This window comes from Rhipicephalus microplus, chromosome 9 (genome assembly GCF_043290135.1).
Source record: "Rhipicephalus microplus isolate Deutch F79 chromosome 9, USDA_Rmic, whole genome shotgun sequence".
In the NCBI taxonomy this organism is placed as follows: Eukaryota; Metazoa; Arthropoda; class Arachnida; order Ixodida; family Ixodidae; genus Rhipicephalus; species Rhipicephalus microplus.
Window position 1 is genome coordinate 78,703,362 of NC_134708.1, and position 72,089 is coordinate 78,775,450.

The following is a 72,089-nucleotide window of genomic DNA, read 5'->3' on the forward strand; positions in this document are numbered from 1 at the left end:
TGGCTGACATGCTGGCACGGATGACCGAGTCGACGGGAGTGGAAACGCCGTGGTCGAAATAGCGCACGGAAGTCTCTGCAGGCAGTTAGGTCCACTGTGATTGGTCTGCCGATGTTCCGCGCAAAGGCGGCAGTCGCCTGGGTCATGATGAGGGTCATGTCTGAATTCAAGGTAGATTGTTGCGTTGTGGTGTCGCCCTTCCAAGGCTCCGGAGGTTGGCCAAGGGATGCGGAAGGCGTGGGCTCTACAGGAGACTTGGCTGGCGCACCCGTGCTCGTCGGGGAAGCCTGGTGGATGTCCGCCTGTGTGGTGGTTATGGATTGTGCTGGCTGCTCTGCCATAAGCAAATCTGTCATCTGGTACTTGGTCATTGTAGCAGCATCTCGGAAGTTCTGCTGTAGCATGTCGCGGGCAACAACTTCAGCTGCGGGAGACGTCAAGGGTAGTGGCTGCTTGCAGGATGCGCAGATTGCCAAAGTTGATGGAAGATTATGTTCATTGGATAATATCTACTGTGGAAGCCCCGGAATCGGGTGCCGAATAATGGGTGAAAATATCTCATGCTCAGACTCCGAGGCGCGCGGCAAGGTAGCCGTCGTGGAGTCTGGGGTCGCCGAGGTGTGGCGTGCCATTGATGTCACGGAAATTGTGCATGTGGCAGGCACCTGCGGTGAACCTTTGTACGTGAGCGCCAACGAAACGCAGCTCTCGGTGGTATAGTCAGTGGAAGTGCGAGCATCTTCTACCTCGTCGTCGTGATCGGGTGCAGGATTCAATGTTTCTGTGACAGGATCTGAGGTAGAGGGAGTCGTAGCCGTAGTGTTGAGGTCGTGGTTATTGGAGGATTGCGTGCCGGTTGGTAGCAGACGTTGCGACGCAGTGAGAGCCCCAAAGTTACGGCACCCTGGAAGCGGTCGGTACGTGAGTCCATAGCAGGTGAGCAGCACAGTGCAGAGGGCGTCATATGGCTGCGGGCTCGTGATCGATGTGGTAGCAAGATGGCGAAACTCGACCGGCAGTGCGTCGAGCAAGGTGGCGTGCATAAGCGGCTGGTCTGCGACGCCATTCACAGCGAGAACGGCGTCGAGTCGCATGAGCCATGCCCTGGGTAAGGCCGGGTAGAACGTCGGCACTGGCGGGCAGAGTGGCGGAAGCATGGCAGCTGGTAGCTCACCGAAGGGCGTGTCTTTGAGGTCACCAATGTAGCAAGAGAGGAAGACGGGACGGCGGCCAACGTGGTCGTGTCGTTCTCTCGCCACTTTATTATCGAAGGCTATTGCCGTAGCGGAGCGGCAGCAGCTGTCACGTCCAAACTGCCAGGCCTGGTGCTCGTTCTCTACCGCTCGCGCCACGCGCTGTCGCATGAGCTGCACGAGAGGCGCAGCGCGGTGGCTAGAAAAATGACGATGATGATGAATGGCGATGATGATGACGCTACAAGTAGTTCCGATACCTGGCGTAGTTCTGTGGTAAAATGATTCATTGCCACGCAGAATGCTTGGGTTTGATTCCAGCTGGGACCCCGACATTTATTCTTTCAATTCGTCAGGTTCACGCTACCGATGTCGGGTATTTCTCAACGCTCACGCGTTAAAATTGCCCATGTGCGTTTTCGTTGTTCTTGGATAGATACTAACTTTCAATCAACTGTACCGCATACACACATACCAGCGGTAAATTGGCGGAAAGTGTTTGGCGACGTACGCAACGGGATTGTGACATTATTCATGTCTTGACCAGCGCGTCATATTTGTTAAAACAGCTTACGCTCCCATGTTAATTTTGGTTCACGCCAAGGGGGTAACCGCGGGAAGAGGAGGAGGAGGAGGACAAGAATAACAAGACAGAAGGCAGGGAGGTTAACCAGGCACATGCCCGGTTCGCTACTCTACGCTGGGTGAATGGGAAGGGGTCATAAAGATGAGAGAGAGAGAGAGGAAACAGAAGAGGAAGAGAGAAAAAAAAGGTTGTCAGTCAATGGGCTGACGCGTATGCAGCGTCGGCACTACACAAAATGTAAAGGTGTTCACGTAGGCCTGTAGTCCTCAAAAGGCACATGATGGTTTTGACTGCTTTTTGAGCCGACGAAAGACGAGGACGGGTGTTTCAGTAGCATCTGCATAGAGAGTGTCCGATCATCCAATTGTCGCAATGCGTCTGAAAGCTTCTGTCTTTCAGAGGCAAATTGAGGGCAACGGCGTATCAGATGGTGGATGTCTTCTTCGGTGCAGCAGACGTCGCATTCCGCATTATTGGTCAATCCGATGAGGGTTGTATATGCTTTTGTGAAGGTAACCCCCAACCAAAGGCGACAAAGAGGCGAAGCTTCACGTCGACGAAGTCCGGATGGAGATCGAAGTGCCAGTCGAGGGTTTATGTCTCATGCTTGGGGTATTCCACTCCAGCAGACAAAGACTACGTGCCAGGTGACGAAGTTGCTTTGCAGCGTCTGTTTTTGACAACGAAATTGGAAGGTGTGCTCTTCTTGGTGCGATGTGCGAGGCGCGTTGTCTACAGAATCATTGCCACTGATCCCACAGTGGCCAAGTAGCCACTGAAAATTGACCTCGTGAATTGTTTCTGTGACGTGTTGAAGAAGCTTGACAACCTCGTAAGTTAACTGTTGATGGTAACCTCGTCGAAGGACTGACTGCATGCTCTGTAGGGCCGGTTTCGAGTCGGAAAACACAGCCCAATTACTCGGTGTCTGGTATTTTATGTACTCTAGGGCACCACGCAAAGCCGCAAGTTCTGCCACCGTAGACGTAGTGACGTGTGACAGCTTGATTCGCAGAGTAATTCCTCTAGCTGGAATCACAACCCTACCACCAGAACCAGACGCTGTGGTTAAATCATCGCTGTATATGTTCACCTGGTTATTGTACATTTCGTGCAGGAGGTGCAAGCTCAATTGTTTTAGGGCTGATGAACGCAAATGTGATTTTTTTCTGTATTTCTGGAATTTACAGACGTACTTGCGGAAGTGTCAGGCACCACGCAGGATACACCAGCTTCTCGGCAGGCATAAAACCTGACTTATATGACGCATGATGTGCGCAGACATTTGCACTAAATTTCGTGCGGGGCCCCTCAGTAGCGAGGGTTGCCAAGTGCTTGGAAGGATTTCTAGCATGTTGCCTGAGGTACATATGCATCGTTTCAATGGTGATGTGCGTCATGATCGAGTAGTCCTGTGCAATGCCAATTGTTTCAGCTGTCTATGCGCCGCGGGATGAACCAAGGCATATCCTAAGCGCCTGGGCTTGAATATTCTGGATTGTGCGCAGGTTCGTTTTGCACGTGTTAGATATAACAGGTAGGCTGTACCACTGGAATCCAATAATTATTACCTTGTGCAGCTGTAACACAGATTCGTCAGACACTCCCCAACTTTTCTCTGCAATAAATCTGAAGAAGTGAAAATGGCGGTCAGCGGCCCTTTCACGTAGTTTACGTGTGGGGTGCAAGACAGGTTTCGGTCGATTATGACTCCCGAGAACCTGTGACTCCGGCTGCATGACACCAACTGCCCGTTAATTGATATGCCGTAAGCAGACATTGACTTTCTGGTGAAAGCCATGACTCCACACTTTCCACTTGTGGCTTCGAGCCCTTGTTTGCGTAGGGGGTGCGATGTCATTGATGCTGCCTTCTAAAGCAGAGCGCGAAGTGGAAGTCGACTCACACCTGATTTCCACACACAGATGTCATCAGCATAAATGGAAAGTCGTACACTGCTTGGTTGCTTGCCAACTAGTCCAATGAGTGTTAGGGTGAACAGCGTCGGGCTTAGCACTCCGCCTTGCGGCACTCCTCGGCTGCAGTAATACTCGGGTGTCGGGCCATTCTCTGTCTGTGCCTGAAATGATCTATCCTGTAGGTAGCTCTGAACCCACATTGATATCGTGCCACCAAGTCCCACTCCTTCTAATGGGCACGAGAGTACCCAAAAGTAAGCGAACAGATAGATAGATAGATAGATAGATAGATAGATAGATAGATAGATAGATAGATAGATAGATAGATAGATAGATAGATAGATAGATAGATAGATAGATAGATAGATAGATAGATAGATAGATAGATAGATAGATAGATAGATAGATAGATAGATAGATAGATAGATAGATAGATAGATAGATAGATATACTCAACGTCACTGAAGTTCGCTAAGAAATGCTTCGCATTTAAAAGGGGATCGTTCATTCTAAAAGGCGGGGCGTACAAACACGAACACCAGCACGCACGACTAAGCCATGGGCTATCGATAACAGTGGTATCACATGCGTGAATCAACATTTGATAAACTTGCTAATAGATAACAAAAGAAATGTCTTAACACTCAGCTTTCCCGTATACGTCAACGTGCGCCCAATAAATAGGTTATTTTTTTTGTCTTGCATGTACGTCAGGAAATAAATTGTCGTGTTTTATTTCTTTCTCATCATTTTGGGCTTTTTATTCGATAGCCGGCGTTCGTGGCAACTTCACTTGATTATTGTGTTCGGGTATGTACGCCCTTGTTTTAAAAGGAATAAACTTACCAATCTGTTATTCTGAGTGGTCGTTGATCCGGTGACATATATGCACCAATATAAGCGCGTTTACCTGTAAGCGACATTCGGCATACATTCTCAATAAAGCGCACGAACAAAAAAACAAGGTTTATTTCCCGATGTTCCGGATTCAACTCGAATTCTCCCAGATGTCCGAACAATAGATCTGTAACGCACAATAATATAACTTTTTTATTCATATGGTGGTTTTGGGACGTTAAACCCCACATATCAATCAAATCAATCAACAATAATTAACTTTGTTCACGAATCACGCATCATCTGCGGATAAGGAGAAAAGGTGCATCTCCTTCGGCGGTGAGAGGGTTAAAGTGCTCGGTTGTGGTTGCTGCAGATACGTGGGACTAATAGGTGGGGAGTGGCCGTAGACGGCTCAGTTCTCTCGCGACTGGGTTCACGTTGCTTTTTTGCTGTGTTTGGTTCGTTAATGCACTTATTGTTGTCAGAAGTTGGCGGGATCCACCTCCACTGATCCCGTGCTTCCACTGTCATGACACGGTGCTGCCACCACTTCCACTGCTCCATCATGGCGACTACCATTGTTGAAGGCTCCGCCGGGACGTTTGATTCGTCGGCCGCTCTTTTAAAGACGATAGTCTTTCTTGGAAACGTTCGACGCAAAAATTTTTGTGTATCTGTCCATTTGTCTGTTTGTTCAGTCTTAACGATACCGGATACTCTAAACGGTACCACCCGATACCGCCAATGGTGGACCCCACCGCAGCGCCCACCAATGTTGCTCAAGATTTTCTACCAGGAGCGGCTCACCTGCGTCCACCGTCTCCGTTTGATTTCGATAAACCCAAGCCCCTGACACTCATGGCTGCTGCACTTTGAGGACTTCTCATTCGCTGCCAGATATACGTCACTCCTGTGGAGGTCCAAGTGTGCTCCATGGTCTTCTGTGTGGGCCCGCATGCCAGGGTTGTCGTGCGTCGACCCCACTAGCCGAGGCGAATTTGAAGGACGTCACCACCGTGAAAAAGACGTTCACTGACACCTCCATTCACCCACTGATTGATTGATATGTGGGGTCTAACGTCCAAAAACCACCATATAAATATGAGAGATGCAATAGTGGAGGGCTCCGGAAATTTCGACCACCTTGGGCCTACAACATTTCCGCTTCTATCGGGAATGCAACCGCCGCAGCCGGAATTCGATTCCACGACCTGCGGGTCAGCAGCCGAGTACTTTAGTCACTAGATCACCACGGGGCTCACCTACTGAACGAGCAGTACGAGTTAGCTCGTTTCCACCACCGTACGCACCGACCGGCCGAAACGGGCGACGCATTTTTGCTTTGTTCCGGACAACGGTCAAATCCTGTAACTGCCCGTCACACGTCCTCGAACAGCAACTCGTTCGAGACCGTTGTATTGTGGGCTTCTTCGACCATGACCTCCCGAACAAGCTCTTTTGGAACACGACAATAGCATGGCAAGAAGCACCCTCTTAAATCCCACAACATGAAGATGCAGATAACGAGCGTTTAGCTTGTGACTCGGCAGATGCATCGTCATTCGCTATCGACGCCACTCGCAAGAAAAAGCGAGCGTGATTTGATAAGACAACGCAACAGCTGTGCTCATTCTGCGGGCAAGCGTCACATCCTTGCGCCGAACTTCCGGCTTGCCAAGCGTCCTGCAACTTATGATGCATGAGTGGCCTTTTCTGGAACGTGCGCCACAAAAAGAAACCAGAAATAGGGAAGCAGACCCGAAATCCTTCGGCCAGCTTCATAGAGTTGCATCCAGTGCGGGAGAGTGCTCCACTGCGAAGTTGCCGAGATACTCATCGATGGGCGCCCACTTTCCTTCAAAGTTCACTCCGGTGCCGCAGTTTCGGTTGTACCCGGTATGTTTTCCGGCGTCTCCTCCGAAACTCTAAGAGCGAGTTGAAAGATCTGGGAAACCACATCCTGCTGGTCACAGGCACATACGTCGCTACCCTTTCGTGGCACCGTAAATCAACCGAGCAGCTTTTCTACGTCCTAGAAACGAAGGTGGTCCCGCTGCTCGGCTTTCCGGCAATTCAAGCCCTCGGCATCTGCACCTTTATCGACGAAGTCATGAGGATTTAGCTAGTGTCTATATACCGATCTCTTCCGAGGAGTTGACATGCTTCCAGAAGCCTATGCTATCAGGCTGCAACTCAATGCTGGGATCGAATCCCGGCTGTGGCAGCTGCATTTCTGATGGAGGCAGAAAATGTGTAGGCCCGTGTGCTCAGATTTGGGTGCACGTATAAGGGCCCCAGGTGGTCGAAATTTCCGGAGTCCTTCACTACAGCGTCTCTGATGATCATACAGGGTGGTTTTGGGACGTTAAACCCCACATGTCACCATTAATCTAATGATACGGCTTCCTCCTTAAGCTTATCCCGGACCATTCAACTCCCTCTCCATAACGTCGTCAAGACTGAGCTAGACAAGCCTTAAGCGGAGGGCATGATTCGTCGAGTGGACACACATACTGACCGGTGCGCTGAGCTGTCGTAACAACACGCCAAACCAACGACTTTATCTGGACTACTTATCGTCCCCATGGTCTCCAGTGATTACCGGCTGTACGTGGACTTGACTACCTTCAATAAGGTAATTCTTCGGGAGGTTCACGTGCTCCCTACAGTGGAATAATGCCTCGGTTGGCTTGGAGAGACTTATGTTTTCTCCAAGTAAGACGCTACGTCAAGCTTTCACCAGGTGAAGCGGTCCCCTGAGGTGCAAGAATCCACCCCGTTCATAAGCACATTTGGACGTTATTGTTTCTTTTTCCGAGTGCCATTTGGAATCACGTCCACACCAGAGTACTGCCAGCGGCAGATGTTTCGGATCCTGGAAGGACAATAAGGTGTGACGAATATGGTCCATACCTTTGTCTTCAAGAAGACACGCTCCGGGCACGACTGCCGTCTCTGACAAGGCATGGACCGGCTAGCAAAGACAGGAACCACGCCGAGCCACGTGAAGTGTTGGTTCGCTTCTTCTCGAGTCAAGTTCCTAGGTGTCGTAGTGCACGCGGAAGGCACTTTATTCTGACCCAGACAAGGTTGCAGCGATCCACGCCATGGTATCGTAGTCAATGCGGAAGGCTTTTTTCCTGACCCAGACAAAGTTTCGGCGTGCCAAGCCATGATCTACCTGAAGTTGTCGCCAGAACTCGTCGTCTGCTGGACCTCGTGAACCACATCGGGCACTTTTTACCACGTATTTCAAAGTTGACTGCGCCGATCTGAGAATTGCTGCTGAAGAACTCTGTCTGAACTTGGGGTCTGGCGTAGCAATCCGCCTTCTCCAAACGAAAAATGCTACTGTTCTTAGAACTCTGCATGGCTCAGTACAGCACCACATATGAGACAACGATCTCAACTGACGCTAGCATATATACTCTTGGGATGTACTTCTCCAGGAACAGCCGTCCAGTAAATGCGGTACCATGGCTTTTGCACCGCTCTCCCTCACATCTCCGGAATGGTGGTACTGCCGAACAAAAAGGAGCTTTGTCGGCCTGCTGGGTGGTTCCAATGTCCGCGGAATATGTTAGCAGGCTTTATTTTTTTTTTTGTTTGAGACAGACCATCCACCGCTAGTTACATGAAATTGATGCATGGGGTTCCATTGATGTTGATTCACTGAAACCTTGAATAGAGCATTTTCTCTTGAAGCTCATGCGCTTTCAGTACCAAGTACTCTACTTACCAGGGAAGCTGTTGACGATCGCCGATGGGCGTTCGCGCGCACCGCTAGATTCCGCTTCATTCAACCGGATGAATCAAGTAGAGCTCTTTTCCCAGGAGATCGTCCGCTCCGTCCCTGACAACATCGCATCAACACTCGAGCCCGTGCACCAGGCCCGACCCAACGACGGTTTGTGCAGTCTACTACTTCAATATTCCACCAACGGCTGGCCTCGGCAGTCTCACTTGCCTCTCGACGTGAAAAGGTACTGGCAGTACCAAGAGACCTCAGCGTGTGCGAGCCGCTGCTTATGAAGGGTTCCCGCATCGTCGTGCCAACTGCCCTTGGTTGCCGCGCGCTCGAGCTCATTTATGACGGGCATCACGTGGTGCAATGCTTTAGCTCAAGAGTCAGTGTGGTGACCAGACACCAATGATCAGATATAAACATTGGCGTCCAACTGCTCAACATGTGATGAAACCAGGCTTCAGCACTCGGAACCCGCGTTGCCGTCAACCACTCCAACTCTGCGCTGAGAAGAGGTCAGCATCGACCTTTTTCACGCGAACGTTCTTTTGGTCGATTACCTGTCATGCTTCCCGGAAACCATCAGCCTATGTTCGGCCACATCGCATGCAGTCATCAACGCAATCAAGAGCGCTTTCGCACGACATGGCAGGCCAAGGCTGGTGAGCAGCGATAATGGTTTTCAGATTGCTGCGACAGAACTTTCCACCTCTGCAGAGTTACAGCTTCTGATGAGTCCCTAGCAGCCCCCATGGTTCACAGTCGAACGAGGAGGTGTAACGGATAGTGAGGACAGCCAAAGACGACTAATCGGCTTAGCCCCTCCAATACGGAGAAACCTCGGATTTTCACACAACGTGTCTCCATGTTCAGCAGAAGAATTCGCAGGCCGAAAAGACTGGACCTGTCAATAGTCCACTTTCGTAAAAAGCAACTATTCTTCTTTTCTAGCTGCGGAGCTTTTTTTGCCCCTGTTTGGTGATGGGTGGAACTTGAGACTTTCTGAGGCCTCAATTTAACGATTGGGCAACACTAGTTTTCGAACGACTGTGTTGTACTTTTGAAGAGTTGTGTCTTAATTTTTTTCATCTCCAAAGTGTTTGTGTGTAGCGCAAGTGCAGTATTCAGCTAATAAAACAACTTTGCTTCGTCAGCCTTTCTTATTAGTCTGCCTTTCCTCTCGCGCACGCAATTTCAGAGCCATATAGATGCAATAAGATTGCGTATTCATCGAAAGTGATGTAAAGTACAGCAACATTTTCTCTCAAATTTTTCTTTTCTTAGTTTTCTGCTTTCATTTCCTTCATAGTAGTCTGATGGCTTAAATCACCAACTTATGTGGTATAGATTACAATATTTGCAATTGAGATGTGTCTTTCTTTCCGTTTACCCCTCCTTATTCTTCTGAATCGCGTTAATGCGTCTCATTATGTATACAGTGTCATGAAGAATGCAATATTTTGATGTGTAACCTAGTTTCCACTATGTGTTGCCACTACCGATATTAGTGCATTGAATTTAATTGTTATAATTAAAGCGAAGTTTTGTTTTCTTTTACTTGACTCTTTTGCTACAGGACTTCGTAGGAAGCCGGAGCTTTGTCAAGCCGCAGTACTTTGTCGCTAACCCCATATTTCTCAAGCAGAAATAGGAGTTGATTGATTGATTGAATTAGGAACATTTTCATTTCGTTTTATGCAGGGCAAATGCTCCAGATCACTGCCGTTTCTGGTTGTGACGTCATAATAATTTTTTATTTTTTCTGGTATTTGTCTCCTGTGTACGTATACGGCGACGGTGGCAACGAGCTGCCAACAACTGGGTACATGAGCTTCTAAATAAGTAATGCTACCAGTTTACATATAATTTGAGCCAATTAGGAGTAACAAAACTGGGGAGGGTCAAAGCATTTAAGAAAGAGCATTTCATTTCCCCTAACGGAAAACCTGACGAAGGATGAAATATGCGGACTTCTTTTAATCAACACGTGCGCTTCGAATTTGAACGTGATAGCGTTAGAGAGCTCGTGTCGCAGAAATTCCGCCATCGGCGTCGGCACCGTTGGTTGTGAGCGGAAAATCGTCCGTGAGCCAAACAATTCAGCAAGAACCAAATAAAATAAAATATAAAATTTTCGGTCCCATTGAGGATCGAACTCGGGACGTTCGTGAGGCAAGCAGTTGTCTTACAACGCCATGGTGTTACTTGCGGCTGCTTTGGGAAAATACACTACATAAATGATAAGTAGTAAAAGGAGTCTCTTTAACGCACTTTGTTTGACAGGAGTGACAATGAAAACCAGCCTATTCGTCCATTTGTAGGCGCAGCTGGGAGGCCATCAAACTACGACAAAAAAGGCTGGGATAGTGTAGCCATCGACACTAAAAACACACAGAAACTTTCACCTATAAAAATGGACAACTATGTCCATCTAGCGGAAAACATGCCTTTCCAGAAACGTTAATCAAGCAAACAGCAAACGCTAGGCCCCGCCACGGTGGTCTAGTGGCTAAGGAACTCGGCTGCTGACCCGCAGGTCGCGGGATCAAATCCCGGCTGTGGCGGCTGCATTTCCGCTGGAGGCGGTAATGTTGTAGGCCGGTGTGCTCAGATTTGGGTGCACATTAAAGAACCCCAGGTGGTCGAAATGTCCGGAGCCCTCCACTATAGCGTCTCTCATAATCATATGGTGGTTTTGGGACGTTAAACCCCACATAACAATCAATCAATCAGCAAACGCTAGATAATGTGCTGCCACCTGTGAGACATTGTGAGACTCTTTATGCTCCTTCGAGAAAATGCCATTTCAACAAACCACAACACTTGCATACATAGATTTAGCTTTTCATTCTCACGACACCACTAAAGAAGTGAAGTACTGCAGTTGCCATTTAACCGACCATAAGGCAATGCTTGTTGCCGCTGGCCGGAAGAGGTCTGCAGAACAAGTCGAACAAGTGCAAGATAACTAACGCAAGGCGAACGACAGAATGTGACCATTTACGAATAAGCGTCATGCCTACGTGAAGTTCATAATACAGGACCATGTGATTATATCACTGTAGAATATTTTCAGTTGTTATAAAGGCGCTGTTAAATAGATTGAAAACCTTTACCATTACTATATATAGGTACGTCGTGCTTGCGTGCGTGCGCGTTTGTGTGCGTGTGTGGTGTGTAACAAAACATGTTATTAAGTATGCACTTAACGGTTGGAGGGCGCATTAGCTAGGGGCCGGATTTCGCTATCACGTTCAACTCTTAAAGGCGAAGCTTAAGGGTACCCTATTTTTTTTTCAACCACGCAAAGGCGAAATGTCGCATTGCACTACATTCCATGTGAGGATCCGGTGCCATTACGTACAAGGTCGCCGGTCAATGCTTGTGCAGCACGTTGTGTCTAACAGGCACAGAAGCGTTTATAGTCAACGTCTGGCGTTCACCCTGTCTTCCTACGCAGTAAGAGCTGAGGCGGTGGCGACAAAGAACGAACTCTCTCTAGGCGAGGGGAAGTTGTTTCCCTCAAGCAAATCGACCGTCATGGCAGTAGCAAACAGCACCAGCAACAGACGACGATGCACGCCAACAAGCAGAAACCATAAAGTGTTACGTCCCTAAAAGAACACCTCTCCTCATAGATTGCGGTACACTTTGAAAAAGCATGCTGGACATAAACAATGTTGTCATATGCACTTCTTAAACACCTGACAGTTACACAATGAGAATCCACTCGAGTAAAGTTTTATATTGTTGCGAATGTATTTACTACTTTAGAGTAGAAAAGTACTCCAGCAGTCAAGATGGCAGCCGTTGTGTATTTTCGAACAGCCCAAAAACGTCGTCGTCTTCTTCTTCGCACCGCCCGCATAGCTGCATAGCCGCGAACCCGCAACATCGACCTCCGGCGGCGAAAAGCGCCGACCCGGCGCTTGTTAGCAGGTGTTGGACGAGATGTACGGCTTGAGGCGAGCGACGTGGACGATGTCGGAAGATGTGGAAGGTATCGAAGGGTTTAGAGGTGCTATTTCATAGGTAACATCAGTTACCTGCCGTAGCACACGATAAGGTCCGGAATACTTGGGTAGAAGCTTTTCAGCCAGACCAACATGTCGCGACGGAGTCCACAGAAGAACGAGGTCACCTGGACTAAAGTGCACGTCCCGATGGTGGCTGTCATAGCTACGTTTCTGACGGAGCTGCGAGTCCGAAAGGCGCTGGTGGGCAATCTGACGGGCTTTCTCCGCGGTGCTAATAGCGCGGCGAGCATATGCTGTGGACAGGTCGGCAGGGTTGGGTACAAGCGTGTCGAACGGCAATGTCGGGTCTCTTCCATACAAAAGGTAAAAGGGAGAATATCCAGCAGTGTCGTGGCGTGAGCTATTGTAAGCGAAAGTGACAAAGGGTAGCGCAATGTCCCAGTCACGATGATCCGTCGACACGTACATGGCGAGCATGTCAGTGAGTGTGCGATTCAGACGTTCTGTGAGGCCGTTTGTTTGAGGATGGTAGGCCGTCGTAAGCTTGTGCTTGGTTGCACAAGAACGAAGTAGATCGTCAATTACCTTAGATAAAAAGTAGCGACCGCGATCGGTGACCAGTTGACGAGGAGCACCATGATGTAAGATGACGTCTTGAATCAAAAAGTCGGCGACATCTGTAGCGCAGCTGCTTGGAAGAGGTCTCGTAATTGCGAAACGGGTCGAGTAATCTATGGCGACGGCGACCCACCTGTTACCGTCGTTAGAAAGAGGGAAAGGGCCCAGCAGGTCGAGGCCGACACGATAGAAAGGCTCGGCAGGTACGTCGATCGGTTGAAGGAGCCCGGCGGGGTGTACCGCTGGCCTTTTGCGGCGTTGGCACGACTCACAAGACCTAACATAACGTTGTACAGAACGGTAGAGGCCGGGCCAGAAAAAGCGTCGGCGGACACGGTCGTACGTTCTGGCAACACCAAGGTGGCCAGCCGTTGGTACATCATGTAGTTGCTGAAGTACGGTCGAATGCAAATGAGTGGGTATTACGAGTAGTAGTTCGTTTCCTACATGGTGCATGTTGCGGCGGTATAAAATGCCGTCTATGACAACGAACATGCGAAGCGAACTGTCTGTACAGCCTGTGTTCAGGCGGTCGATTAGCTCGCGTAGGGACGCGTCACGCCGTTGCTCACATCCCATGTTGCCGAAAGCAGAGAGCGAGGAAATACAGATGGACGCGTCGTCGGTTACTAGATCTGGAGCGTCAACGGGGTACCGAGAGAGGCAGTCGGCGTCTTGGTGTAAACGGCCAGACTTGTAAACCACTGTGTATGTGAATTCCTGGAGGCGCAGAGCCCAACGAGCAAGGCGCCCCGTTGGATCTTTGAGGGCTGAAAGCCAGCATAGAGCGTGATGGTCAGTGGTAACTGTGAAAGGCCGGCCATATAAATAGGGGCGGAATTTACCAACTGCCCATACAAGCGCCAGGCACTCGCGTTCCGTAATAGAGTAATTGCGTTCGGCAGGAGAAAGGAGCCGGCTGGCATACGCAAGAACTCGATCGTGACCGGATTGACGCTGGGCTAAAACCGCGCCAATACCGTAGCCACTAGCATCAGTGCGGACCTCGGTTGGAGCAGACGGGTCGAAGTGGGCGAGAATCGGTGGCGTGGTCAGAAGTGTTATGAGCTGGGAAAAGGCCGTGCCTTGATCAGGACCCCACTCAAATGGTACATCTTTCTTCAAGAGATCAGTGAGGGGGCGTGCGACCTCTGCGAAGTTTCTGACAAATCGTCGGAAATATGAGCATAGGCCCACAAAACTTCGAACGTCCTTGACACAAGTCGGTACAGGAAAATCCAGGACAGCTCGGACTTTGTCGGGATCGGGGCGGATGCCGGAGGAGTCAACGAGATGCCCTAGAATAGTAACTTGGCGATGCCCAAAATGGCATTTCGAAGAATTAAGTTGGAGCCCAGCCTCTCGAAATACTGAAAGAATTGAGGAAAGGCGCTCGAGGTGAGACTTAAAGGTTGGGGCAAACACAATCACGTCGTCCAGATAACACAGGCAGATAGACCATTTAAAGCTGCGCAAAAGCGTGTCCATCATCCGCTCGAACGTTGCCGGCGCATTGCACAAGCCAAACGGCATTACCTTGAATTGGTAGAGACCGTCAGGCGTTACAAAGGCGGTCTTCTCCCGGTCGAGGTCGTCCACGGCGATCTGCCAGTAACCGGAGCGTAAGTCTATCGAAGAAAAATAGGTTGCGCCATGAAGGCAGTCCAGGGCATCATCAATACGAGGAAGCGGGTAGACATCCCTTTTGGTGACCTTGTTTAAATGCCGATAGTCCACGCAGAAACGCCAGGTATTGTCCTTCTTTTTAACTAGGACTACAGGGGACGCCCACGGACTCGATGAGGGCTCTATGATGCCTTTTGTGAGCATCTTATTCACCTCCTGTTGGATAACTTGGCGCTCTGATGGTGACACTCGATAGGGACGCCTGTGAATTGGAGCTGCATCACCGGTATTAATGCGATGTTTGACTTGCGATGTTTGACCTATGGGCCTACCGTCAAAGTCAAATATGTCCGAATAGCTCGTGAGAAGATCAGTGAGGTCTTTGACCTGAGACGGCAACAGGTCTGAGGCAATCATCTTAGTTACATTGTTGAGCCGTGTAGAGTTGGCTACATCGGTGCTATGCGGGTTCGGCGAGGCGACTGTGGCCAGTTCACGTGACACTGATGAGATCTGGCACTCGTGTGACGGTGAAAGAGTGGCGAGAACAATGTCTTGTGGTAGGATTTGAGGGCTGAGTCCGAAGTTCAGAAGAGGAAGGCACGTCTTGTTCGCTGTGACAGTTAATATGGTGTACGGGGAGGAAACGTTGCGGGCCAGTAAAACACCGGGAGAGGGAAAGACCACGTAATCCCCATCCGGAACACTGGGATATGGTTCAACTGTGACACAAGTTAGGGCTTGGGGTGGGAGGCGAACAAACTCAGCGCACGAAAGCTTGTTCTGTACCATCTTCGACTCTTCGGTGGCCGCAGGCAAGTCAAGTTGCACGACGCCGGCTGAGCAGTCAATTACAGCGGAGTGGTCGGACAAAAAATCGAGTCCAAGGATGACGTCATGTGGACAGTGAGCGAGAACATGGAATAGAACGGACGTCTGGCGGTCGGCGAATCTCACACGCGCGGTGCACATTCCGAGCACAGCCGGGGTCGCTCCACTAGCGACACGTACAAATAGGGACTCTGGCGGCGTAAGGACCTTGTTTAATCGTGCACGGAGGTCAGAGCTCAGAATTGAAATATGTGCGCCGGTGTCAATAAGGGCAGTAACAGGAAGGCCATCCACTTCTACATCAAGCAGGTTTTTGTCCGTAGTCAAGGTCAGCAGAGGGTTTTCAGGTCGGGAGTCCAATGCAGCGTCACCTCCGGGAGCTGCATTGCTCAGTTTTCCGAAGAAGGGCGTCCACTAGGGTGGGGCGACGAATAGCGGCGGTGCTGAGGTGACCTGGAGCGACGGTCATGCGGGGACGGCGAACGGCTGGACCGGCGGACTGGTGTCGCAGGAGTGCCATTGTACGGTCCATCGTCACGAGCGCTGTACTGCAGGGGCCGGTGGTTGTCGTCACGTCGATAGCCAGGAAACGACCGAGGTGGATACGTGCGGAAACGACAGTAGCGGGAGATGTGTCCTACACCATGACAATGAAAACATATAGGCTTGTCGTCCTGTGTCCTCCACTGAGCAGGATCACGATAGCGGCGGAATCTTTCTGGTGCAGGAGAAGGCGCTATGGTACTGACCCGAGGTTCCGTCAACGAACATACAGGCTGCAGCCCAACGTTTGCCAGCTCCTCTCTCACGACCTGTTGGATCAACGAGATCGTTGGTCGATCATCAGATGGGCGGGTCAGAAAAGACGGAGACGCGGCCTCGATTTCTCTACGAACGATGCGAACCACACTCTCGTTGTTATGTGGTTGACTGCATGGCGGCTGAAGGTCCTCGCAAGATGACGTAGCGGCCGTGTTCGGAAGACGCAAGAAATTCTTGGCGACCCGGCGACTCTTCAGCTCTTCGAATCGGCGGCACTCTTTGATGATGTCATCAATGGTGGAACAGTCTTTGGAAACCAGTATGTTAAAAGCATCATCTGCAATGCCTTTAAGTAAATGGCTTACTTTGTCTTCCTCGGACATGTTGGGGTCGGCACGATGGCAAAGGGCGAGAACGTCAAGGATGTAGGTGACATATGATTCGGTCGTAGTTTGTGCCCGACCAGAGAGTTCTTTAGAAGCGGCCCGCTGGCGTCCGACGGCCTTACCAAACAGGTCACGAAGCTTCTGTTTGCAAGTATCCCAGCTGGTTATGTCCGCTTCATGAGCCTCGAACCACGCGCCAGCTGTTCCGCAGAGATAGAAGCCAACGTTGGCGAGCATCATCGTAGGGTCCCACCGGTACACTGCTGCAAACCGCTCGAACTTCGGAATCCAGTCGTCAACGTCAACATGGTCGGTGCCGCAGAAGTTGCCAGGGTCGCGCGGTTGCGTCAATACGACCGGCTGTACAGGCTGCGCCGGAGTCGCGGCTGAAACAGGAGCGGCAGAATTGGTTTCTGTTGCCATGGTCGGGCAGTCGAGAACACGTCCGCTTCGAAGTTCCGTCTTGCGTCGTACCCAGCGCCACCACCAAAATGTTGCGAATGTATTTACTACTTTAGAGTAGAAAAGTACTCCAGCAGTCAAGATGGCAGCCGTTGTGTATTTTCGAACAGCCCAAAAACGTCGTCGTCTTCTTCTTCGCACCGCCCGCATAGCTGCATAGCCGCGAACCCGCAACATTACCATTTTCTAAAAGTTTGTTCATGGCCCTCAGAGAAATAAAAAAAAATATTTTAAATGCGAAGGATTTCTTAGCGAACTTCAGTGACTTTGATCGTATCTATCTATCTATCTATCTATCTATCTATCTATCTATCTATCTATCTATCTATCTATCTATCTATCTATCTATCTATCTATCCGCCTACGATTTTTAGCTCTCCAGGCCATTTGGATAATGGCATCGATACCAAACTTGTTATGACACAACATGACTGTATGACGCGCATATCTCACAAGTCATAACATGAAAATCATGACATGGATGTCACGAATGTCATGATTTACATTTCATGGTCTTTCTGCTGTTGTGGTGGTTTCGTTCACATGACATGTTGCAAAACTGATATGGTCTGACATGATTGCATGCTGAACACAAGCGACAGACCCTAACAAGAAAATCATGACATGCCTGTCATGTAACAACATGACTGCATGCCATGCTCATGATGTGCTCACAGCCGTTCCGCTGGCGTCACACATACCAAATTCGGTATTACGGTACGCGAATGAATGACGAAGGTATGTGACTGGTGTAAACATGATAATTATGATATGCGTGTCATGTAACATAACTACATGTTATGCCCATGATGCGCTCACGGCCGTTTCGCTAGCTTCACATGTACCAAATTCGGTATTACGTGATGCGAACGGACGACATAGATAAATGACGCATCCAAGAATGATAACCATGACATGCATGTCATGTAACAACTTGACTACATGCCACACTCATGATGCGCGCGCGGTCGTTTTGTCAGCTTTATATATGCCAAATTTGGTATTACGGGACGTCAATGGATGACAAGGGGATGTGACTGGTGCAAACATGATAGTCATAACATGCATGTCATGCGAGAGCGTGAATACATGCCACGGTCAAGGTGCCAATACACTTGAACGTGACCCGGCGTGCGTACGCACCAGCATTGCCACGCCAGGCGCCGCTTCACCATATACTCGCAGGCGCGTGCCGCGCTGCGTTGCTTTGACGCATGCGTGTTTCAGCGCATGCGGCGTCCCTTCGTCACGAAAAGAGGCAGACGCAGTGTTGTCTGGGTAACGCATCTGCGCGAAATGCAGCATGTGGCATTTCACACCGGTTGCCGTAGGGCCGCGCTGACGGACGCTGGTAGCGCCGATCGCGCCTGGCGTCAGGCTATAGAGTGCTCGCCTTTTGCTGACGTAGCGTCGCTGTGCCCAGCGTGCGCGCGCGTCATCATTACATTGGAGTATATTCGGCCTTTCAAGGTGCACTCGCAGCCGTTTCGCTGGCTCCCCATATACCAAATTTGGTATTAAATCATGTCAATAGATCACGAAGGTATTTGTCTGGTGCAAACATTATAATCATGACACGCGTGCCATGTAAGAACATGACAACATACCGCGTTCATAGCGCGCTCGCGGCCGTTTGCTAACACCACATATACTAAATTTGGTATCACGTGAAGTGAATAGATGGCGAAGGTAAACGACACATCCAAACATGATAATCATGACACGAAAGTCGTGTACGGCATAATTTACCGCCACCTCGTAACCTTGGGGTGATTTTACAATGACATATCAAAATTCCTCATTTGTGCTTCGCATATCTGACTCCCACTGTACGTGGGATATGCCATTTTTCTCTTTTGTTTTTTAAGCGACCATCTTTCCCGCCACAGCAACCAGAGTTTCGTAAAATTAAACTAGAGGGAACTAAAGCGCTAGTGTCTATGGCCGCTGCAACGCACGGTGCTTCAGCAGGCATGAAAACGATGGATAGTGCATGGATTTGCCTAATACTCATATCTTCAACTCCGTTTGGCTTCGCTTCGATTGGAACCACTTTGTGACGATACGGCAATCAGCAATCAGCTTTGCCGCCTTGACCAATTCAAATTGGGTGACACAGTTTTTAGAGGGTCAGTCTTTTGTTCGAAACAAAACCAAAACACGGCAATAAATGAATCCACAAGTGTGTCCGGAGCCCGCAAGCTAAAGACTATACCGATCATTACCATGGCGGCTAAACGATCGCACCACAAGCGTCCACTCCAGTTAATTTCAGGAAAGTCTATGACAAAAACAAGCCAACGTGGAACACTTGCCAACGCCAAATAAACGGCCTTCCCCCCTCGGTGTTCAACGGTGTACTGATCTTAGCGTTTCCCAGCGCCCAGAAAGGTTCCCTTCGTTGGTTGAGCCGATCATATCTCGGTCTCCTCTTGAATGGTTACTCTCTTACTTTCGCCCCATACTGTATTCGATACCGCTACTTGCAAGACTGGTCACCTGTCGGGAGATCTTCTCCACAAAAGTTGAATCCGAGGAGAGTTTATGTGCTCCTCTCCTGGGTATCGCACACCACGTTCCCGCCACTGCACCACGCCAGGAGCAGGAGATACGTCATGTCTGTGTTCACTCCTTTCATATGCGTAGCATACGTCAAATTGCTTCCCATACCTCACACAGGTTCACCCATATTTGATGAAGTGTGACAGCCTGAGTCCGCCAAAAGCGCAATAAACGAGCTCCGCAGCTTTGATACGCTGCGCCGCCAGTGCCCTTGGGTTGAAATCATGCACACTAAGCCAGATTCGGGCTTTTCGCGTACGCTGCCACACTTCCGTTTCTCAAACACATAAGACTTCTATTCGTTGTTAGCCTACATACACCCATGCAGAACACGCGAAGTTTATTCATGAGTCCAACAGTGTCTAACACCAACGCGAACATGGTTTATAAAAATAACGGGTCGTATTCAGCTCTGGTGTGCGCCCGTTACACCAGCTCTACAATTCAAGACTACCTATAGTCAAAAGCGCTAAATAAACGCGGCAAGTGGTGTGGCAACTGACTTAATACTGTTAGCAGCAGACACAGTGTCATCCGCGGAAAAAGTAGAGCATCTTTTTTTTTGCAATATGAAAATTACGTTCGAGCTACGCGAACGTGCAGCAATGTACGCATGTTGTACGTAGGCCACCTATTCGTCCTTACGAAGTGTTCTGGTACTGTTTTCCATGCGGGGCAATCTTCAATTTTGTTTGTTTATCTCCACATGAGCCTGAACAAGACCAGCCTTCCTGTTTTCATAACAGCTAATGAAAAAAATTAGGGGGCCAGGATGATTGTTAATTTCGTGTGTTCATCTTCATTTGAGCCTCAACAAGCCCAGCTTTCTTGTTTTCATACCAACTAATAAAAAAATAATGGAACTATTGAGGTTTTCCTTTAAAAGCTCAACGCGAAAGCGGTATTCTCGTGCGTACTACAAATATTTGCTTGCAATGCACTCAATACGGGGCCTTAAGGGTGCAGCAGCGTGTGTGCCTTATGACATTGTGACAGTCTCATGTTCTGGCGCCCGATGGCAATGCACGCTTGCACCACGCTTTATTGCGGCAATATTTCATGCTGTATTGTGAAGCATGTATACACGACGGGAGTGTTTGTAAAGCACGAAAGTTACTCTCACTGCATTTCCAAGCATAGGAAGTTATTTTCAGTGTATTCACAAGCGGAGGCGTTCGATTTCCACTTATAACCACATTTGTTATTATTTTATTTTCCTCTTTTTCGATTTTTCGGTCATACAAAGATGGCAATTTTTCGCTCACAACCAACGACGCCAACGCCGAAATTTCAGCAAAACGAGCTCTTTAGCGCTCTCACGTTAAAAAGCCATGGTTTCTTCTTCAAAAGGCAGTCGCATAGTGAACGCCAAAGGGGCTCTGGCGTGTTATCACTATTCTCTGAAATGTAGCTGTGATGAGTGTTAGTAATAATTTTTGGAGCACTACATCCCAATACCATGGAAGGTATGGTCATTTAAGCGTGGTAGTTGCAGTATGGACTGAAACTCATGGACGGTTAGATGACATCATAAACTAAATGATGGGATGACTGACATTGTGGCTCCATTAGTGAAGCACTCAACTCGTTACTCGAAGGTTGCTGATTCGGTCCCTGCCAGTGGTAAGCAATCTTTTCGTCCAGATTTGTTTCTCCGCATTAACATTGCAATTAATCCTAATGACATCCCCCATGCTTTCATTGGCATTGTTGTCTGTCGGTTCTCGGTGTTATTGTGTTTGATAAAAAACCAACCCTTTGAATCCCGCCTATTTACTTGATTCATAGCTACGGTCTTGTTCTGGTACTCTTGATGTCCTCCGGCTGTATTCGAAAAATTATTGGTCAGCTGCCAGCTCGTATTAAGATCACGTGCTACATGACGCCAACAGCCGTAAGGAGTTTCGCCCACTCACCAGCATCGCTACTTGCTGCATTGACTGACTATACTAGGTTTAACTGTCCATACATGTATACCCCAAAAGTCACCGAGGTGAATGCAACCATAGCAGGTTATTTGGTAGGACGTTCGACGCGCTATAAGAAGGTCGCTTGGTCGGTTCCTGTCGACGGCAAGTTATCTTTTCATTCACTTCTCTTCTTTCCCAATTACACCACAAACACTACTAATAATCTCGCCTATACACTTACCTTGGCACCATTGTATAGGATCTAACAGAGGTGGGCCAATCTCCGAGGCAGCGGAAAACTAGGTGAGGTGCAGAATTCGTCCAACACCTGCGACCCTGAGGGAAGTGCAAATGCATGTTGGGTGCACAACGCTTTCTGAAAGTCCCAGAACGATTAGCTGATCGAAGATGTAGGAAAAGAAGATTGCTTTCAGATTTATGTCATCGTTTACGTGTGCGCATAAATGAGCCTGAGAGTTTTGTTTTTATGGTATGTTCGCATTAAGGTATATACTTTATTATACCTGGCAGCAGCAAGCACAGGACCGAGTCGGCTGGCGTAACATGGGAGAGGCGTTTGTTCTGCAGTGAACGTGGTCAGGCTGATGATGATGATGGTGATGATGATGATGATGATGAGCTTTGCTACGCCACCAATCTGGAATGCTGAAGTGTAGCAAGGGAGGGGATGAATCCGAGGGAAGATGAGTGTTGATAGCCCCCCCCCCTTGGAAACGTCCCCCTTTTTCTGGCGTACAAACGCTCGCATGAACATTAATATAGCATATTTCAACGCCCGCACCCCTTTAAAAGTTCTGCGCAAGCCCCTGCTGTGACGTAGTTGATGCGTTTCAAGTCACTACAGCTGCGAGCGTTTTTTTCACTAAAATATGTGAAGTTAGGTTAATTTACGGAAGATAAAACCCACCTGTCATGCAAAGGCTCCTTTTGTTTCAGGTTAATAGGGCGCCACGAGGGTATCACAAAGATAAATTTAAAGCAGTGCTTTCGTAGTTGTGCAGCCAGAACCACAAAAATGTTTCCCACCGTTTGTATTTACGTTCTCGTCAGCCTGGTAGCTGGATTAGTGGCAGCCCTAATGCAACTTGTGTGGCCCATGCTGAGGCGCGCATTCCGGAGCGACTTGCCTCCAGGACCCCGAGGCTTCCCATTCTTAGGTTACCTGCCTTTTATGCTGAAGGGTGGCCACTGGGAAGTGGACGCACTCAGGAAGAAATACGGCAACATATTCGGGTGAGTTTTCCCTTACATAGGCGAATGATATGAGCGAAGCAATCTTAGCACATTGCACGTTATTGTTCGTATGCCCAAGCGAGAAACACCAGGTGAATACACGTGAACTTTTTCAGGTTTAAAGGAACCACATACCATCATAATGTGACATCTTAGCTTGGACGACATTTTTAGACCCGAGGAATATTAAGCAGCAGAAGGGGACAGAAGGGCACGGCTAATGGAAGAAGTGCATCACAAATGCTGACGATATTATCAATGCAACTTACTTGGTATCGGCACAAAACTCAAATTGGCCAAATATTTTCATCTAATTTTGCCAAATGAATATTGCATATATGAATAATAATTGGATGATACATAATACATGGTTAATACTTCATTGAAATACGTATTACAAAAATGAACATCTCGGACAGCAGTCACGTCTGGTAGGTTCAGCTAGCACAGGCCGTGAGGGCATGGTTACCTTACAACGAGTGGCCATGCAACTACAGCAGCCAGTATTTGAGAAAAACCAGGACGCTATCGTGGCCGTTCATTGCATCTGTACCACTTTACTTGGCAAATGATGGCTGCTCTCCACAAATCATAAAAAGTGTGCCCCCTAAACTTCGATGGGACTGCGTGCCACGAAAAAAAACATTAGAAGTACCTCAGTGTTTGAAACATGGTACAACAGGGACAGTGCACGTGACGCCTATTTTGCCAGGTGGTCAGCCCAGAAACTGCGACGCAGAGCTCATCAACTGGGAATGAAGCGAGAGCGTTTCTTGCAGGCTTCCTTAAAAACAGCCTTCCATAATTTCTGGGAGCGCAAAATGATGTGATCGTGGTACCGTTTCAGGCGCTGAGAATGCCGCATACTTGCTTGTTAAAGGTTCCCTGCAACACTTTTGGAGCGTCGTGAGAAAATTCTACCAATTGGTAGTAGGGGCTCTCGAAAACACGCGAGCCAAATATTATAGCGCAGCATGCGGCATGAATTTCACAATGAATTATCGAAGTCAGCTAAAAATTGCGTTCGCTTCTTTCGACAAATGACGAAAAATCACACGTAGCAAACCCACCTATCAGCCATTGGCTAATTTGAATAAGGCGCGCTCACTCAATACAGAGATCGCCGTGGGAGGCCACTTGTCCACGCATGCGCGCGCGATCGCACTCAAAAAGTCGCGTATTCGAAGAAAAAAATGAAAAAAAATGGCCCTGAATCTGCATGTTACGCTGCGTAGAGAGAGAGAGTGAGAATTTATTAGAAGGCAGAGAGGTCGGCCTGAGCTAGTTCGCTCTAGCCTGCTACTCTACACAGGGGATAAGAGAAAGGGAAACGAAAGAGGGATGAAGGGAGATGATGGGGACAAGAAGAGGTGGTGCGTATGTACAGTAGCCACTTAGCATAGTACCCTACAGTCTAGTTTCTAGTCCAGTGCTTTTTATAAAGTCTAGAACAGCCTTTGTAACAGTTTTTGACACTGTTTGGTCGTTCATTGGTGACAATATGTGGCTTTCACTTAATGGTGTTCGTCCAATGCTTGCCAACGTTGCAGTTAGCATTTTTCTTTGCGCTACGTATAATGCACAGTCACAAAATATGTGAGCTATTGTTTCGCGCACTTGGCAGCGTTCACAATTCCGGCTGTCCGCACGGCCGATTAGTTGGGTGTAGTGGCGAGTGAAGGTGACGTCCAGGCGAATTCGGTGCAGTATATTAGCATGTCTTCGGCTGGTTTTATCTGGAAGACAAAAAGTCATACCGGGGTTTGTTTCCCGCAGACGCTTGTTCCGGTGATCTGGTAGCGACCAGTAAGTGGCAGCGCATTCGCGCATGAGTGATCTCAACAATGTGTTGACGTCACTTGGCGAGTACGGTACTTTGACGTACATAGGAGCGTTGTATATTGCCGCTCTTGCTTCGCTATCGGCTGTTTCGTTGCCAACCAGGCCGCAGTGTCCAGGAATCCATTGGAGTGTAATCAAGTGACCGCTCCTGTGTGTTAGGTCAAATGCTTGGACGATTCCTAACGCAAACTCGAAAAATTGGCCTCTTCTTGAGCAAGAATGGATAGCTTGAAGCGCTGATTTTGAATCAGACAGAATCGTCCATTTACGCGGCGCTTCGTGGTTCACAAATTTTAAGGCTTCTTGTATAGCACCAAGTTCTGCAGCTGTCGAAGATGACCTATGATCTAATTTGTACTGTCGGGAAATACTGAGTTGAGGGATCACGAAGGCTGCAGCTGAGGCGGATGAAGTTACGGATCCATCGGTGTAAATGTGCACACAGTCGCTGTATCGGTCATCTAAATGTGCCAAGGTGAGTTGCTTGAGGGCAATATAAGAAACACGCGACTTATACGAAAATCCACGTATGTGAAGGCACACCAGCGGTTTAGTCAATGTTCATGGAGGCACTGCAGGGATTACGGCTGGTGCAAAGCCTGAAGAGTCATGTGTCTATGCGTATCGAGGCATCGCGAATAGGTACAGCCTGGTCGGTTCACCGGTAGCGAAGACAACGGGTGCTGTGCATGTCGGGTCAGCAGACGAAGGTGCACTCGAAGTGGCTCACAGGACGTGTAAACCTGTATAGGGTAGGTGCGGGACTCCTCTATAGGGCCAGAGGTGGACGTGCACCGTGGCAGGCCAAGGCATGTTCTCAGTGCTCGTGCCTGAAGGCTCTCTAAAGTACGAAGGCACGTTGCCTGCATGCTGGAAAGCACAGGTGAGCTGTACCTTATATAGCCCACAAACAATGCCTTGTATAACTGCAGAAAACTTTTCTCCGAAGGGCCCCATCTCAGTCCTGCTGTAACACGAAGAACATACACAAAACTGATTAGTTTGTTTCGCAGCACAGTCACATGTTTTGACCAGGACAGGTTGCGATCAATGACGACCCCTAAATAGCGGTGGTGCTTGACCACGGGAATCACTGCTTCGTGAGCAAAGATTGGGTACCGCGACATTGATTTCTTCGTTAATGCCAATGTAGCACATTTTGCAATGGAAAGTTCCAGGCCCTGACGACGTAAGTACTTAGATGTTATTGATGTGCCTTGTTGTAGCCTTGCTCGCAGTTGTGGTCGCGTTGCTCCAGATGCCCATATGCATATGTCGTCCGCATACGCACTGATTCTGACAACTTCGGGAAGCTCAGCTTCAAGGCCAATGAGTGCTATATTAAAAAGCATGGGGCTCAGGACGGCGCCTTGCGGAACTCCACGGCTTACGAGGTGCCTGGCCGTGTCACCGTCGGATGTCGACATAAAAATGGTACGTCCTCTGAGATAGCTCCCTATCCATGCGTGTAGTCGGCCACCAACGCCGATGTCTTCAAGTGCGTCAAGAATGGCCTCATGGTAGACGCTATCGTACGCGCCCTTTATACCTAAGAAAATGGCCCATACCAATCTCCGACGTTGTCTATCCTTTTCAACAGAAGAAACTAGATCTACAACACCGTCTATAGATGATCGACCTCTACGGAAGCCACTTATAAAACCTGGTAAGCCGACATTATTCTCCAGCAGCCATTCCAATCTTGCTAGCACCATGCGTTCCATCACCTTACCGCTGCAACTGGCTAGGGCAATGGGTCTATAAGAAGACAACTCGTGTGAACACTTGCCTGGTTTCAATAAGGCCACTATGCGGCTGCACTTCCAACTCTCTGAGACTGTCGCTGTTTCCCACGTAGAGTTGTAGAATGACAACAGAGCCTGCCTTGCTTCCTGGCTGAGGTGATATAGAGCCGAATAAGTAATTCCGTCAGGCCCTGGTGCGGACGACCGTCGGGACGCAGAAATCGCAGCGTCGAGTTCGTGCATTGTGAATGGCAAGTCGAGGCGATCGTCGCTGGATGGTGGTGAGGCTAAACACGAAGGTGATATCTATTAGGAGGACATACCTACGAGAAAGTGGCAGTAATCTTTTGCAACCTCTACTTCAGATCGATTTTGCTTTAGAGCCAAAGATCGGAAAGGGAACAACTGTTGAGTGGGCGTCTGAAGGCTTCGGACAGTTTGCCATATTCGAGACAGGGGTTTTCTGGGATCAAGAGAGCTACAAAATACCCTCCACCGTTGCCTATCGAGCTTATCCAGGTGTCGCAATACATGTCGTTGTGCTTGGCGTGCTGTAGATAGGTCAGATGGTGATTTCGTCCTCCTGTATTTTCTCTCTGCCCGGCGACGGATCCCACGAAGGTATTCATATTGTGCGTCAAGTTGTGATCTTGGTAGCGACACATTCACAAGTTTCGTATGCGTTGTTAAGGCTGATGCAATTAGGCCTTCTATTTCAGATATAGATTGAATGTTCCCGCACTGAGCATTTACAGAAGCTTGGAATCCTAGCCAGTCTACGCTCTTCACAGGCAGGGGAGTCGAACGACGGAATCCATTTAGCTGTATATATGTAGGGAGATGGTCACTTCCATGTGTTTCAACGTCTACAAACCAACAGGTGGTAGGCAAGAGACTTCTGCTCACAAAGCATACGTCTAGACAGCTTTACGATTCACTACGGAGGTAAGTAGGTGAGCCATCGTTAATGGACATCAGGCCCTGATTGAGCACAAAATCGGCAATGTCCCTACCACGGGTGTTCATTGAGGCAGAACCCCACATGGGATGATGTGCATTAAAATCCCCAACTAATACATGTGGTCCAGGGCAAGCTTGGAGCACAGACAAGAGATGGGAACAGTCCACGTGGCTTCTAGAAGGAATGTATCCACCAATGATTGATATTGAACGTCGCTTGTGCTTTATAGATAGGCAAATATAGTCGTTAGAAGCATGAGGAGTCACGGCATGTCTCACGTACGTTAAATCTTGACGTACACATATAATTACTTTGCTCGCATTTCGATCATCACGTGACCACAAAGTGACGTATCCGGAAATACGAAACGACGACATCATATTCGGCTCACATATTACAACCAACGGAAATTTGTATTTAAACATCCATTGTCGAAAGTCAGACAATTCGCTTCGCAAACCTCGTGCGTTCCACTGCATTATATCAGAGGTGCGCACACGTTCATCGAAGGCATTCGCCATATTATTTATGGAAGGGTTAGCAGTAGCGGTTCCAGCACGTTGAGGATCTGAACTGCTGTTTTCGCTCCTGGTGTGTGTAGGTCGTTCAGAATCGCACGAATAGATTTTAGTAGATGCTTCAGCATAGTTTGGCTCTTCTCAGTGTCTTGCCTATCATTTTCCGCCCTCTTTGAAGTTGCAGCCCATGATGTGGGCTTTTTTATTGCTCCGGTCGGTAGCGAAGGCCACTCAGTATCTGAAGCATCGGCGTGCAACGCGGGCGTTGGTCCACTTTCTGCATCCCTGGGACGTGGTGCGTACAACATGGGTGTAGTGGCCTGATAATGCGCACGTGTATGTTCATCTGTTGCTGATGGTGATGCATCACTCCTATGTCCACTATGCTTTCGCTGGTGCCTACGTTTTGGACGACGTCTGTGTCGGCGGATGGACGTGACAGCCTCTCTGTGTGTCGAGTTGTCTCTGACCATCTTCCGCAGGACGCAAATTTCTTCTTTAATCTTCGGGCACTCCTTTGACGTTGCTTCATGTGCACCAGAGCAGTTTGGGCATTTCAATAGAACAGCAGTATCGCAGTTTTCCACCTTATGACACCCGCCGCACCGCTGGCAAGTTGTCTCACTTTTGCACACTGCGCTGACGTGTCCCAACTTGCAGCACTTGTGACACTGCAAAGGCCGTGGCACATAAGGGCGCACGGGATGTCTCACGTATCCAACCTTCACGCTAGGGGGCAGAGTCTCAGAATCAAATACTAGTTTGATGCAGCGAGACTGCCCGAAGCGGCGTATGGTCACGATTCTGACTGTCGACGTCACAAGATTCTGCAGGTCAGCGTCTGTGATGTCAGCGTCGACGTCATTTATCACGCCAGTCGTTGTTTCTTTCCCGTGAGCGATAAACGCGCGAACTGAAATACTTCCGAGCTGCGTGACGGCCTTCAGTTTGTCAAGAATGGTTTTGTTTGACACATCAACTGGCAATTTGTTTTTCCTGCTATTTATGCGAATTTCATTCACTTGAGCAGGTGCTACTCGCTCGAAATAATTAGTCAATGACTGCCTGTTTAGTGAGTTCAGGTTGTCTGATGTAGACATGGGTACATACGAGATGGTGAAACATCGCTTGCCTTTGTCTAGCGCCGGTTGTGGCTCCGCCGTTGATGACGTCCTGCGAAGCTTCCTTTTCAACCGGTGGGTATGGAAGGTCCTGAAGTCGGCTTCCGATTCCATCTCTTCCACTGATGAGTTCTCGGTAGAATCATCACAAGGAGCAGATGCGCCAACGCGGTCACCCACATTCGGTCCATCCTTATGCAAACGGCTAGGGCCCGCTGTCTCGTTGGATGGATGGTCCCCCATCCCGGGGGGTGACGTCTTCCGTTCAGCTTGTTCAGAGAAAGTCAGGAGTTCTCGCAGTTTAAGAAAAAACCATAGTACACTGCGTACGTCTTCCGTTCCGCTTATTCAGAGAAAGTCAGGAATTCTCACAGTTTAAGAAAAAACAATAGTACACTGCGTATGTCGTCGAAAGACGATAGTCTTGCGTCTGGAGAAAGTGAACAAAACGTTTATTTGATGTTCTGCGCAAGAAAATTGGTGAACGGCATTCTGGAGGCGCAGCGTTAGTGCCTCGAGCGTGTAGCGGAGACGAACGTGCGCATCGAGGCACGTTAGACACGAGCGCCATCTGGCAGTTTGAAAACGAAGGAAGGCATGCGTGCCCATGGAGAAAAATATGCGCACTTTTCTCGGAGGTGATAAGGTGTAGAACGCAAAACGACGGGCAGGTGCCACCACCGTGTCGTCTTGGCAAAGCGTTGAAAGCATATACCTTTTTGAGCATCGCGTTGCAGTGTCAGAGCAGCGTGTTAAGCACTACGGTCATTAGAATTACTTATGTGTGCCTTCTCTAGTATAAAAGCACACATACAAAACATCTACGTGTTGTTATGGTGCCTCAGATATGCGCAATGATTGCTTTTCAATTGACAATCGCACAAGTATGAACGCTGAACCTTGAGCAATATTGGTGGGCGCTGCGGATGGGGTTGGTCACCTAATGCCGATTGAGGAATCAGTAAGGGCGGACAAACAGACAAATGCGCAGACAGACAGACAGACAGACAGACAGACAGACAGACGGACAGACAGACAGACAGACCAAACTTTTTCCGTCGAAGGTCCCCAATAAAGACTATCGTCTTTAAAAGTGCTCAAGGTCACAAGGTGAGCATGACTTTTATCGTTTGCCCCCCCCCCCCCCCTCTCTCCCTGCTTAGCTTCCAGCGCTTTCGTCGGGACGAGAAAAGAGAGAATGCGATTGCAGCGTATGACAAATCTTTGTAACTACGCTCGTACAAGACATATTCCTGAAATCTTCATGGCGTTGAATTCGTGAGAGTCAGCTCTTCCAATGAATTCATTCCATGGTTAATTGAAGAAGTGTTTCAGGGCCCCTTTAGGTTCCGCTGCCCAGTTTCACCAAAATATATGCATTGTATTCTTTTTCCAAGTATAAATATTGCTGGTAAATATAACGCTAGGAAATATACAGTGAGACTGAAAACAAGCGAGAACTCCGCGAAGCGAAGCAAATTTTCACCGTCACGAATAGAAGCGCTGCCGCGCCACCTGACAGGTGTTGCATTGCCTATCTCAAACCAGCAATATATGTCTTGGGGCCACTTTTGTCTCATAAGCAATGCTGGCCTGTGGCAGGACATGGACGTTTCAAACTTTGCCGCTGAGCTGCTCAAAACAACGGCACAGGTTCGGACGAGGGAGGCAATACAATGGAGCTAAAGTTAAAAACACTGCCCGGAAACTTATGCTTTGGTGCATGCAGGTTAAGCCTTGCCGCGGTGGTCTAGTGGCTAAGGTACTCGGCTGCTGACCCACAGGGCGCGGGTTCGAATCCCGGCTGCGGCGGCTGCATTTCCGATGGAGGCGGAAATGTTGTAGGCCCGTGTGCTCTGATTTGCGTGCACGTTAAAGAACCCCAGGTGGTCTAAATTTCCGGAGCCCTCCACTACGGCGTCTCTCATAATCATAGAGTGGTTTTGGGACGTTAAACCCCACATACCATACCATGCAGGTTAAGAAAATGCAGATGCGAAAATAAATACACCTGCATCCATATCAGCGTGACTCACAATAACACCATATTTTTAGCGCGAGATTTCCCCTGCGTCTTCTCTAGGCCCGAATAAACTTTTCGTCACCATGCTTCTGGGAAGTAAAGCTACAGAAATTTAATTGAATCTCAACATCACAGGGGCCGATAAGGCATAATTTTGAAAAGGCATAATTTGTATTTGTAGTTAATCGGTACCACATGAAGAAAGAACATCGTATGCGTATTATAGGGCACAGGAGGCCGGGAAAACCACTTCTTAGTACACGTTAAGTCTCAGTCCGTGACATTGTTTAGATAAAACTTGTGAAATATACATATACAATTGGAACATATATACTCAGTGAGTATGTGGTACTATAAGTCTGTGTGATTAATTTCATTTTCACTGGACATTTGAAAGCCTGCTCATCCTTCATCTCAAAACGCATTCTGTTTACTGAGTGTTTTTAAGCCCTCCTAAACCACTTTGGGCATGAGTATTTATATATGATTTCAAGTATATTTGTCAATGAATGTTAACACACGAACGACATGTGGTGTATGCTTGTGATATATCAGTAACATTTTTTAAATATCTTCAGCCCAAAATTTTCCGCTACTTACATCCTTCATACTTGAGCCACGGGTACGCCGGCACTCGTCGAGGAATCTAATAAAAGATAGCGCTTTGTCGCCTGGCGAATTATTTGATTGATATGTGGGGTTTAAGGTTCCAAAACCACCTTATGATTATGAGAGACCCCGTAGTGGAGGGCTTCAGAAATTTCTACCACCTGGGTTTCTTTAACGTGCACCCAAATCTGAGTACACGGGCCTACAACATTTCCGCCTCTATCGGAAATGCAGCTGCCGCAGCCGGGATTAGAACCCGCGACTTGCGGGTCAGCAGCCGAGTACCTTAGCCACTAGACCACCGCGGCGGGGCCCTGGTGAAATATTGTTTGGGTTGAACTTTCTTCTCTATTCGTGAAGGATAGAGAAAAAAGTGAACCAATACCATACAAAACCATGTTCATCTACACAACTGAAGCGGAGGTGGGCGACGCCTTTCTCGCGACGTCGCTTCTGGCAATTGGCAGAGAGAAGTCCAATTCTAAGCATACGAAGTGGTTAATCGCAATCAATTCAGAAGTATTTTTTGACACGTTGGAGACATTACCTCTGAGGAACTCATGAACTCATTGCACTGCCGCAAATTCATACTCCTGGAGGTACGCCCACTTGGCGACAAAGACGCTGCTATTGTTACATTTATAACAATTTATGACAATAGACCTATTGACAATGCAAGACAAGTGCTAGTGTTTCTGACCCGGCCAAACTTGTTTAAACTACGTATCCAGAAACACTGCTTGACTTGAACTTGACTTGCGACTGACTTCAACACAACACAAACACGTTTCGAACGCGCAGTCTTCAGGCGGTGCCAAGACAGCACAAACAGATGCATTTCAAGTGCGCTGAATTGAAGACGGTTTCAAGTCAAGTTCAATTCAAAAAGCGTTTATAAATGCGGGGGTAGGTTTGTTTTACGATACCTCATCCAACAATAGCAAAATGGGCGTTAGCAGCTGCCAGAATATTACTTGTTTCATGCGCACGTCACTAGCAATGTAGTATCGGACCCATTTTTGTCATATAAACTGTAGACTATATATAAACAAAAGGCGCTACACTGAATCCCACTGAACACATCTTCAGTAACATCATAGAAACACAAGATATTCTTACCATTGGCTGTCATTGCTGATCTCTATAATGCCTTCAGTTTCACCGAGGACATACTTAGTAAACCGGAAGAGTGAGCACAGCTAATCTAAGGACATTCTGAGTAAAATTGGGGACACGCTTAGGCTACCTCATATGCAAATATTCTAAAAATACGCTAAATATTTTATAAGAGCTCACGACATCACATTATGTAGACAGTTATAATAAAATCGTGAACGAAAAACTATTGCTTTATTCTTGCTTTATATTCTAACGCTTTGCGAATATTCGAACTCATAACATGTGCGCTGAAGCTGTCGCATTTATGCAGGCTCCACCTTGGATCAAGCTATGTCGTGTTCGTTTGTGACAGGGATTCCGTGAAGGAAGCTTTGTCACGCAATGAACTTTTATTAAGGCCTGTGGAGTTCCCACTCTGCTCTAATCCAGATAAAAGTGAGTACTCACTTAGCATACTTTTAGATACAAATGATAATTTTGTAGTTCTCATGAGTACTAATCACTATTTCACCTAAATATAGGAAAGGTAGGCTTGTTCACATATTTATGGATTTGTTTTTAGTTACCCATCACTTGATGATGATAATATTGCTGTTGAACTAGACGAAGTACCACAAAAAATACACACATTGTGGTCATTCTATGACATCAGAATGACATTGCGTGATGAAGTTACGTACAACTTAGATGCGTTGCCAGATATTAGATGAAACTACCCCAGGAAAGACACACGAAGAATGATGACTTTGTCTAGTTCCTCGAAGCACAATCAGGCCACGCATGGTTTCACCACGTAACGTTAATCTGACGTGAGTGGTTTCCAGAATTTGTGACATCCTGGAAACTTCATAATCGTGTCACCAAGGCACAGGGTAACATTATGAAAGGCGGGAAACGTGGTGATCACACGGGTTGTGCAAAAGCATTTTAAATGCAGAATACTTGCAGTACCTTATATAACAGCTGTAGTGTAACATCAGCAACCCTTTAGGAAAAGCGTTTAGTTTGCAGGGGCTGGGGCAATCGATACAATACACTCACATTGGTCTTTTCCAAATGAATAAAAACTATTTTGCATATTAGTAGTAACAATGTCACACGAGAATATACTACTGCAAGGTACATCTCTTCACTGCTGCGCGGTAAAACACACGGACGACATGCCACTTTGTACAATTATCCACTTGAATTAGGTACATGTCTTGTTCATCTGAACAAGAGTAACAAAGCATAAACGAGGTGGGATATTCAGGGTGAATACTGTAAGTGCCTCAGACTGGCTAGCCGACGTTTCGATAAGAGGACCTATCTCAAAGGCGCCTTTGAAAAAAGTAGGTCCTGCTGTGGAAACATCGGATAATCAGGGTGAACAGTGGAATTTCCTCAGACTGGCTGGCCGACATTTCGACCAGAGAACCTATGGTTTTCAAAGGCGCCTTTGAGATAGGTCCTCCTAGCAAAATGTTTGCCAGCCAGTCTGAGGCTTTTACACTGTTCACCCTAATTATCCCACTACGTTGTTTCCACCTGTCGGCTTTCATCTAGATTTTGGAAATCCTAAACGAGTGTGTTCTTTAATGCATACTAGCTGACCTAATGATACGCCACTCGAAAAGCTAATTGAAACTGAACGTTGTGTTGCGTGTATTATTGTAACCAGAAAGATCGCTTTACTTTATACACTCTTGTTATTTGTTCAGGTGTGATTACACTAAATGGAGCAGTCTGGCAACAGCAGCGGCGCTTCTTCGTTAAGGTGTTCAAGAAGCTTGGAGCAGGCTCTCCAGCTATGGAGGCACACGCGCAGGTGACGTTCAATTTTGCACTAAACAGTGATGATACCGCCACATGTCACGTTGCTATATATCAGAAAAATCGTTCAAGCACACATATTCGAGCGTGTGTTCGGAAATTAATACCTCTATGGGTATCACATCCGAAAACGCCGATATAATTGTGAGAGACGATGGACCACCTAGGGTTCTTTACCTTGACGCTAAAATCTAAGTACATGGGCCTCAAGCATTTTGGCCTGAATAGAAAATGCGGCGGTTGCGACCACGATCCTATTCAACAACATTTAGGCCCATGGTCGAGCACCAAAACCACTACACCGACGTGGCGGAGCGTTTATTTGAAAATGGCGGATTTAGGGAAGATTCAAGCAGTATCCATTGGAAGAATATGTATTTCAGTATACTATACCCGCTTTTCACGCAAAATTTCCAAATTAACCTATTATTACCGCAGCATTGGTACTAATGTATCCTATTACAGCTCCACGTACGCTCATATTACCATGTATGCATCTTTTTATGTTGTTATGTAACCGCCTCGCCACACGTGTAACCATCACCCTCCACCGTCAGGACGGGAAAGTTTAGAAACTGTCCTGATAACTAGCTCGATAGCTTTAAATACTGTATTTCGCTCAAATTCTGTCATTGGCGGTGGCAAGAGGCTCATTACTCGTTAGCAGAAAATTAGCGTTGTCTTTAGGCGTCAATTTAGAGTCAATTCAAATTAATAAATTAATAAACGCTTTCCACCGGCTAGGAATTGAAGGAGGGCTTTTTTAGGATTAGGTAGCTGTTCTAAGCTAGAGCCATGCCACTGCTTACGACTGCTTCTGAAAAAAAAAAAACTACGAATACCAATAAATGCAAGGAGTCTTCATAACGCACCTAATATTGCTTGAGAGAGGTACACAATCACGCAGGAAGCCTAAACGTCTGTATCGCACAATGAGTGAGGGGCTTTCAGCCCGTCCCTCATTAGAAAGCACTACTAAATATCTACCATTCTCAGCAAAAGCATAAACGAAGCAAGCAGCTGGGCAGGTTCGCGCGTTGTCTTATGAACACACAGTGGGCAAGAACTTATGGTTTAGTGGGAACTGGGCCTGTTTAAAATTAACACAGCCTCTCTTAGTTACCTTGGCGCCCGGGAAGGCAGCTAAAACATCGCCGGTGATATGACACAGTGTTCTTCCTGACGAGTTCACGCCCACCGTTTTTCAGTGATTGAGCGCAGCGATCACGTGCCTAGTTTTACGCGTTTTGTGTGCCGTTGCAATGCTGGCCAAAGAGCTGAAGCTGTGTGGCCAACATTGTGACGCTAGTGCAATACGTTCGACAAAACAAAGAGTGGCTCATGGTCTGTCTTGCTTGCCATTTCCACCGGAGGCACTGGCTTACATGCATGAAGATTTTCATTCGTTCTTGTTTAAAGAGAACGGGTTGATGGTACAGATATTGGTGAGAGGAAATCCTTGAAGTAAGCCTCTTCTACTCTCTAAGCCCACTCTAGAATGGCCTCCTGAATGTCGGGCTTCAAGCCGCGCAAAGCAGTCGCCTCCTGCTTCTCACAGAAACAAACCATGGTAAATTCGAAAAGAAGGGTTTTGTACTGGCTCCAGCACTTATCCCCTGTTTTCGAATTTCTCATCGCAAACTACCATTTCTCTTATTGCATTTTTTTTATCATAGAAGCTAAGTATTTTAGGAAAGGAGCAAAAGAGACCTGAGGACAGTGCCGCAAGTTGTGGCTGAACTCTGCTGTGGAAGAGGCAATTTAGAAAAGGGTGAAGGGTGCACTGCACGTTCGGACCTTGATCGTTGACGGCGCAGAGCAGCGTCACCTATGACAATGCAGCTGTGAATGTGGTAATTTTGTGCTGCTACAAAATTGGTCGCCTGGCAGACGCTTCGCAAGAAGGAGGAAGATAGAGCAATAGAAGTTGCGGTACAGTTGAGCCATGCGGATAGCCACTAATTTGCTCTTCAATTTCCGCAAAACAATGATATGGCCCCTTTCCAAAACAAGTAAAATTTGGCTGTTGTTCGACAAACTTAATTTAAACACTGTCAACCAGGACTTCACTGAAATATAATATTTGCGTTCAGTGATGCACTTTTTTTTTTCAATTGCGCGTTACAGCAGCGTCGACCACCGGCGGTTAAGGTGGTGGATGACAAACCAAAAAAATTGGCTTTATAAAAAATAAACAACCTGCTGTGTAAACGACCGGTGCGAAATTCGAAGCAAGTTTAAACAAGAAAACCCATTGCTCGTTTCGATATTTTTCGTGTATTAACTAATTTTGTTATTTCATGCGCAGAAGGAACTTTCTCATCTTCTGAGGGAGTTGAACGCCCGCAACGGGGATCCCGTGTTTCCATTAGACGTTCTCACCGCCAACGTATCAAATATTCTGACCATGGTGCTGGCGAGTCGACGGTTCGGGCAAGACAATCCGCAGCGTGCATGCCTCAAAGACTTCATCGACGCTGTGGTGGCGCTGTCCACTCAGGTTCTGGCTATAAATTTTTTTCCGTTGCTACGATCGGTGCTCGGCTGCCTTGGGCTGGGCTCCTGTGGAAGACTCAGGGATGCATTCTTTCGCAGAAGCCACTTCGCGGAGTGAGTATGACATAATGAATAAAATGGATGAAATTAATAATTTTACACATTGTTTCCACTGACATACACATAGAAGGACCACGGAAAAAAGAAAGTAGGAGTCTTTACCTCATCAGAAATATGGCAGTGATTGAAGCTTGACGTGTGAATCCCGAACCTATTCATTTTTTCTTTCAGTCGATCTCAATTCGCAATGCTTTATCCTAGCTTGGTCTATCAACCATGCTGAAAATCGAACTGTCACTTGTGTGTTATCCACTGCAGAATTTATATTTCAACGCGCATCAACCAGGTACAACCGGTTACCAGCTTACCTAAAGATCGGCAAAAATGAGGGCTTTAGTGAATTTTCTTTTGCTAGACTGTTTATAGCTACGAGTAAAGAGCAGGTCTGCGGGAAACTGATCAGTGATTGATCAGATAAATTTGCATGCGAGCAGCAGGTTTATGGTACACTGAGATTGTTATGACTATAGCTGACTCGATATGTTCGATTAACAGCATGTGCGATGGTGCTCTCTGATATGATTTATTAATAAATAGGGCGTCGTGGATCACACTTTTTGCAATACTTTGCTAGGACATGCGGCTTGAAACACGTTAGTGAGGTTTAATGGTCTCGAACGGAGTCCGTGAGTGCCACCCGGGGTCCGCATCAGGCCGACTTAGACATCCAGTTTGGCTGGTAGACTGTTCTAATTTTCAACTATGTAACGTGTCCTAGTGATTTTTAGAATACACAGCGAGCCCCGATATAGTGCTTCAGGTGCGTGGGTGTTTTACGGGGCAAGGTAGCCTACAGAAGAAATTAAGATTTGTACGCTATTTGTTAGCTATGACATATGCACGCTTTAGTCCGCTTGAACGGGACCTTTTGCTTAAATGAAATGACATGATGGAGACTATTAGTGGTTGCGTGAAACGTGGAGAACACCTCGCAAATAAGCATTGCCGAGGCTTCTTTCGCGACCTACACACGTGTTCACGTGCTTCCATGCGTACAACAAAATGTTAAGCATAGTGATTCTTAAGCGTAGAACCTGATTCACCGCATGAGCTATACGCTGCTGCGACGTATTTTACACCAAATATTATGCGGTGCTCAGGCCTGCGTGTGAAATAGCCGTTTTGTGGATGCCTACTTTTTGTCAGCAACGTAAAGAGAGCAAGAGTAAAGTCTCTCTTTAAATTACAGTCGGTGGTTCATCCCAGCTGGAACACCCACTGGCCCAGGCGGCACCCCAAGCAGGGAATACGAAAGTCGGCTCCCTAAGCAGGGAAGTTGGTTTCCCAGTGCCAGCTCGGAAAGCCATGACCACAAAATGTTGAAAAAAGCTTACTTTGTTTTCGACATTCCATCTTGTTTGTCTCCCAGCAGCCTAGTAGGAAACCTCACTTTTCCATTGCCGCAGAATTTATCTTGTATGTTCTTGAGAAAAACTTGTATGAACGAGTAAATACACCTACCCTCTCTGTAATTTAAGTTGATCTAGTTCAATAGAGGTTTGTGTTGGGTTGTTTTTTTTTTTCAACAGACGTTTATAAGTTTGCATGTGAGCAGCAGGTTCATGGTACACTGAGATAGGTAAGACTACAGCTGACTCGATATGTTCGATTAACAGCATGTGCGATGGTGCTCTCTGATCTGATTTATTATTAAAAAATCTGTTAGACCTTACGCAGCATTTGGTCTACGCACCATACAAAAAACTTGCAGAGCTAGATCGTTGAAAAGAAAATCGAACAGCTCTTTGATTGCGCACAATGAACAAGCAATGACATTATTACCAACAGGCTCACTTTATTTTTTTCAATTAAGAGGCTTTTTTCAAGGCTGGTATATGAAAACGCTACTGCAGGGTTTTATTTATCCGTTGTAAGTGATACAACGATATAAAAGGAAGACAAACTTCTCCAGTTTCCGGGCTTCTTGACGCAAAGTATCGGCTTTACAGAACAAATGTCCGCACTTTTTTTTTCCGACTACAGATTTCCCACCAACCCCGTCAGAAGGATTCGCAAAGCTCACACGCCTATTTGGCCGCGCGTATAATGAGGCGAGATCTAACCGCGGTTGAAAGTTTGGCGTGATGCTTCTTGTACAAACTGCCACGTATAAGAGACATTCTGACCGGGGTTCCTTCACAGTGGCGCGTAGTTCAACATGCATCATTTCATTTTTGTGCGGCCCCTCTCTTGTCTTCGAGTGTCATATGATTGGAACGCACGTATGTCTAACCATTAACTTCTTACATTACATTTCTTCTTCCTTTTCATTTTCACAGGCAGTTGGTGAGAGAAAATGAAGGCTCGTTTCAAGAGGGCACAATCCGGAACTTTGCCGACGCGTTCATCTTCGAGATGAAGAATCGACAAGAAGGATGTCAGCATTTCACGCGTGAGTGTTGAATTGCGCTACAGATATCTGCGTGCCTAGGAAGAGCAGTGGATGAATACAGTTAGCGTATTTGGTAAACAATAAAGAACTATTTATCATTTACGTTACCTACCCTCGCATGAGTGAACCATGCAGCAACCGTGAACAATTTTTCCGTCGATCCAGTTTCGTCAATGTTGCACACAGCCTTAATTTGCCCGTGCATATTACTCTCAGTAAATGGCAATGAAACAAACATATGAAGCAATAAAACTAATTCATAGGCTTAATAAAGAAAATTAATAATACTTAAATACTGGCAGCAAAAGCTAACGGTACGCAAAAAGCTGCGCTCCAAATACCTCACTGAATCTATACAAACTAAGCTACTTTTCAACGTTTAAAAAAACGATGCTGGAGAAACTGTTGCAGGAACACCGAACTGTGAAACAGCAGCGAACGATATACTATATCTACATAATCTAATCTCACAAAAGGTGTAGTGGTCATGATGGTTAACGTAATTTTACAAAAAAAATAACTTTCGTACGTTCTGCAAGGAAATGCATAGGATCATTAATATATTAAATTCGAAATTCAAGAAAAGATTGCAACAAAGTGCATGCTGACGAAAAATTACGCAGTGCTACTATATAGACAAAGAGCGCGTAAAGGAGATAACGCACTCGTGAAAAAGCTTATGTAGCAATGTTAACGAATAATGACATTGCTTCGTTTGCTTCGTTCTGTCTGTTAGAGATAAGTAAAACGAAGGGCGCTGAACGTCAGCATCTGCCTTAGGTGCTCGGCCGTTACATTACTCCAATACTAGCGAATGATACCAGGGAATGAAACATTGGCATCAGGCTCGCATTCGCGTGGGCAAAACCATGGGTGAACATTTGCTGCGAATGCAGGGAAAGCTGTCAACATTACTCAATTGCAAAGTTCCTTGTGAACTCCTGTAGCAAGAGGTGGCGTGCAACATATGCGTGATGAAAAGGTATACACAGTGAACTGCTGAACAGTATTTAAAGTTGTGATTGTGCTGGTTTCAAGTCGCATATGTGGCTATCTTTATCGGGTAACGGAACAGTGACTTGAAGTGGCCACAGGAGTTGACTAGTCCGGTAGATAATGCAATTCTTAATTACGATGTGTGCATGGTTTTTGAGAGGCTCGTAATAGAGGCACTCCAAGTTTAACTCTAGAGAAATAAGGAATTCAGACATTGCCTTTACAATGTACTTGGTCTTCTCATGAGGTAGGTTTAGGTACATGTTGCCAATCTCGTGTGTAACGAAGGAAAGTTAGCAAGTAGTTTCATATTTAATATATCCTAAGGTGCTTTATAAATACACTGATATTGTTTTACCTATAACATACATTGCCCGCATTTCTTTAGTAATCTATTGAAATGCTGTTATGGAACCACATGACGTTGACAAGAAACCTTAACCTAAAACACCTTGACGTTGTCTTGGATGTAGATCCTATTAAACGTTGGCCAGCCAATCTGAAGCTCTGCAATCGCGTACATGCAAACTGTTTTAGTTCTTATTAGTTGATGAATAACGCTGTAACATTCATACTGACAGTTCTATTCGAGTTTTGCCCCGTTGCTCGGATATGTTGCATGTGTGCACAGCTTACTGCCTTTTATAGACCACAATGGCCATATTCAACAAGCAGCTGCCTTTTCAAATCTAGGCTGAGAGTTGAATGAAATGGACGACGAAGCTAACGGTGCACCAGTTGTTGCCGCGCACTTTGCACCAATGCTTAGTGGCTGTCAGTGGTGACGTAACCAAATCAGTGGTCACTTCGATAGCCGCACCAACATCTGAATTGAGGTTTATGTACAGTTCGAAAGGCGCATCGCACAAGCGAAGAATCTTGACAATAACATCATGACTACTACATTGTATAATGGCAAATGTGGCATAATGGCAAATCCATGCTGCGAAAACTGCGGCTCAGTAGAAACTGCTGAACATGTTTTCTTTCGGCAGGAATGTTAAAATGTGAAATACAATGCGAAGCGTGCACCCATGATCGCGCGCTCTTCGACCATTGCATGTTTCTATCGCTCTTAGATGTTTGTCATTCGACTTCGTTTTAGCCCCTTCGCCTGGTCATGCAAAGGAAACAGAAGAATGTGTTGAAATTTTTGTCCACACATTTGCGTCGTATCAGTCAGCTCGACAGACTATATTTGAAACGTGCATACACGCGACGAAAATATCTCGCAGCCCGTGCCCTCACACAAGCACGGGGGAAGCTGTTTTGCATTACTTTTAACCTCTTTTAATGTTTTTAACACCGTGTTTCTGCGTCTCTATTTTGCTGCCTTTTCACTCGCAATACCCGTCTTCGCGAAGAGTAGCTAGTCAGCGATTTGCATACAATTGGCAATTTTTCTAACTTTCAATCCAGTCTTCTCTCTCCCACTCTCTCTCTCTATCTCTCTCTAAATAGGCTGTTTTCATATCACTATCTTCGTGCACTACATTATTTGCATACTGCTATCTCACATAAGTGTTAGTGCCGCATCCGTGGGCCTTTTTACAGAGTACGCAGCAGAAAACACGTGCTCGTGCCTCGTTTTCGCTTCAAAATTTTGTGTGCTATTGAAAGAGAGAGAAAATAGAGATCAAAGAAAGGCAGGTAGGTTATGCTTATGCAAAATAAACTCTATTTCACATGTTTGATCTTACTTTGTGGTAGAGTTCTAACAGCGTTAAATATGTGTTTTTTATTTTTCATTTGACATACGTTGCAGGGGAACTGCTTATTGGGAACGTAGCGTCCTTTATCGGTGGTGGTGCTGGCACGATAAGCACCGCCCTTCAGTGGCTCATACTGATGTCTGCTGCTAACCCACATCAGCAGAGCCTTGTCAGAGCCGAGACTGACACCGTTATGAAGGCCAAGAAATCCGGGTCAAGCATTCGGTGGAATGATCGTCCCAGCATGCCCTATGCACAGGCGTTCATTTGGGAGACGATGCGGTGCAAACCTGTAAACCCTCTTGCCCTCATGCGGTGGTGAGTACTGATCCAAATATAATTTTCTGAACATTTATTTCGCTGCGTTAAAATGTTTCATTAAAATATAGCAAGAAGGATTTACACATTACGAAGGTCATGTCGTTGACAGCTCAGACACTCGGCTGTGTGTGTCCGTTAAGTCAAGTTGTCTATTTGAAAATTATATTTATCGGAGTGAGTAAGCAGTCATGAAGGGGCTTATACTCACTGCAAGTAAGGTACTAAATACTAACAAAAAGGCTATAATAAGCATAGACGAAGTGCATGCAATGAAAACTGTATATATCGAAGCTTATGTAGAACTGTAATGTATTCACGCCGCCAGCCAACTACAGTAACTCCATGCTTGTAATACTTACACTGCAGACTTCTATAGATGGCAGATAACAGTGCTTTATCACTCCGAATGTTGAAGTGCCGAGTCAACTTCAACTTAGTATTCATTCGCGACACAGTCGCAGGTTAAATTGTGGTAGCACGAATGCTGCCGCTCTACAGAGTGTCCATTCAAGGAGGACGTTTTCAGCCCTTCTGTCATCGCTTGCCTGCAATATTTGAATACACCGGTTGCTGCAGCACTTACCACGAGTATGGAACTTTTTGATATGCATGTTGATATAGCTTCGAAATGAAAGGCCTGAGAATGGTAGAGGAGTACATGTCTAGGTAGAAGCAGTTAAACATAATTACCACGCAGCTGACGACTCCAGTTAAATTAGTGCACCACCAAGTTACGGCTAAGGTACTTTTATATCAATTGTTGCTATTCTTATTTCCAGTCACGAAAATATTGAACATATATACTGTTCTTTTACACGCAGTGCAGGCGAAGACATCAAGCTAGGCGGTTACTTTGTCCCCCGTGGCAGCGTCGTCATCCCTTCGTTCTGGTCTTTATTCAACGAGCCCGGCTTTTGGAAAGACCCCGAAGTGTTCCGCCCTGAACGCTTTCTAAGCGACAGTGGCCACTCTGTGACCAAGCCGAAGTGGTTTATTCCGTTCTCTTCCGGTAATGCACCTTAAACAAACTGCAGAAAATTAGTTTCACTGATTGTATATGTACGCCGGTGTTCTTCGCCTCTATTATGACTGAATGGCTTATAAGGGCCCCGAAACACTTTTTCAGCATGATGAGAAAATGCTGCCGATTTTGCAGTCGGGGCTCCTCAGCACAGACGAACAAGACATTACAGTGTGGCACGAGGCCTCAAACTTGGTATTCATTCTCAGTCAACTTGATATCATTCGCTCTCTCTCTACAAGTGATATAAACCACGTCCACTGCCGTTGGCTGATTTCAGTGTGGCTAGCTGCGTAATTACTGTTGTAGTGGAGCATACGCACCAACGCGTATGCGCCTTCGGAAGATAACGAAAAGCCCCGTGCTCTGCTTGCGCGAAAGTTTGTGCCGCCTTTGCCAGACTTGCCGTACTTTCTGGTAAAGAAAAACATGGCACCGTTCGATTTTGCGTGGACTAACGCCGCTTAAACAAGATTACAAAGAAAGATGTCTACCCGGTACCACAAATACACGATGCTCATGACTGTTTACAAGGCGCCGAGTATTTTACATCCTTGGATCTGCGTTCTGGGTATTTGCAGGTGCCAATGGCTGAATGTGATCGCCCTAAAACAGCCTTTGTAACGTCGGATGGCCTATATGAGTTCAAAGTCATGCCATTTGGGCTCTGCAATGCGCCTGCGACGTTTGAGCGCATGATAGATACCATATTGCGTGCCCACAAGTGGAAAACGTGCTTGTGTTACCTAGATGACATCGTAGTCTTTTCAGCTGATTTCCCAACACATCTTCGTCATCTCCACGAGATTCTGACGTGTCTAGCTTCTGCAGGCCTACAACTTAACACCAAGAAGTGCCACTTCGCAGCCCGAAAACTAACCATATTGGGACACGTCATCACAAGAGACGGTGTTCTTCCGGATCCCGATAAGCTTCGAGCTGTCGCTGACTTCCCAATGCCCACATCACTGAAAGCCCTAAGAAGTTTCGTTGGGGTTTGCTCTTATTTTCGTCACTTCGTGCGCAACTTCGCGTCCATCATCGTACCTCTGACTAGTCTGCTTTCCAACAGCAAAGGTATATCTGCATGGTCACCTGAATGTGACGACGCATTTCGCCAGCTGCGCCGCCTGCTGACCTCACCACCTATTCTTCGCCACTACGATCCCACTGCTGCCACAGAAATTCACACTGATGCAAGTGGCGTTGGTCTTGGCGCAGTTTTGGCACAACGGAAAGGCACCCAAACCGAATACGTAGTCGCTTATGCAAGTCGCGCTCTCAAGAAGGCTGAATTGAATTACTCCGTGACAGAGAAGGAGTGTTTGGCCATAATCTGGGCGCTTACGAAGTTTCGCCCGTACCTTTACGGCCGTCCTTTCGACGTGGTCACAGACCACCACACTCTATGTTGGCTGTCGACCTTGAAAGACCCGTCCGGACGTCTGGGGCGTTGGGCACTTCGATTGCAGGAATACGACATCCGTGTCGTATATTGTTCCGGTCGCAAGCATGCAGACGCCGATGCACTTTCCCGATCGCCATTAACACCAGATGTGGCTTCTCTGTCACCCCCTTTTACCACCTTGTCACCACTCGACACCACTGACATGCTTTCGGAGCAGCGTAAGGACCCATACTTTGCCTTGTTAGTCGACTACCTTACCGATCCGTCTGCTGTCCCTTCCACGAGAGCACTACGCCGGCAAGCAGGCCACTTTTCCTTACGAGACAACATTCTGTACCGCCGCAACTACATGTCTGGTGGTCGGAAGTGGCTTCTTGCTGTCCGACTCATATGCGCTCTGACATTTGCATGAATTTTCATGCAGATCGCCAAAGTTCTCACGCAGGTGTCCTGAAAACCTACAAAAGACTGCGCCAACGATATTACTGGCGAGGAATGTATCGCTTTGTGCAGAAATACGTTCAGTCTTGCACCACTTGCCAACAGAACAAGACACCTCCGCGGCACCTTACTGACATGTTACAGCCGCTCCCGTGCCCGGCTCGCTCATTCGACCGCGTGGGTATCGACCTCTATGGCCCCCTTCCATATAGTGGCTCTGGAAACCAGTGGATTATTGTCGGTGTCTATCATCTGACACGCTACGCTGAGACTGTAGCTCTACCGGCAGCAACCGCCCACGAAATTGCACTCTTCATTCTCCGCAGCTTCATTCTACGCCATGGTGCTCCGCGGGAATTACTCAGTGATAGGGGTCGAGTGTTCCTGTCGGAGGTCATCCAAGCTATCCTCGCTGAATGCAACATCATCCACCGGAAATCTACCGCATACCATCCACAGACAAATGGTCTCACTGAGCGGTTCAACCGCACACTTGGCGACATGCTGAGGATGTACACCTCCTCCGACCACACTAACTGGGACGCTGTATTGCCTTTTGTTACCTTCGCTTATAACACCGCGACGCAATCGACTACCCATTTTTCCCCGTTCTTTCTATTGTACGGCAGCAAACCTACTCACCCACTCGACACTATACTCCCGTACCGCCCTGATGCATCTGAGTGCTCCCCGCTTTCGGAAGTCGCCAGATACGCTGAAGACTGCCGTCAGTTGGCTCGGTCTCTGACAAGTGAGGCTCAAGGTCTACAAAAGACTCGACACGACGACGCTCACCACATAGCTCCTACGTTTCGTGCTGGCTCCCTTGTGTGGCTTTGGGTGCCCCCGCACGTTCCTGGCCTGTCTTCTAAACTTCTGGCCCGGTACCATGGTCCGCACCGTGTCATTGACGCGACCTCCCCTGTGAATTACATCATCGAGCCATTAACACAATCACCAGATTTGCGCCGTCGAGGACGCGAGACCGTACACGTCGACCGTCTCAAGCCCTACTACGACCCCCTCATTGTGCCTACTCCCTGAATCGCCAGGATGGCTACCCTTCATCCCGGGGGAATTGTAGTGGAGCATACGCACCAACGCGCTTGTGTCTTCGGAAGATAACGAAAAGCCCCGTGCTCTGCTTGCGCGAGAGTTTGTGCCGCCTTTGACAGACTTGCCGTACGCCGATTTTCTGTCGCGACCTCGTTGCGACTTCTCTGCTCGAATAAACGTCATCACACTGTGAACAATGCGCGATGCCGCCACGTGCCCACGCTCGCTCTTGCGATCCCAATGTTATCAAGCCGCGAGTTCGGAAAAAAATTAAGGGACCCTAAAACCTCACTATCAGGAGCTGAACGCGATAGCGATATGCTGTTCCTACTGCGTCCTTCAAACACTTGTGCATGAAACCTCTTCAATCTTGCTACGCAGCCCCGCCGTGGTGGTCTAGTGGCTAGGTACTCGGCTGCTCACCCGCGGGTCGCGGGATTGAGTCCCGGCTGCGGCGGCTGCATTTTCGGTGGAGGCGAAGATGTTCGAGGCCCGTGCACTTAGATTTGGTCGCACGCTAAAGAACCCCAGGTGGTCGAAATTTCCGGAGTTTTCCACTACGGCGTCTCTCTTAATCATATCTTGATTTCAGGACGTTAAACCCCACCTATCAACATCACCTATCAACTTGCTATGCACGCACGTGGCCTGCAGGAAGCAGGTGTAGTCAACGTGGGTGCCTTTTGTAGTGGGTTACCAGCTTCAAACGACGAAACAATTGTGATAACCGCACGTTCTGACGTCCGATGTTATTGGGTGCTATTACTACGCATTATACCTTCAATGTCCCATGTTGCATTAAGAGGCATATAGAGAGAACGTGAGTGTTTGTAAATCATGAAAGCTACTTTTACGGCGTTTCCAAGCAGATGAAGTTCTTTTCACTGTAACCGCAGGTCGCTGGATTGAATCCCAGCTGTGGCGCCTGAACTTCCGATCGATATAGAAATGATGTAGGTCCGTGGGCTCAGATTTGTATGCACGTTAAGGAACCACGGGTGGTCAATATTTCCAGAGTCATCCACTACGGCGTCTCTTATAATCATATGGTGGTTTTCGGAAGTTAAACCCTACATATCAATCAAACCAAAGATAGAGAAAGTGCTTAAACCGCGCACCTAGTTGCTGTAGTTCTGCTCCTGCTTCATAGATTCAATTTTTTTTGCAGTTGTCCATTCGTGAGACAAGCTGTTTTAATGACGCCATTAGATGATTGCTTGGAAAAGCGTCGTACGATCTTTTTTTAATTTTACCCCATGTTAACATTTCATTGAGTATACGAATGCACAATTAGCGTACCTAATGCAAGCGACGTTGGCTAGAGAAGAGATCCTGAAATATTTGTTGCAAGCTTTTTCTTTTCTATGAGTAAATCAATTAGTGCCCAAAAGTAACGAATGAATTTTTTGCCTGGCTTTAAGTACTTGTAGCCTGCTATATTAAATAGGTTTATTCAACATTATCCATCATTCTCACTCATCACCAGTGTTCTTGTCTGATGCTGCCAATTCTGTTGCTGGATGCAGGATGATTTCTCCAGGGTAGAAAGCCAAAAGCTATTGTTCCGGCTGACCTCCCTGCCTTTGCATTACTTTATTATCTCTATTTCTCTGTCCACAGCTGCTGCATTTCAGGGAGGAGCACATGTCAGAAGACTGATTTACTCTGATGTAAGTGCGCGTTAAGTAATGCCAGGTTATTAATTAATAATGCGCATCCTCCTTGTTTTGGCCCTTACAAACTACATAGTTATTTCTTACTTACCTAGATCGGCTGCCTCACACGCTCTTACACGAATATGGTGTGAAGTATTTTGCACGTTTTCAGGCGTAGCGAAACAGCGCTGTTCTAATTTTTGTGCAGGGAAGCGCTCCTGTCCTGCTGAATCTGTCGCCAGCATGGTGGTGTTCGTCTACTTCACGAACATTCTTCATCATTTCATCATTGAGGCTTCCACTAGTGGTGTCCACCCGGACGATGAATTTCTCGGCATAGCGCTGCGGCCCAAGCCGCAGAAACTGGTTTTCAGACCTCGGAAACACCACGGATGACAGAAGATGTGATGACGATAACGGGCAATCAGTTGGCAAGAGTACAGTCGTATGCAACATGTCCAGGAGTTCATTACCCACAGAAAATATATAGCGTCGCGAAATTCATTCTGTGAGCGCTCATATCACATTTGACTCCTGCTTGAGGAAGTTGTCTGAATAAATAAATGGATCTTGAACTAGTTCATACAGATGGGTTCATTGACATAATGTTACCAAAGATTACTCTACTGGTTTATGCTAAATGGGAATGTAGCTCTTCTCCAGTACTCATCTGGCGAAATATACCGCATTTAACAAAGATATGAATGGAAGCACGGTTGAACACAAGTCGTTGTTATTACTTTTTGTACTTATTTTACTTCTCAGTTTTTCTGCGTTCTGTATTTCCTCTCTGGGAGTGCGAAGTGCAGCTACAGGCAATTCTGCCTTTTTGTTTTGATGCTGTATTAACTAACTTTAAATGTTATTCTATTGTTCATCTTAGTTTTTATTTTTTATTTTGCAGTTCAGTTTGAAACAGTGGACAGTAAGGTAGCCCCAGGCACATCTTTCACTATGCTCATTCGCTCGGCTTCGGCGAGGGACAACGCACAATCCAGAATTGCTCGCTCAAGAGTTGCGCTATTGTATATTACATATGGAGCACTAGATACACTTTTCATGCTGTATTTTAATAAGCGTGGGCACACAGACACACGTGTGCATGCGCGCACGTACACACGTGCACGCGCATAAGTAGGTAATATTACGCAAAACCATGCTAAGAAATAGCACGTGCTTCCTCCTTGTTCTACGAATCTCAACGACAGTCTCTTGCACGCAGCAACCAATCACTCAATCATTGAATCAATTACTAACCCATATTATAAGATGATCATGCTATATTGTAAGTATGACATGAGTGGTAAAAAAATGACGGCAGATCCACGAGGTGAATTATGATGAGATTGGGCGAAGCTCCTGGAAGTAATACCGTGAAATTTTCTTCCAATAATTCACCTGATAAAAAAAATTGCCCGCAGCTTCCCTCGGGGGAACACTGAGGAGGATGCGGAGCATATAATTGGTTAACGGGGTGTTAAAGTGCGACTTACTTGGGTCGATGGCTAAATTGGTTAACGTGGTTGTGAAATGGGGTGTTAAATTGCGACTTACTTGGGTCGATGGCTAAATTGGTTAACGTGGTTGTAGGAGGGGTGTTAAATGAGTGAACACGTACGACACGTATGCGAAAGGGCGGTGTTTATTTATCGTTTCAAAGCGGCCGAATCCGGTGCTGCTGCTCGACGCTGACGTCTCTCAGCGGCTTCACGTTCTCTAAGTTGAGAATCTTCCGCTCGACGCCGACGTTTACGTTCGGCGTCGCGAGCTCTTCTCCGCGCTGCCTTGTCTTCGGACGACGACTTGGTTGCGGTTCCACCAACACTTTGGCCGGCGCTGGTCGAAGGGACGTCGATCATTGCGACCTCGGACGTCGACGCGCCGTACAAACCAACCGACGAGCGGCAACTGAGCGAGCGAGCACCGACCTTGAGTATATATACAGCGCGACGGCGCATGCACTGTCGGCTGTCGAATGTTCGAGAAGGGGGAAAAGCGCAACGGCGCATGCGCGCGCGTCAGCTGCCGATGTTCTCGAAGCGCGACGGCGCATGCGCGCGCGTCAGCTGCTGATGTTCTCGAAGCGTGACGGCGCATGCGCGCTACATTATACAGCTAGCGAATGTTCGTGAAGAGGAGAAGCGCACGCGGTGTGTAGAGGAGGAAGGGTGCACAGATGGTGGAGGAGTGAAGCGCGCGCGGTGTGTAGAGGAGGAAGGGATGCACAGATGGTGGAAGAAGGAGGAGGAAGCTTGCGGACGGCGCCGCACTACAAGCCTTGAGTATTAGATGCTCCGCATCTAAAAACACCTGGCGTCTTTCTGTTAGCAGCTGGCGTCTTTTTTTGTTTTGCTTTAGAAACATCTGGCGTCCTCTCGTTTTGCTTTTAGAAAACATCTGACGTCTTTCGTTGGTTTATTTCTTCAATCCACGGCGTTTCGAACAAAAATCTTTTATTGTTTAACCACGCACAGGAGAAATCTCCCCAAGCACTACCTTGTAGGTAAACAATGCCGGCTACTGGGAATGAAAGACAGCAGAAGTCGGCTTTTAACACTTCTACTTCTACTAACGTTTCCTACTGGAACATGCCAATGGCTGCTAATAGGGAATGAGAGACAGGAGCATTCGGCTTTTAGTTAACGCGCATGACGCGAACTTTTTTATTGTTCAACAAAGCACAGGAAAAATATCCCACCAGCACCCCCTTGCGGGTCAAAATGTAACAGTCGTTACACACTAAGACTACGTTTACGAGGGACGAACGGGTGCCGCTTTAAGGAGCTTCGCCCCTAAAAATGAATGCGGTCAGCGAGACCTCATGGTAATCTATGGACATGGCCATATAAGTATGACGAATGGTTAGCAACTAAGGTAGAAACAGCGACTGAATGAATATCAACATTGTTGAATATTGTAAACATAATGTTGGAAAAGCATACACATTCATGTACAAATAAAAAAATGGCAGCAGTACATAGGAATATATATATATATATATATATATATATATATATATATATATGAGCCCCATATTTTTCAAGGCCTATGACTTTTCAAGGATTGTGTTGAACTGCGAAAGCGCATCAACTTTTATACGTATAAACTTGGGGCAACAGATGTTATTCTTCTGCGCACACACACACACGCACACACACACACACACACACACACACACACACACACACACACACATATATATATATATATATATATATATATATATATATATATATATATATATATATATATATATATATATATATATATATATATATATATATATATATATATATATATATATATCATACTTCTTTCTAGAAATGTGTTTCGAACCCCCCCAAGATCACGAAAATGAGATATTGATTCGAAGCCTGCTCACTTGCTTACGATATAACAACGACCTCACAATGAATGTCTCAGATGAATATGGTAGTTGCGCTCTTCCACATTTTGGTTTTAGTTTTGCCGCTGAATTGGGGTGAATTCCATTTCTCTACAATTATTACTAGAGGCGACTTTTTGGAAATCCCGAAGCTGCTTCGAGTTTTTCACATAAAAGACTTCAAATCTCACTTTATTCGTCACCAGGTAACTCCACCAATTAAGAACCTAATTGAACTTGCGTAAGTACTAATTACACGCTTTTAGCTCTCTTAAAATATCTGCTGCCTAAGAAGAAGTAATTACGCAGGCAGGCAACCAATATCGCATTTCTCTTGTTTTAGCGAATTTTAAACACACTTATTCAAGCCCTCAGCGTATAGAACAATAGCCAAGCACCCATATGAAGGGTGTTTTTTGAAAGAATACAGATTTTTCATTAGAAGACAATAATAGTGAGCAATATGTCGTGTTCGCAGGCAATTTCTAGGCCGAGGCAGGAAACGTTCGCCACTAATTGTATTACTTCGAATTTATTACTTAACAAAGGTATTTCAATTACCCTTTTCCTATCAATTTTAGGGCAGATGTTCATGTGGCCCGGTAGTACAAGTTATGGCCAGCCTAGTCTTTAAAATTACGAATATCATGCATAGTTTCAGAAATCCAACGCAGTATTTTCAGACTGCGATGCCCGGGTGCTCCGGAAAGGTGGTCGTGTGCTCCGTCACACGTGGTCCTGGAGTTCCAGGTCTGGAAGTACCCAGCATCTTCATCAAATATGAGGCGGCGTACTGGCCACTAAATCGTTGGATGTTAAAGTAGATCATTGAGACATGGAACGCGGACAAGCACCGGAACAAAGCCTTTATGATAATAATGATGAACGGTATGTATAGTTCCCACCCTCTCTGGGTAATTTGCCAAAAAACGCATCATTTAAAAAAAAGTGATCACATCTCATTGTGTGATATGAGTTACAAAATAAACAAAATAAATATTTATACTATTTAGAAATTTTGAAGTATATACCGCCCTCATTCTACATTTTCGACAGCAACACAGAGCTCGCAGTGCCAATGATCTAATGAGGAAGCTCTCAAGGAGCGAGTATTGCAATAATCAAATCCAATATTGTCCCTATAAACACTGCTTCGAGAATATTTTTTCCGAGTAAATTGAAGTTGTTGCGTGATAAAAAATACTGCTCGATTCTTTTGCCCTTGTTACTAAGCGAACATAAAGAGGAAGGAGCCAGACGAGCTGTATGCATATAGAAGTTTATTTTAGAACGAGACAGTGTCATTACGTAAAAATAATATCTTCTTTTAAGTGAAACAAAAAAACCTGCGCCGAAGAAACTAGAGGTGCCTCATTTGTTTAGGTCAGCGTAATGTTTTACGAAAGTCTTGAAATATGGCACACTTCCCAAATCATGACTATAGGGTGTCCTCGTTCTCTCGTTTCCCGCCATATCCTCACAATTCAATATTTGAAATAATAAAGATAATGGTAATGAACGTCTGAAAACAATTACGCGATTATGAGAGACACCGTATTGGAGGGCTCCAAAACATTCGACCACCTAGGGTTCTCTAGGGTATATAAATCTGAAAATACGGGCTTCTGACATATACACCTCCATAGAAGGAGCGGCCGCCGTGACCAAGATTCGATCCCGGAACCGACGGGTGAACAATGAACCACCATAATCACTAGACGGCCAATCAGGTCCCAAACCATTAATTCCAGTTTAATATGTATATGCGCGGTGTTTCAAGAAAAGTGTCCATTAGAAATGAAAAATTACAAAAAGGAGGCCTCTACATGTTACCTGCGGTGTTCCCTTTACTGACTGAAGCCATCCTGAGATGCCAGAAACATTGCTTATGGCAGTAACTATAGATATTGACACAAATTACTTCTTAGCCAGAGGAATTAAGCGGTCGAGTGAAATGAGCGAACTTAAGTGCTTTCTGTGAATAGTTCATAGCCACTTTGAAATTTCTGAAGGGTGGCCACTGATAAGTACCGCGGAGCGATAATATCTAGCTAATTTGGTCACCGAAATCAAAACCGGCCCACAAAACGGTGCATTTACCATTCTTTTCAAAAACACTCTAAATTAAGGAACTGTTTTTTTCTCCTAAGGTGGGGGGGGGGGGGGGTTGGGGATAAGCGAGGATCTGTAAGATGTTACGTGGAAAGTGATAAGGACAAAGTCACGTAAATTTCACAGTGATGTCCTTCTTGTCTCTTTGTCTTCGTTCTGTTCTCGCGCTATAACTATCGTCATGTCATACCAACTAGCCCAAGCTGCCACACTTATAACACTGTTGCGATCGGTGAGATTGACTTTGCCGCGGGCGCCCAGACCGAAGAAAGGCAGCTGCCGATAAGGAGGAACGTGAAGACTCCCGGCTGTTTTTCATGTTAGGTGCGTGGTTGTAATTACTCCACGCATTACTGCTGTCGCTTGTGCCGGCGCGGAAATGTGACACGTGGCTCCTTGGTACACCGAGACCGTAACGCGGAAACCGAAACGCCGAGACGGACCTCGGGCCACCACGCTTTGCGTCTCTGGCTGAGAGGTGACCGACGCTCAAATCGACGCCACATGACCAAGCACGTGTCATTGGAGTTGCCTGGCCTCCAACCACCGTTCGACAGTGTGGGTGGTGAGCCCGAGGAGCGACATGACCTGTTTGCTGGCAGCATGATTCCCCGGATGCGACAGCGTGGCCGAAACAATACGTGTTTTGGGTTGTGTGCGTGTGTGTGTGTGAGTGCGTGCTGAGGATGGCGCCGCAAAATGACCCTCAACAGTGGTGACCTGATGGGTGAAAACGTCTTTTCTCGTTTCTCTAGGCCTGACGTCTAGAGACTGCGAAAGGACGAAAAGCGGCACGCGACCATCTCAGCCAATTCCTGTTTCGATTTCACTTTCAGTAGATATGCAAATAAACCTTTCGTACTCTTCATCGGCTCTTCAGTCTGGTTCCCTCCAACAGCAGCCCTTCGTGAAAGCGAGGTTTGCGACAGCCTTCCTGGCAGCGAGGAGACCTGAGCGGATCTTGAGAACCTGAACTTCAGTAACTGGCGCTAGCAGTGGGATCCTCAAAACCCCCAACTTCAACACAACCAAAGTGTGAGAGTGCATCCGCCGTGGTCGAGCAGCAGCTATGGCACTCGGCTTCAAAACCGAAAGTCGCCGGCTGGATCGCGGCCATGGCGGTCACATATTTAGACAGAAGCCAAATGGCAGATTTCCGTGTACTGTGCGATGTCATTGCACGTTAAAAAACACCAGCTGGTCAACACTATCGGATCCTTCTACTTCGGCGTCCCTAATATTCATGCCTTGGTTTGAGGGCATAAAACGCTTGATTGATATGCGGAGTTTAACGTCCCAAAACCACCATAAGATTATCAGAGACCCCGTAGTGAAAGGCTCCGGAAATTTTCACCACCTGGGGTTCTTTTACGTGCAAACAAATCTCAGCGCATGGGCCTACAGCATTTCCGCCTCCATCCTAAATGCAGCCGCCGCAGCCGGATTTCGATCCCGCAACCTGCGGCTCAGCAGCCGAGTACCTTAACCTCCAGACTACCACGGCGGGGCGGTACTAAGCTGTTAAACCGGGCCACACGTGTTCAGTCGCCATTGCGGCCGATGTTTGACGTTCTTGTTTGTAAAATTTGAGCCTAGCCGGATAATGTTTTCATATTACCCGGTTGATCGGCGTGCCCTATTACACCAAACTTTATATTAATTACTTTTACAAAGTTGTGGAACATTCATCCTCATCAGCCTGGCTACGTCCACTGCAGGACAAAGGCTTCTCCGATCTTCCTGTGCTTGCTCCTGCGATTTTCTACTCACAGACATCTTAATCTCATCTGCCCATCTAACTTTCTGTCTCCCGGTAACCCACTTGCCTTTCCTGAGAATCCAGTTAGTTACCCTTAATGACCAGTGGTTATCCTTTCTACGTGCTACATGACCGGGCCATGCCCATTTTCTCTAATTGATTTCGCTTATGATATCCTTAACCACGGTTTGTTCCCTAATCCACTTTGCTCTCTTCTTGTCTCTTATGGTTACACCTACCATTTCCTTTTTCATTGCTCGCTGTGTCATCCTCAGTTGAAGATGAATCCTCCTCGTAAGTCTACAAGTTTACGCTCTATAGCCAAGTACCGACAAGAGACAGCTGTTATATACCTCCCTCTTGAGGGATAGTGGCAATCTACCTGTCACGAATTGAAAGTGCTTGACAAATGTGCTCCACCCCATTCTTATTCTTCTAGTTAATTCAATCTCATGGTACGGCTTCGCTGTTATTACCTGTCCTAAGTAGACATAGTCTTTTACAAAAAGTTCACTATTACTTATCTCGAAGCGCTGCTCTCTTTCGAGGTTGTTGTACATTACTTTCGTTTTCTGCAGATTAATTTTAAGACCCACCTTTCTGCTCTTTTTGTCTAATTCCGTAATCATGAGTTGCAATTCGTCCCCTGAGTTACTCAGCAATGTAATGTCACCGGTGAAGCGCAGGTTACTAAGGTACCCTCCATTAACTCTTATGCCTAACTGTATCTCTCCCAGGCCTCTGGGAACCTCCTGTAAACACGTGGTAAATAGCATCGGGAAATTGTATCTTCTGCCTTACACCCTTCTTGATTGGATTCTGTTTCTTTCTTTAGGAAGCACTGTGGTAGCAGCTGATCCCCTGTAGATTTCGTCCAGGATGTTTATTTATGCTTCGTCAACGCCCTGATTAAGCAGTGTCTGCATGACTGCTGATATTTCTACTGAAGCAAACGCCTTCTTGTTATCTATGAAGGCTATGTATAGTGGTTGGCTATAATCTGAGCATTTCTCTATTACCTGAATGAAAGTATGAATGTGGTGGATTGTTGAGTAGCCTGTTCGAAATCCTGCTTGTTTCTTTGGTTGCTTGAATTTTAATGTCTTATTCTGTTAGCAATTACCTTTTTAAATATCTTGTATACGGCGGAGAGTAAACTGATCGGCCTGTTATTCTTCAATTATTTTTCTTCTCTTTTCTTGTGTATTAAGATGATGTTAGCATTCTTCCAAGATTCTGGTACTCTTCCCGTCTAGTGACACCTCGTGAACAAGGCGACTAGTTTTCCGAACACAATCTGTCCTTTATCTTTCAGCAGATCTGATGTAACCTGATCCTCACCAGCAGCTTTGCCTCTTTGCTTGCTCTCCAAGGCTTTTCTGACTTCTTCTATCATTACTGGTGGGGTGTCATCAAGGGTACTACTAGTTCTTATATTAAGGTAGTGGTTGTCCCGGCTACTGTTCAGATTTCTGTAAAAGTCTTCCACTATTTTACCTATCCTATTCACATTGGTGGTTATTTTGCCTTTCTCGTCCCTTAGTGCATACATGTGGTTTTTGCCTATCCCAAGTTTCCTCTTTACTGCTTGACGCTTCCTCCGTTTTTCAGAGCGTGTTCAATTCTCTCCATGTTATACTTCCTTACATCGCACAATTTTCGGTTAATAATAAACTTCGAAAGCTCTACCAACTCTATTTGGTTTGCTGTACTTGAGGCTTGCATGCTTTGCCGCTTCCTAATGAGATTGTTCATTTCTTGGGACAGCTTGCCAGTGTCCTGTCTAACTACCGTACCTCCAACTTCCACTGCACACTCCGAAATAATACTCGTCAGATTATCATTCATTGCCTCAACGCTAAGGCTTCTTTCCTCGATAAGAGCGAGTACCTGTTCTGAAATGGGACTGTGAATTCCTCTACGTTTCCTCTCAGTACTAGCTGATTGATTGGCTTCTTGCGTATAATATTATGTCGTTCTTTCCTCACGTCGAGGCGAATTTCACACCGTACCATTCTATGGTCACTGCATTGTTCCTTGCCAAGCACTTCCACATACTGCACGATGCCTGTATGTGCACTCAGTATAAAGTCTATTTCGTTCTCATTTTCGCCATTATGGCTCCTTCTTGTGCACTTACGGTTCCCTCGTTTTCCGTATAAGGTATTCAAGACCCGTAAATTATTGCGTTCTGTGAATTCTACTAGTAGCTCCCCTATAGCAGCATTTCAAGTACCTATGCCACAATCTCCTACTTTCTAGTCTCCAGCCTCCTTCTTCCCTATCTTTGCATTGAAGTCTCCAATCAGTATAGTATACTGTGTTTTTACCTTACTCATTGCTAATTCCACGTCTTCATAGAAGCTTTCTACTGACGCGTCATCATGGCTGGGTGTGGGCGCATAAGCCTGTACCACCTACATATTGCATCTGTTATTTAGTTTAATTACATTACCTACCACCCTTTCATTAATGATATAATATTCATCTATGTTGCGAGCTATGTTTCTGTGGATAAGGAAACCCACTTCCAATTATTTTCTGTTAGCCAAGCCGCGATAACAAAAGACGTGCCCATTCTGTAGCACTCTATAGACCTCATCTGTCCTGCTAACCTCACTGAGCCCTATCGCATTCCATTTAACACCCCTAGCTCCTCGAATAGTACAGCTAGACTTGCCTCACTAGTTAAGGTTCTAGCGTTAAACGTTGACAAGTGCAGGTTCCATTAGCGTCCTGTCTGGACCCATAGATTCTTAGCACCCTACGCTGCGTTGCAGATCTGACCGCCCTCGTGGCCAGTTGCTTCGCAGCCGCTGGGGACTCGGGGCCATGCGTTAATTCACGTATGCATGTGGGAGGTAGAAACCAGGTATTGCACCGGTGTGGTCAATCCTTCTTTGGTGAGGGAGTGCGTTACTTGTGGTGTTCACTGGTGAGGCTGCACCACAAGCCTCTTAATGCAGTTCCATTACCACGCAGATTTTTAAAATCTGGTTGGGAACTGCCCGGCACCAGAATTTGAACCACGGACCTCTTGCATGCGAGGCTGATGCTCTAACCACTAAGACATCGCTGCACCCTGTGGAAGAGTACGTAACTAAAAAAACAGATAACACGTACAGTGGGAATCGATCATACGCGAAGCACGCGTCAAGAAGCTTGTTATGTAACTTTAAAATCAGCATGACGTTACGAGGAGGACGTGAATTGTGCCATACATGACTCCCATGTCATGAATATTATGTTTGGACATGCCATTTAACTTCTTCGTCTATTCACGTCACGTGATACTAAATTCGCTATATTTGGAACTAGTGCAACCACCGTGAGCGGCCTATGGGCGTAGGGTGTAGTGATGTTTTCCATGACACCCATATTATTATTATTATGTTTCAACGTGTCATTTCCTTCGTCGTCTGTTCAAGTCACGTAATACCAAAGTTGGTCTATGTGGAGCTAGCGGAATGACCGCGAGCACACTATTAGCTTTGCATAGAGTAAGGTTTTACATTACACGCATATCACGATTATCATATTCAAACGTGTATTTATCTTCTTCGTCCGTTCATGTCCCGTAATACCAAGATTGGTATAAGTGAAACTAGCGAAACGAGCCCGAGCGCATCATGAGCGTGGCATGTACTCAAGCTCTTACATGACAGGCATCTCATGATTATCATGTTTGCACCCGACATATACCTTCGTCATCTATTCACGTGCGGTAATACCAAATTAGGAATATATGAAGCTTAAGAAACGACCACGAGCGCAACATGCAGTCATGACCTACGTAATATGCATGTCATTATCTTCACAATAGGGTCTGGAACTTATCCTCAGCATGCCATCATGTCATACAATACCAGTTTTTCAATGTGTCACATGAACTAAATCCTCGCAAGACCAGCAAGACCATGAAATGTAAATCATGGCATTCATTACATCCAGGTCATAAATAGTCAGACATGTTTTTCATACAGTCATGTTATGCAATACCAAGTTTGGTATCGATACCATTATCGAAACGGCCAGGAGAGCTAAAAGTGGTAGGAGGCTAGATAGATAGATAGATAGATAGATAGATAGATAGATAGATAGATAGATAGATAGATAGATAGATAGATAGATAGATAGATAGATAGACAGAAAGGCAGGACAGACAGACAGACAGATAGATAGATAGATAGATAGATAGATAGATAGATAGATAGATAGATAGATAGATAGATAGATAGATAGATAGATAGATAGATAGATAGATAGATAGATAGATAGATAGATAGATAGACAGATAGATAGATAGATAGATAGATAGAGAAAGGCAGGACAGACAGACAGACAGACAGATAGATAGATAGATAGATAGATAGATAGATAGATAGATAGATAGATAGATAGATAGATAGATAGATAGATAGATAGACAGACAGACAGAGAGATAGACAGATAGATAGATAGATAGATAGATAGATAGATAGATAGATAGATAGATAGATAGATAGATAGATAGATAGATAGATAGATAGATAGATAGATAGATAGATAGATAGGCAGACAGAGAGATAGATAGATAGATAGATAGATAGATAGATAGATAGATAGATAGATAGATAGATAGATAGATAGATAGACAAACAGAGAGACAGGCAGATAGATAGATAGATAGATAGATAGATAGATAGATACAGAAAGGCAGGACAGACAGACAGACGGACAAACAGACAGATAGATAGATAGATAGATAGATAGATAGATAGATAGATATATAGATAGATAGATAGATAGATAGATAGATAGATAGATAGATAGATAGATAGATAGATAGGCAGACAGATAGATAGATAGATAGATAGATAGATAGATAGATAGATAGATAGATAGATAGATAGATAGATAGATAGATAGATAGATAGATAGATAGATAGATAGATAGATAGATAGATAGATAGATAGATAGACAGACAGATAGATAGATAGATAGATAGATAGATAGATAGATAGATAGATAGATAGATAGATAGATAGATAGATAGATAGATAGATAGATAGATAGATAGATAGATAGATAGATAGATAGATAGATAGATAGATAGATAGATACGTTCAAAGTCGCCGAAGTTCTAGAATCATTGAGCAGCTAATATGTGAGATAATCCTTTGTGGAGCTATAAAAAAAATTTTTCAACATGCTCAAACAGACCAAAATTTATTTTTTAGATAATCTTTCCTTGTATTGAACTTCCCTATTTTTCACGCGTTTTCGCCTACTTGGACTACTACATCAGCTCACTACCACTCAATGCAATCGGTTCTTTACTGCGCTCACCTGCAGCGCAATTGCACGGTTCCGTTACGAGCAGTGAGCGACAACCCTACGTCTGCTCAAAAGTTTGGGGCTGTGGCTGCACTGCTGACAACTATGAACGGGGCGCATGCGATCTTCTCCTGCCCTACATGTTATCAAACGGGTGTGGTGTGCGTGGTGCGTGGTATAGAGCCCTTTGTCGTCGTGCTTTTACTAAATTTCGCGACTTGATATGTTGGTGTGCAGCATCAGCATATGTTTTACTGTATATATAGTTAAATAATTAAATGTCGCAAGAAATCAAGAGTTGCAACTTATTAAAAACACGCTATGCCCTCCTGTCTTTTGGACCGTTTTAAAGAGCGCTAAAGCTGATTTAGTTGGCCGCTAGACGGTTGATTTATTCTTGAGGCACTGTGCCCCTCCCCCGCAATAATCCCTAAGATGGCACTGCAGGTAATCTTCCAAATAAAACAATTCGTTGAATAACTACACAAGCTTCTGTCGCTTGCTTTGTAATTAATCAGGGATCACACACCGATCACGTTAGTGAGTGCATTTGTCAGGGGTATCTTACTTCACCTAGCTGCATTGGAAGCCGTAATGAAGAGGCCAGTGACAAGTGCCCCTGCAGACATGGCCTTGGTGAATGAGTGGAATTCAATATGGCAGCACACAAGCTGCAATACAGTTGTGAAAACAGATACAGTAACCACGCAAATCCTCTACCACCTAACGCTTACGTATTGATTTTGCTCCTCAGATATGCGTAATACTTTTTTATTCATAATGTTTACAAGTACATGGACGTGTAGGGACGCAGTATATGGACGCAGCTACTACAGTTCAAGATGGCTGGGCGTTCTTCAAGTGGCCGGGTTGCTAAATTGTGTGATAGTCATACAAACAGACAAAAAGTTTGGCATTCAAATACCCCAAGAAACACTATTATCCTTAAAACTGAGTGAGCATGTTTTGTGCTTCGGTGTATAATAGGGACACAGGTCATTCGCTTAAAATACGTCACTATTCCGTGCGCCTGATGCATACAAATCTGCCGGTTTAAAGCAGGGCTTTTCGAGCACCAACATTGCTCTGCGAGAAATTTCAGCCTTGTTTGAAATACATTTTGACGAAAGGTATATATATCTATTGAGACTATGCAATTACTGGAAGTGTGTTTGCCTACGGTAGCGGGAAGCATGGCAATTGGAGTTGACTAACACTTTCTCGAGCTTCTACAGAAATGAAAATTAAAACTTGGCAATACCACTTGTATTCATTCTACTCGAAATTTTATTATCTTGACCAATCTTATTTTATTTTCGTTGGCTCTATGTAGAGCATTGGGGCGATGGTGACCTTCCGTGTTATGCGGAAGGCTATGCCACTTGGGAGAGAATTATTGCACCGAGCACCACAAATTGCAAAACTGCCCGCACATAAATAACACCACGCTGCAGCTGGAGGCTTAAATAAACAGAGAACGGGACCTTGCAGCGCTGCTTTACTCTTCAGTAACTATAAATCTCTCCTGTCACTGCAACCAACTCACCGTTCTACTTAGTTTCCGCCACGCTAAAACTCGACCCAGATAATGTTAAGCTGGTTGTCACACGTGTGCACAAATGTGTGCTTGAGTTTAGAGATAGTAGACAGTCTGCTGCAGCTGTGGGAGCAGCGTGTTGAAAAAAAAAAATTGCTGCTTTATTTGTTCCACGAGGTTTTGTTCTCTTTTGAAAGACGTCAGCTAAGATTACAAAGCGATGAAAAGCTCAATTGCCATAATACATAGGCGAATCGAAAAACAACACCCATCATAATTTTTCTCAAAAATTTACGCTAATTTATTGTATTGATTGAAAGCATAAGACTAAGTGTTGTACGTATGTGGCTCAATTTCGGTTCCCCTTTTAGCATACTGGGTCTGCTTGGCCATGACCTCAATTACAAAGAAAGTTAAACGTGGAGTGAACGATCACACATCAATCTCAGTGACAACTTCTACTATCAAGATAATTTAGTAGAAACGAGTGACTGCAGTGTAACAAGTTAAAGCGGGGTAGTGTTGTTTGGAATTGTTGTTTGAAATAACTACTCTTCTGGAACAAGCGTTGTTTGTTTATCCATTCGTAGTGCGATAATTCTAATGCATATTACTCGTAAACGTTTCGGCATTAGAAATACCACGTGTTCAAGGAACGAAGTGTAGTCTTATTGTGGAGGGCTGAATTTTGTCTGGCTTTTTTGACATGCGAAGAGGACAAATATTCGCAATATGGTGTGATCCCTTAATAAGGCATGTTAATAAGTCAAATCACTGTTCAGTGCGGACGTTTATAAAAGAATTGTTTCCTCAGGATGAAGTTTAGCAATGACGGACGTGAATGCACAACCATACAGAACGCTCGCAGCGCATCAGACACTCCATGCTATGGGATTGCCAGAAAGGGCAAGCTGTTAGAGGCCAGTTTTCTCGCCTTACACTTCTAGTTGCCTAGCTTAGGCATAATAATCACCATCACTAGCAACAGCATCAACAAGGTGTCCACCTTTGAGTGTTTCCTTGCGGAGTCGGGCAGAGTTATTCAGAAAGGCGCAAAAAAGAATAATGGCATAGTGGGCACTTTGCAACTGTACTTGCTGTAAGCTCTCTTAAACCAAATTAGTAAAAGACACTTATGAGGAGCAAGCAAGCATACAGGTAAGCAAAATGTCTGATGCCTCCGTGGCGATCATTCCTGCTTGCCCACTTACAACACACATTGTGGTGGCACTATTTTTATAGATTACAATCAGGCAACGTTCATTAGACCCTGCACTCATTACTCCTCTGGGGTACAACCACCTTTTTTTTTTCTCTTGTGCAGCGACTTGTATCAATCAAAGATGAAACAAGTCAATCAAGTCGACTCACTCGGATTCATATTCCTACTGAAACATTCCGTATGCGATGTTCAATAATTTCGCATGTTTGCCTAACAAACTTACAGAAATATATGTAAAATATATAAAAAGTTTACGGACAATATATGGATTCTGTATGGAAACATATTGCTGCGACAGGTTCGCCACGTTCAAGTAGGCCACCACAGTCATCGTGGCACCAGCACCAGCAAGATCCGGCTGGCATGCGCCACGCGTTCGTGCGCTCCGGCCACGAGGAAGAGGAAGGTAGTTGGATCTGTGCCACTCGGCTACTCCGACTTGACGGCCATAGTCTTTAGAATCGTGGGCACAAGTTCGCCCTAATGAATACGCTTGTTCTTTAACCAGTGTGCCTCAGCATTGCTACATTTCTGGTGGAGTTGCTGGGTTATGAATTGAAGCCCCGCGAGCTCAAGACAGCGTAGCCCCGACGACCAGCATATCAACCCCATGGAAGTGGCTCCTGTACACCAGAGGGCAAGTCGCCGTCTTCGAGGTGACTCACCCGAGTTCGGTCCTCTTCACTTCACACCAAGGAGAATTCAAACGATGGATGCCACCACTATGACTAGCCAGGTAACACCAGCACAAGTGTTCATTAGCCAACCGCACCAGCCGCCAGTATTCCACGGTGACTCGTACTAGGATGTTGAGTATTGGTTGGACCTGTTCGAGAGAGTGGCGAGCTTGAATAGATGGAACGAAAGAGAGAAGCTCCGTCGCGTATGCTTCGCCCTGGAAGACTTCGCAAAGACATGGTTTGAGAACCATGAAGCCTCGTTGTCTACCTGGGAGGTATTTTGACGACAAGCGGTGGCTACGTTCGCGAACATAGACTACAAAGAAAAGGCGGAAGCTGCTCTTCAATCAAGGAATCAGCTCACGAACGAGAGTGCTGCTATGTACATTGAGGACATGGTCCGTCTGTTTAAGCGTGCGGATTACAACATGGCTGAGGATAAGAAGGTGCGCCATCTAATGCGTGGAGTGAAGCAAGAGCTGTTCGCCGTTCTCGTCCGCAACCCTCCAAGCACAGTTGCTGAGTTTTACTCGGAAGTGACAGCCATCAAAAAAACACTGGAACAGCGGGCTCAGCAGTACAACCGGAATCTTAACTGCGCATCTGCACAGGTATTCTCCGGAGGCGCGCGAAACGACGTTGAAGCTTTGCGAGAGCTCATTAGATCAGTTATTAGAGAAGAACTTAGCAGACTGCAAATGCCCCAGACTCGAACTGCACTATCCGTTACGGACGTTGTTCGTGACGAACTGAGGCAGGTGATACGAGAGCCAGAGCGTGAGCTGCAGCCGGTTCGATTTATCCGAACATACTCTGAGGTTGATTTGATTGATTGATATGTAGGGTTTAACGTCCCAAAACCACATTATGATTATGAGAGACACCGTAGTGGAGGGCTCCGGAAATTTAGACCACCTGGGGTTCTTTAACGTGCACCCAAATCTGAGTACACGGGCCTACTACTCTGAGGTTGTCAGACAACCCACGGTACACAGCAATGCAGCAGTTGCGATGGCGACGACTCCTCTCCCACCTGTGGCCCGCAGCGCACCTCGTCCACGGGAACCAACAGCTACCTATCTGCCCCCAGGAGCACGTAGCACACATCACTATGTGGAGCGTAGGCCCAGGAAAAGTGACGTTTGGCATGATCACGAGCGCAGGCCTCTGTGTTTTCATTGTGGGGAAGCGGGTCACCTGTACAGATTCTGTCCTTACCGACAGGCTGGATTAAGAGGCTTCCCGTCGTATGCACCGTGCCCCCGAAACGGCGAACGACCAGCGGAGATTGAGGAGTACTTGTTCACGCGCCAGAACTCGCCACCTCTACGCCAACACCGGTCACGGTCACCATCGCCTATGCGCTACCGGTCATCCAGCCCACGTGGACCTTCAAGGCAGCCTGGTCATCGCTCTACAAGTCCACTCCCGGAAAACTGAAGCAAGCGACCTGTGGAAGTGAGGCCGCTGACAACGTCAGTTACGAAGATCCTCCAATATGGTTTGAGGGTGATGACGGTGTATTTCCGGTAGATGGGTGCAGCAACGAAAACGTTACTTCAGATTTGCGGTTGAAATTGGAAGGATGGGAGCTGAATGCCTTAGTCGACACTGGTGCTGATTATTCAGTGATAAGTCACGAGATGGTGAAAAAGCTAAACGAAGTTGTGACACAGTGGAGTGGATTGCAGATACGCGCGGCAGGCGGTCACATTATTACGCCCCTTGGCAGATGCACTGCAAAACTTGAAATACGGGGCTTTATTTACGTGGCCGATTTCATTGTGCTGCCAGAATGTTCAAGGGAACTCATTATAAGAATAGATTTTTTGCGAGCTAATGGCGCCGTAATTAACCAGCTTAGGTCCAGCGTGTCGTTTTCGACGGAACGAGCTATACCTGTGGAAGAATCTGAGGAACGACGCCTAACTGCTCTACGCGTTGTTCATGATGACGTAACTGTGCCACCACGCTGCAGTATAATGGTGCTCGTAAAAAATGATGCATTGTACAACCGCGAAGGCATAGCGGATACAAATGTAGGGCTGTTTTTGAACGAAGGTGTCTGCGTAGCTAGGGGTCTTGTTCACTTGACGAAAGGCCGTGCAGATGTCCTACTCAAAAATTTCTCCAATGTATTTCAACACATTGCTCAAGGCACGGCTCTTGTCTATTTACACGACTTCTGTGTGGCGACTGAACTATGCAGCTTAACGACATCAACCACTCGACCAGTGGCCTGCAACATCGACACATCCATGACCGTCAATCAGAGCCTTCCAGACAGTCAAAAGAAACAGATTTACACCTTGGTAAAAGAATTCTCTGATTGCTTTTCAAGTGCCTTGAAGGTCCAGCGCACGTCCATCACGAAACACAGAATTATAACGCAAGACGACACGAGGCCTATACCCCAGCATCCATATCGGGTGTCACAGAAAGAACGGGAAATTATCAAGAAGCAAGTGGAGGAGATGCTTTCGAATGATATCATCCAGCCTTCGAATGGTCCATGGGCGTCCCCCGTAGTGCTCGTTAAGAAGAAAGACAATACACTTAGATTCTGTGTCGACTACAGAAAACTGAACAGTGTAACTAAACGAGATGCCTACCCCTTGCCACGTATCGACGATACACTAGATAAATCACTTGCGATCCGCAAAGTTTTTCTCCTCCTTAGATCTGAAAAGCGGATATTGGCAAATAGAGGTCGACGAGCGGGACCATGAAAAAACGGCATTCGTAACACCAGATGGAATCTACGAATTCAAAGCGCTTCCATTCGGCCTCTGTTCCGCACCAGAGACGTTCCAGCGAATGATGTACACTGTCCTTGCCGGATTGAAATGGCCGTCATGCCTAATGTATTTGGATGACGTGGTGGTATTCTCTGCAACGTTTTACAAACATCTAGAGCGACTACGCACAGTATTGGAAGCCATCCGGTCAACAAAATTGACAATCGAACCCGAAAAATGCCACTTCGGCTTCGAAGAGCTGCAATTCCTTGGACATGTCATTAGTTCCGATGGTGTTCGTCCTGATCCCGAAAAGACAGCCGCTGTTCAGAGGCTCCCTACACCCAGAGACAAAAAGTCAGTGCGTCAATTTTTGGGTTTATGTGCCTACTATAGGCGATTTGTTGAAAATTTCTCAAAGATTGCGGATCCTCTTACAAAACTGACAAAAGATGACGTGCCCTTCACATGGGAAAGCGAACAACAGAAAGCTTTTAACGAATTAAGAAAACGACTACAGGGTTTATCAATACTTGCCCATTTCGATGAGACAGCCAACACTGAAGTTCCTACGGATGCCAGCAATGTCGGCCTCGGCGCCTTCCTTGTCCAGTGGCAAAATGGTCAAGAGAAAGTGTTAGCCTATGCCAGCCGCAAACTATCAAAAGCTGAGGCTAACTACTCTGCAACTGAAAAAGAGTGTCCCGAAGTCATCTGGGATATAAACAAGTTTCGACCCTACCTTTATGGTAGACCGTTCAGAGCTGTCAGTAACCACCATACTCTATGCTGGCTGGCTAAATCTCAAGGGCCCGTCAGGTCGACTAGCAAGATGGAGCCTCAGGCTGCAGGAGTATGACATTACGGTCGTGTACAAATCTGGAAGGAAACACAGTGATGCCGACTGCCTGTCACGCTCTCCCGTCGATCCAAGTGTACCTGAAGAGGAAGACTTCCCGTTTCTAGGCGTTGTCGACGCATCCGAAATAGCTCAACTACAACGAGATGACCCGAATTTGCTGGCGCTTATACAACACCTGCAGGGTCTCGACGTTCAAGTCCCTCGCATATTCTCCAAAGGGCTCTCCGCGTTCTGCCTTCGAGGAAGTGTCCTTTACAGGGGGAACTTCGAACCTAATGGTGAAGCGTTTTTACTAGTCGTGCCCACAGCCATGCGAGAGGACATCCTGCACGCATGCCATGACGAGCCAACATCTGGACACATGGGTGTGAGCCGAACATTCGCCAGGATTCGCCTGAAATACTATTGACCTAAGTTGCTCGCATCAGTGCAGCACTGCGTGAAAACTTGTCGGCAATGTCAACGGCGCAAAACTCCACCCATAAAACCAGCTGGCCTTCTCCAGCCAATCGACCCTCCAGATGCCCCATTCCTACAAGTCGGCATGGACTTCCTAGGACCTTTCCCGACATCGTGCGCAGGCAAGAAATGGATAGTCGTAGCCACAGACTATCTGACCCGTTATGCTGAGACTGACTCTCTGTACAGTGCGACAGCTGCCGAAGTTGCCAAGTTCTTTATGAACAACATAGTGCTCAGACATGGTGCGCCCATCGTCGTTATTACGGATCGGGGCACCGCATTTACTGCAGACCTAATGCAATGCCTAATGCGCATGACAAATAACGGTCACAGAAGAACAACGGCGTATCACCCTCAGTCAAATGGCTTAACCGAACGCCTCAACAGAACTCTGACCGACATGCTATCAATGTATGTCGATGTAGAACATAAACAGTGGGATGAAATATTACCCTACGTAACATTCGCATATAATACAGCCGTTCAAGAAACAACCCACGTTGCCCCTTTCGAACTAGTACTCAGCCGAAGAGTGACCACCACGCTGGATGCCATGTTACCACTACAGGACGAAAGCAGCTATCCACCTGACTTAGATGACTTCTTGCAAAGAGCCGGAGAAGCACGGCAAATGGCAAGATACCGAATACGCCACCAACAGCACGTCGATTCTAGTCGGTGCAACAAGTGACGCAGTGACGCACTTTATCATCCCGATGACAAAGTGTGGATATGGATACCAGTCCGCCGCCGCGGACTCTCTGAAAAGCTTCTTTGCCGATACTTCGGCCCTTATGCAGTACTCAACCGTATCAGCAACGTCACTTATGAAGTCAGAACCGCTGGACACGTGAGTTCAAGACGCCGCGATCCCACGGAAGTGGTACACGTAGTCCGCATGAAGCCCGATTATGACAGATCGTCGAAAAACGACTGAGAGTGCGCATGTATCTTTTCACTGTCTTAAGCATCGGGACGATGCGTCTGAGGAGGGGGGTAATGCTGCGACAGGTTCGCCACATTCAAGTAGGCCGCCACAGTCATCATGGCACCATCACCAGCAAGACCCGGCTGGCGTGCGCCACGCGTTCGTGCGCTCCGGCAACGAGGAAGAGGAAGATAGTTGGATCTGGGCCACTCGGCTACTCGGACTTGACGGCCATAGTCTTTAGAATCGTGGGCACAAGTTCGCCCTAACAAATACGCTTGATTTTTAACTTGTGCGCCTCAGCATCACTACAATATGGAATTATGGAACTCGCATACGGAACGCATACGGAATGCATACGAACTGAATATTCAGTCTCAGATCAAGCCGTGAATATGGGCCTGAATGAGTCTGAGTAGGTATTACTTCGGTGAGTTTGAGTTTGGGTGAGTTCAGTTAAAGAAAAGTTCAATGGGTGTTAGTTCGAGTCAATTCAAAGGGCAACTTATTTCATGAGTGTGAGAGAGCTACACAGGTTTTGCCGACCTATGGGGCCGATTGCGCTCTAAGCTTTCCACTTTTGAAGCCAAAGCTCACACGATCTCGGCAATTTCTAGTGTACCTAATAAATGTGCTTTCAATGTCAGCCGTGTTAGTGCATCTTCTCTTTAAACTACGATTTTTTAGGGGCGAAGTTCCTTGAACCGTGGGTCGTGCGTCCGCGATGTAAAAAGTAGTAGTAGTGCGCTGTATTAGTAGGTAGCCACCTTCACGGCTGGACTAGAGAAGTGGCATGCACGCACTCATTCGAATTGAGGAGGGAACCCGTGCACGTTATTCGTAAATAAAAAGATAGTTGTTTCTGATAAAATAACCTACAGAGACCAGTATAGGTAACTTTATCTCCAATAAAACTTGCCTCGAATTTCATGCTCACTTAAAAAACTAGTATTAGAAGAACGCACTTTGAGCAATATCTGACCAGAAAGGGTTGCCCCATTAAACTCGCTGGGCGTAACCTCCTTGGTTTAAGCGAGCTTTAGCGAGCGTTGGGCCACAGTGCCATGAACTAGCGGTGGTGAAAGAAGGGAACTAGACACAAGGCGCAGGACGTAAGGAAGTGCGCGCATGCCACTCCTCTAGTCATGCCGTGCCACTTAGTCATTGGAGTGTCCGCTGGATGGCGGTACTTCTATATGATGAATATATGATGAAAAGATGCAAGATGACGGTAGCTGGAGTGTTCGCTAGATAGATGGACAGATGAACAGACGCACGGATGGAGAGACAAATACATGCACCGACGGACGGATGAACGCATGGATGAATGGTCGCAGAGACCGATGAATGCCTGAATGGACGGACGCATGAACGATTGCACAGACGCACGCATGGACGGACTGAAGCAAGAACGAATGGACGCACGTAAGAGCGGACGGACTGATAAATACTTCGCCTCACTTATCGCCATGCACTCCATGGATATGGTGTGATTTTTTTTTCACGCTCCTACGCCCTTAAAAGTGTGATAATGCGGGAAAGCCCTCATGCAACATCGGTTGGTGCTCGACGTGGGCGTCGCTGGCGTGACACCATCTCCAGAATAACCTGGAAACAATGGGGTCATCATCGAATCTGCTGCGTGCGCCCCTTAAGCCAGCTTCGGCCAGCAATTATCTTGCCCCGGTGTCACAGAACGAGCGCTAAAAAAAAAGAGCGCGCCGCCAAATCCTTGCGACAACGGGCGGCAGAAACGCCGCGAGGTAAAAAGAAAAAAAAAAGAAAGCAAACATCCAGGGCTCCCGGGCGCGCGCTCTCCCTGCAGAAGCACGGCTTCGCAGACGATCCTCCTCACCCCACATCGGCGGCCCAGCAAGGCCGCGATTTTTCGAGAACGAAGGAGGCGGGGTCAGACCGAGTGAATCATCCTCCGGAGAGGGCAGTCGAACCGTCTCGTGCCTCTCCCCAGCCTTCGCTGCGTATCGCGCCGACGAAATGACGAGAAACATCTGGAAAGTCGCGCGCAAGGTATTTAACCGAGCAGCCGAGACGAGAAATCAGGAGAAGACGGAAAGTTAGCGCCGGGGCGCGTAGAGATTCCGCCGTGGAGTCGGCGAAGGTTCTGCCCGTAGTGACAGAACAGGAGGAGACGGAAGTGAGCGCCAGAGTGCGTAGAGAGTCCGCCGTGTAGTCGGCGAAGTTTTTTGTCCGTAGGGACGGCTCGAGCTACAGGCAAGAGCGTGGGTTTACCGCTATCGAGCGAAGACGCGGGCAACAGCTGCGTGTGTGAAGCCGACGGATTTCCGGCGAAGAAGTTTGAAGTTGGAAGTGTGGCCTATTGAAGACGGGAGTTTTCCTGGAAGAGAAACTCCGGCGAGGTTTCCTAGAAGAGAAACATCGAGGGCGCGGAACGACAACAACGCTGGACTTTGAGTGAGTGATTCTCGGAAGAGTATCATTCAGACTTTTGTTCCAAGGACTTTGGACTGAATAGGTTTTATATCTCTTTAGTCTTTAAGTGCCTTGGTTGTTCAATGCATGCGACTGCATTGTAGTGCGTATTGTTGTCTGTGTCAGTTGTTTTGAGTGTGGCTGATTGTACTATGTAGTACGTTGTCTGATTGGTGACGTATTGTATGTAACTATTGTGGAGTGTGCATTTTTGTGTATTATTTTCGATCTGCCATTATTGAGAATATAATTTGTTTGTTTATCAACTCTCGGCTCTGTCTTGTTCTTTGGGCCACAGCCGGCGTCCGCTGGCGCACCAATAAGGACCACTTCTAAATTGTCCACGCTTTCGTGGTGCGGTTCGGGGGGCCGATACTTCGGCTCTTGGAATTAGCCCGGCGATCGCCTCCCCAATTAACGGGACCGGTGTGACAATTAATCTGGCGTCCGCGAAACAGGACCTTTTGGTGCACAGTGTGTCCAAAGTAGTGAGAAAGAGCCTCGAGTGGTTGATAGTGCTATCGGAACGATTTTGTGTGTTGTTCAGTGTTCTCGTTAACGAGTGCAGGGGAGTGTTCCGATAGACTGATTTAGGCA

At 46.6% G+C, this 72,089-nt stretch overlaps 1 protein-coding gene across 1 annotated transcript; it reads left to right on the plus strand.

Annotated features, from left to right (window-relative positions):
* Window positions 1-8,345: 8,345 nt before the first annotated feature.
* On the plus strand, window positions 8,346-48,516 carry LOC119165566 (cytochrome P450 2J6). Its single transcript, XM_037417702.2, has 7 exons — window positions 8,346-8,445; window positions 34,310-34,416; window positions 36,730-37,031; window positions 39,317-39,429; window positions 42,191-42,455; window positions 43,280-43,467; window positions 48,248-48,516. The coding sequence occupies exons 1-7, from the start codon at window positions 8,346-8,348 to the stop codon at window positions 48,433-48,435; spliced, it is 1,263 nt and encodes a 420-aa protein (XP_037273599.2). The 3' UTR covers window positions 48,436-48,516.
* Window positions 48,517-72,089: the final 23,573 nt, after the last annotated feature.

Bases quoted from the DNA above. Each gene is read 5' to 3' on its own strand.
- LOC119165566 (XM_037417702.2), top strand. From the start codon at position 8,346: ATGAATCAAGTAGAGCTCTTTTCCCAGGAGATCGTCCGCTCCGTCCCT. The intron at 34,417-36,729 runs GTGACGTTCAAT...TTTCATGCGCAG, and splicing joins CTATGGAGGCACACGCGCAG to AAGGAACTTTCTCATCTTCT. The intron at 43,468-48,247 runs GTAATGCACCTT...ATTTTTGTGCAG, and splicing joins GTTTATTCCGTTCTCTTCCG to GGAAGCGCTCCTGTCCTGCT.